This window comes from Phycodurus eques, chromosome 1 (assembly GCF_024500275.1).
Source record: "Phycodurus eques isolate BA_2022a chromosome 1, UOR_Pequ_1.1, whole genome shotgun sequence".
Classification (NCBI taxonomy): Eukaryota; Metazoa; Chordata; class Actinopteri; order Syngnathiformes; family Syngnathidae; genus Phycodurus; species Phycodurus eques.
In genome coordinates this window covers 17,209,365-17,281,453 of record NC_084525.1, presented here as the reverse complement: position 1 = coordinate 17,281,453, position 72,089 = coordinate 17,209,365, and the positions used below count along the sequence as shown (strand labels likewise).

The following is a 72,089-nucleotide window of genomic DNA, read 5'->3' as shown; positions in this document are numbered from 1 at the left end:
GGAGGAGGTGGGACTGTATTAGGGTTCAGCCCTAAACCCCTCCCTGTTTGCAGTGGTGATGGAAAAGCTGACAGATGAGGTTAGACTGGAGTCGTCGTGGACCATGATGTTCGCAGATGACATCTTGATCTGCAATGAAAGCAGGGAGCAGGTGGAGGAACAGTTAGAAAGGTGGAGGCATGCACTGAATATATGTGCATGAATGAGAGGGGTGGAGGGGGAAGAGCGAGGGAGAAGAGATAGCGAGGGTGGAGGACATTAAATACTTGGGAGAAGAAAGAAGTCCAAGTAGGCTGGAAAGGGTGGAGGAAGGTGTCAGGTGTGTTATGTGACAGAAGAGTCTCTGCTAAGATGAACGGCAAAGTTTATAAAACAGTGGTGAGGCCAGCCATGATGTACGGATTAGGGACAGTGGCACCGAAGAGACAACATGAAGCAGAGCTGAAGGTGGTGGAAATGAAGATGTTGAGGTTTTCTCTCGGAGTGACCAGGTTGGATAAAATTAGAAATAAGCTCATCATAGGGACGGCCAAGGTTAGATGTTTTGGAGACGAAGTTAGAGAGAGAAGACTACGATAGTTTGGACACATCCAGAGGAGAGAGAGTGAGTATATTGATAGAAGGATGATGAGGATGGATCCGCCAGGCAAGACAGCTCGAGGAAGACCAAAGAAACGGTTGATAGATGTAGTGAGGGAAGACATGAGATGCAGGAGATAGGCTTACATGGAAAAAGATGACACGCTGTGGCGACCCCTAATGGGACAAGCCGAAAGGAAAAGAAGGTCTTATAAAAGATCAGCAGCTTTACGAAAAGTTTTATTGAAGACGTTCAAGTTCAGTCTACAGAGAGCAGGAGCTTCACCAAAATTACTGTGATATTTTAAAATGTTAAACATATCTGCTTCCAAATTTAATGAGCTCTTTTGTGGCCCATGTTCCACCACTCTAGCTAGCAGCGTGTAATCGTACTGAAAGACTTGCACTTAGGAAGTACACGCTGTACATCAAACAAACCCAGAATTAAGACAAATAAATTTTTAATCGGTCCAGAATCAAATGTGTTCATCATCTCTGGCGGCAGAGCAAAGAAAACTCTTTTGGTTCTCTTTGTTTTTTGTTTGTCTTTGGAGCTTCTCAAGTCAATTTCGATATAAAATTCACGGTTCTATTTTCATGACTAGCGCAAATCCAACGATGCCCTTGGCGTAACTCTGAGGAGGCAGGCTAGACCCGGTTTTGGTAGTTTCATGGACCAGCCTATCCCCAGCACATTTAAAATGGGACGCCTGTGCTGATGCGGGCATCACCACAGCCAAGCATAGGTCAGCAGACACAACACTCTTCCTTTCTCAGCTTCCACCACATGGTTCTCTACTCTGCCTTTGTCTTGTTAATCTTCCTCCCCACCACCAGAGTCATCTTACACACCACCATCCTATGCTGTCTAGTCACACTCTCCCCTACCACTACCTTACAGTCAGTAACCGCCTTCATATTACATCGTATGCACTGTATGTAATCGACCTTTGTGCTTCTACCTGCGCTCTTCTGGTCACCCTATGTTCCTGCCTCTTCTGGGAAAAAAAGTGTTGACTACATCCATTTCCAACGTTTTTGCAAAGTCTACCACCATCTGTCCCTCCAAGTTCCTTTCCTGGATGCCGTATTTACCCATGACTTCTTCATCAACCCTGTTCCTTCACCAACATGTCCATTACAATCTGCACCAATCACAACTCTCTCTGTCTGGGATGCTCCGAACTACTTCATCGAGCTCCTTCCAGAATTTATCTTTCACCTCTAGGTCACATCCTACCTGTGGGGCATAGCCGCTAATCACATTATACATAACACCCTCAATTTCAGGTTTCGGCCTCATCACTCGATCTGATACTTTTTTCACCACCAAGACATTCTTAGCTAACTCTTCTTTTAAAATGAACCCTACTCCATTTCTCTTCCCATCGACACCATGTTAAAATAATTTAAACACTGCCCCTAAACTTCTATCCTTACTGACTTTCCACCTACTCTCCTGGACAGACAATATATCAACCTTTCTCCTAATCATCATGTCAACCAACTACCGTGATTTTCCTGTCATAGTCCCAACATTAAAAGTCCCCACATTAAATTCTACGCTTGATGCTTTCCTCTTCTCTTTTTGTCTAAGAACCCGCTTTCCACCTCTCCTTCGTCTTCGACCCACAGTATCTGAATTTGCACCTGCGCCCTGCAGGTTAACGGTGCCGGTGGCGGACGTTGTTCACAGAATTCTTTAGATGCACGCTTATATTTGTTTGGCAAAGTTTTAAGCCGGATCCCCTTCCTGACGCAACCCTCTACATTTATTCGGGCTTGGGACCGGCCTTCAGTTTGCACTGGCTTGTGCCCCCATAGGTCTGCATTAATAATAATAATAATAATAAACAATTAATTCCAAACATCCATCCATCCATCCATTTTCTGAGCCGCTTATCCTCACAAGGGTCGCGGGAGTGCTGGAGCCCATCCCAGCCATCACCGGGCAGGAGCCGGGGTACACCCTGAACTGGTTGCCAGCCAATCGCACGGGACATAGAAACAAGCAATCATTCGCACTCACAGTCACACCTATGGGCAATTTTGAGTTGTCAATTAACCTAGCATGCATGTTTTTGGGATGTGGGCGGAAACCGGAGAGCCCAGAGAAAACCCACGCAGGGACGGGGAGAACATGCAAACTCCACACAGGTGGGGCCGGGGATTGAACCCCGGTCCTCAGAACTGTGAGGCAGACGTTCTAACCAGTCGTCCACCATGCCGCCAATTCCTAACAATTTTTTGAAAAACAATTACTATTCAAGCCTATTCAGAGAAAATTAAAATCACATGCATAACAGAAAAATAATCACTCATCACTTTTAAAACACCATATCATTTGAATGTGGTTGTGCAAGCATTGCACACGATCTTAGTCAGTGCACTATCATTCTTATTTAAAAAAAAAAAATTTTAATATCAAAAATAATGTCATGTGTATACTAAAATTGTATATGAAAGGCATAACAAATAGACGGTCCATGGAGGAGCAAGAGCAAGTATCGCCTCAGGAATCCCCTCAAATTTTAATGCAGTTATGACAAAATGGCAAGGAGCAGGAATCACATTAAAATGATTGCCTGATCTTTTCCGAACATATCCAGAACTTTTACTTGTATCTTTGATTCATTTGTTCAGGAATGATTGCATCACTGAGTGCGTCATCTGTTCAGTGGAGCACTTAATCAAACTGCTCGTACAAGCGTGATCACTTAGCTTGTAACGGAAGCGACAGCTTGTCTTATTAGTCACCTCATTTGTGAGTGAACCTCTTTTTAAATTTTAAGCATTGAAACAAAAATAACAAAAGTCCCTAATGATACTGCTGTGGCTGATGGGTCTCATGGAGATTTTTGAATCATTATGAGTGTTAATAGACTTTTCCATGTTGTGGTCCACTCCTTTTAGGCAGTTCTAGTTCAGTTCAGTTATAGGCTAGTTCTTCTGTGTTTTGACAGTGATCGTGCAGAAATTGAAGAGATAAAAAAATGGTAAATGAAGAGAATATGTACCTGGGGGAAAAGATAGAGCTCAGGTTATTCTCCTTCAAAGTTCCTGGTGATCTATAATATGAGATCAGATGACGAAGTGGACAGCGACACTCAGAGTGGGAGAATGTCGTAGAAATCCTGTTCAGTTTCCATTTGACTGTGCAGAAAACACATCAGATACTGAAAGCAGGAGGGTGTTTGAGCTACTTCCTCGTATTATACATGGAACACAGTTCCACAAATAGCTGCCTGCAGCCTTTGGAATAATGATCTTGTTTGATTTATAGAGACTGATTGTTAACTATCTGGACTTCCCGTAGACTCCTGAAAGATTGAAGGCCCCAAAAGTCAAACAAAACTTTTTGGCAAAAATATTCCTCAAAAGTCACACAACAATATGGAAGTCAACCGCTGTCATGCGTGGCGGCCCAACCTCACTGCAGCTTAGAACAGCCAGCATCAAAGCATTACTGGTAGCACAAAGCAGTAGCTTCCAGTGTATGCACAACAAAGGTTTCTTATCAACCGCAATTAAACAACTGGAGAGGACAGCATTACAAAGAATTTTGGTAACAATGCAACGTGAAGCCAGGACTTCTCTGTGGGTAGCCACAGGGATGAGTGAGGATAGTGGAGAAGTTCAAAGAATAGCTGCTTAATGTTACCCCCTGGCACTATCCACCATTAGTTATCCACCAACTGTCTAGCTGCTCATTAAATGACCTATAGTAGGCATGTTACTAAATCCAGAAAACCAGTGGAAATTTTCTTTCCCCATCGCTGTGCCAGATTTCTGGCACTTGGATTTAGCGGAGGTCCTCCAAAATCTGGTTTTGCAATTGTTTCGGATAAGGTAATCCTTGTTCTTTTCCAGTGACGTTGTCAAATTTGAAGTTTGAATTTACTACCTTGTTTTTGAAATATTCAGTTGAGATGAGATTTTCTGTGCTCCTGCAAAGACAAAAGTGTTCCTCGATTTCAGCATCCAAAATCACAGATTCATAGCACTCGGACACGATTTAAAACTCTATGGATGTGATGAACTATAATTATTCTTGTTTTCTGTGAAGTGCAAGGTAAATTTGATGATTCGCTTGCTCTCTGTGTGGCATGGAATGAGATGGCTGGAGCGGACGCCGCCATTGAAAAATCTGAAAATGGCCTATTTAAACATCACATTTTCATCTCGACTAATAATAGCTTCTGGGCAAGTAAATTTGGACCGATTTGCAACATAGAAAGTGACATAAAATCCTTAATCCTTATACAACCCCAATTCCAATGAAGTTGGGACGTTGTGTAAAACGTAAATAAAAACAGAATACAATGATTTGCAAATCATGTTCGACCTATATTTAATTGAATATACTACAAAGACAAGATATTTAATGTTCAAACTGATAAACTTTATTGTTTTTAGCAAGTAATCATTAACTTAGAATTTTACGGCTGCAACATGTTCCAAAAAAAACTGGGACAGGGTCATGTTTACCACTGCGTTACATCACCTTTTCTTTTCACAACATTCGATAAACGTTTGGGAACTGAGGACACTTATTGTTGAAGCTTTGTAGGTGGAATTCTTTCCCATTGTTGTTCAACAGTCCCGGGTCTCCGTTGTTGTATTTTACGCTTCATAATGCGCCACACATATTAAATGGGAGACAGGTCTGGACTGCAGGCAGGCCAGTCTAGTACCCGCACTCTTTTACTACGAAGCCAAGCTGTTGTAACACGTGCAGAATGTGGTTTGGCATTGTCTTGCTGAAATAAGCAGGGACGTCCATGAGAAAGACATTTCTTGGATGGCAGCATGTGTTTCTCCTAAACCTGTATGTACCTTTCAGCATTAATGGTGCCTTCATGTGTAAGATGTGTAAGTTACCCATGCCATTGGCACTAACACAGCCCCATACCATCACAGATGCTGGCTTTTGAACTTTGCATCCATAACAGTCCGGATGGTTCTTTTCCTCTTTGACCCGGAGGACACGACGTCCACAATTTCCCAAAAACATTTGAAATGTGGACTCGTTGGACCACAGAACACTTTTCCACTTTTCATCAGTCCATGTTCGATGAGCCCGGACCCAGAGAAGCCGGCGGCATTTCTGGGTGTTGTTGATAAACGGCTTTTGCTTTGCATTGTAGAATTTCAAGTTGCACTAACGGATGTAGCGCCGAACTGTATTTACTCACATTGGTTTTCTAAAGTGTTCTTGAGCCCATGTGGTGATATCCTTTACACATTGATGTCGGTTTTTGACACAGTGCCGCCTGAGGGATCGAAGGTCACTGGCATTCAATGTTTTTTTCGGCCTTGCCGCTTACATGCAGTGATTTCTCCAGAACCTTTTGATGATATTATGGACCGTAGATGATGAAATCCCTAAATTCCTTGCAATTGTACGTTGAGGAACATTGTCCTTAAACGGTTCCACTATTTTCTCACGCACTTGTTCACAAAGAGGTGAACCTCGCCCCAGCTTTGCTTGTGAATGACTGAGCAATTCAGGGAAGCTCCTTTTATTGCCAATCATGGGAACCACCTGTTCCCAATTAGCCTGTTCACCTGTGGGATGTTCCAAACAGGTGTTTGATGAGCATTCCTCAACTTTCTCAGTCTCCTTTGCCACCTGTCCCAGCTTTTTTGGAACGTGTTGCAGCCATAAAAGTCTAAGTTCATGATTATTTACAAAAAACAATAAAGTTGATCTGTTTGAACATTAAATATCTTGTCTTTGTAGTGTATTCAATTAAATATAGGTTAAACATGATTTGCAAATCATTGTGTTCTGTTTTTATTTATTTATTTATTTATTTATTACAATGTCCCAACTTCATTGGAATTGGGGTTGTACGATTCTTACAAACTGGTGATATTTGGACTAAATTGATTAATTAAATTTAAATTATTTTTTCACAGGAAAAGGTTGTTTTGAAACCACCAACAAACTGGAAGTCTACGAACATCATACATTTGATTGGTTTGACTTTGGAGCAATCTCACAGTTCTGTGACAAGTGTACATCATCCATGCAACATCCGTATAATGTCTATTGTATTTTGAATTCTAGACATTGTGTTTCCACGTTGAAAATGTTCATGGTTGTGTATTAGGCAGGAGAGAAATTTTTTTAAGTACTATAACTGGAAACTATTTGTTTTGTCTAACTTAATTCAGAATATATCCTTCTGTTGCCTGAAAAAAAAAAAAGCAGCGTTGCTCTTCATTCACAATGCTTCATGATGAGACCGTGAACCTGCCTGAGTGTGCAAATGTGTAACACACAAATATATGGTGATTATATAAATTATTGACAATGTGAGAAGAAACCATGCAAATCATGTATAACCAAATCCATCCATTTTCTATTTATAGCACGTACTATATTCAGGTTACAAGTGAGCTGTAACCTGTTCCTGGCGATTTCGAGGGAGAGGTGGGGTACACCCTGGACCGGTCGCCTACCAATTAGAGGGCACATACTGTACCTGTATAAACAAACTATCCATCCAATTTCAAAACCGCTTATCCTGTTCAGGGTCACGCGGGCCTATCCCATCTGACATCGGGCGAAAGGCAGAGTTACAGCCTGGACTGGTCGACAGTCAGTCGCAGGGCACATATCGAGATGGACAACCATTCAACTGTCACATTCACACCATCAGTGAGTGGGAACTGAACCCGTGGTGCCTGCGCCAAAGTCAGACAAGTGAACCACTACACCATCAGTGACAGTTAAACAACCATTCACGCCTATTGACATTTTTGTTAGTTAACCTAACGTATGTTTGTGAATAAGGGAGGGAGCCGGACCACTTGGAGAAAACCCACACAAGCACGGTGAGAACATGCAAGCTCCACACAGGTGGGCATGAACCGAGATTCTAACCTCGGGCCCCGTTGTTCAAAGGTGATCTGATCGGATTTTGGACAATGGATTGGATCAGTTCATGAAAATGGGCTGTTCAAAACCAAAAACGGATTCTGAAATCAGATGAGATCACATAATCCAATCTGGGTTTTAATCTGGATCAAACCCAAAATCTGTGTTCAAAATTTTTAGTAGGATTGAGCTAACCTGTTTTAAAAGAAACTGGATTATTCTGATCCCAGCAGTTCGGTGGATTGAGGGTGGATTTCAGGAACAAAAGTGACTTAAATTAAATTGTAACTGGTTAAATAAATATCATTTGTCATTCAGTAGATATCCATTTATTTATTTAGATGTTTTTCAACTGATTTTTAAACCATACAGTTGAAATTATAGACTACTTCAGACTACAGACCGTTAAAGTAGAAATAAAATAATCCTTTTAAAACTCAAACAACAAAGCACAGAAACAGGCATACAGACACATCCAAAAATCCATCCATACAGCCATTTTCCTTTTCGCTCATCCTCATTGTTCAAGAATCATTTTTGACAATGGCATCCCTTACTGCATGTCCAGTCATTCTCTCATTCTTTTCATTTTTCAGATGGCTCCGTTTACACCATTGAGCTCATCACAGAGAGGGACATTCCGCTTTGTGGCAATATTGTGGATGACAATACAAACAAGTATTACAGTATGTTGTAAACTCCTTGGGGTTCTACTCGCAAGCAGTTGAGGAATCCAAAGTGCGTCTTCTGAACTCCTTTTAAATGCTCAACAAACACACCTTGTTTTTTAATGTTTCAAGGTTGAAATTTGAAGTTTGAATTTAAAGCATTGAGGCTATTGAAAATGGGGTACCGTACGGTATTTGTATTTTCTGTGCTTTTTGTTTGTTCAAATAAATACATACTAAGTGATGCCATGCTGGATATTCTACCAGTGTTTTTGTTGTTGTTTGATTCACCTCATAGCCTTCAGTGTGATATACAGTCTAATTTGGAGCATTCATTTTCTGGTTTTGGTAAAAGTTTAGATCTGGATCAGACTGATCTAATCCAACTTCGCTTTGAGCAACGGAGATAAAAGTAACGGGTATAACGTGGTCCTGAATAGCAAAAAAAAAAAAAAAAAAAAAAAAAAAGAAGGTATTTCAAAATCTGGATTATTTTGATCCAGATTACATCTTTTGAACAACTGGGCCCGGGACTTCTCCACTCTGACACGCTGTCCTAGCTGTAAAACATGTGAAGTCAAAACGAGCACCTCATAGAGCCCCTTTTTTCTACAATATCATACAAAGCAAATGTGCTTAAATTACTGGGAAACTTACTATATTGATGGTTGCCTGGTAAAGCTGAGTTAGTTTTGTTAATTATTGTTGTGTAGATAAAATTACACCAAAGTATAAGCAAAATGAACCTTTTAGGCTGTAGAATGATGGAATAATGTAAACCTAGTGTTTTGAGCACAGCCACATTTGTGGCATACATGTTAGCAGGTTGACAGAAAAAAGTGTCAAGTCGGAAGAACCATGTTGCTAAACACCTAAAATGTAAATTCGCTTCCTCATAAAAAATAAGTATATGTCAAAACTGTTCATAATATCATTCCATAATGTGGAAACATATTTGCGATTGCATAGCTGGTAGCATCACTTAAATATTGCAAATAAACAGCGAGATCTAAATGAACACACACTGCAAGCCACTGAGGCAGCCCATTGCATCAAAACGTATTAGCTCCAAATGCTGTGAATGTCATCTTCCTCATAATAAGTGAATTGATTGAGATCATTTATATTAGTGCTATGAGCAGAATAGATACGCCGTGGAAATGAAATTTACAAGATTAAGCCTTTCGGCATCCTATACAGTCAGTTTTAATTAAATGCTGCGCTCTAGTGGTCAAAATACAGTGTTGCAAGAGGATTCTACCCATCCCTTGTTATGCATGACAGAAACAAAACAGCCAGAATTTTAACGACTACAGTATATCCAAATAATATATGTTGAACATTTCATGGTTCTAATAAATGTCATGACATCTTATGTCAAAGTCGTGCACAAGTCTTGGTTTACAGTATTAGCCACTATTATATATTGATTGGGGCAGCACGGTGACCCAAGTGATTAGCATGTCTGACTCACATTTCTGGCGTTCTGGGTTGGACTCTCGGCTCTGGCCTTCCTGTGCAGCTTCCTCCCACATTCCAAGAACAAGCATGTTAGGTTCATTAAGATGTTAATTACATCAATGTAATGAAATGTAAATATAGTCAGATTTAAAAATGTGTATTACTGTACGAAATACAGTGCAGAAAAGAATAAAATATTAATATGAAATATAATGACAAAGGGTATATACCTATATCTGTATGAGGCTGTCATTACACTGTCCTCTGATCAGTTGCCCCCCTCTATCTCTCTCACACACACAACACACAGACTCACAAAACACACAGACGAACACATTACACGCGCGTAACCCCCTGCGTCTCGTTCTCCATCACCCTCTGTGAAAAACACCTGCGTCCTTAAGAGGCATTCCCAGCTTGAGCAGTCTATTTTCTCTCTCGTGACATGTCCTCACTTCAGCAGCTACATTGCACCTTTCGCTCTGCCAGTTTTAGCACACCCATTAACACGCTACATTTGCACATAAAATGTCTTGCACATGTGCATACAGGAAACTACTTACATTGGTAACAAAGTACAGACACATGCACCAACACACACACACATAACCCATCAAACCCCCTGCTGAATTCAACGTATGACAGGAGAAATTGAGTCTGAGGGCTCTATTTTTGTGACTGGCGTAAATCTGGCACGTAGCGTAAGGGTCAGACCCATTGTTGGTAATGTTGGTAGACGAAAGAGGGATGTCTTCGTTGGTGTGGGTGGTGATCACAGTCGACTGCAATCCTGTCCAATCGAAGCGGCTCCTCTCATTCTCTTTAAATGCGGTGCACGGGGGCTGCACTGACAGTCTTCGACATGGCAGAAGAAGAAACCGATTTGTTCGAGTCCAAGAGGTCGAAGCGCACGAATTACTTTTATAAGGAACAGCAAACCGACCTCCAGATGTTCTAGACTAGGGAGGAGATCACAGATCTGCCTCGTGAAGTGGACACTTGAAGAACACCTTCAGACCGCCACTCACAATCGTTCATGTGACCCGCTCATGGCTGTGCCGGCCAGTGGGATGATTTAAACAATATAATAATAATAATCATTATAATAATGTGTGGCGGCACGGTGGTGACTGGTTAGCACATCTGCCTCATAGTTCTGAGGAATGGGTTTCAAATGCCGGCCCCGCCTGTGTGGCGTTTGCGCGTTCTCCCGTGCCTGCGTGGGTTTTCTCCGGGTACTCCGATTTCCTCCTACATCCCCAAAACATGCATGGTAGGTTAATTGAAGACTCTAAATTGCCCGTAGGTGTGAGTGCGAATGGTTGTTTGTTTATATGTGCCCAGCGACCAGTTCACGGTGTAAACCACCTCTCGCCCGAAGATAGGTGGGATAGGCTCAAGCACGCCCGCGACCCTCGTGAGGATAAGCAGTACAGAAAATGGATGGATGGAAGTGTTCAATGAATTGATTTCTGGCACGGTGGACGACTGGTTAGCGCGTCTGGCTCACAGTTCTGAGGACCGGGGTTCAATCCCCGGCCCCGCCTGTGTGGAGTTTGCATGTTCTCCCCGTGCCTCCGTGGGTTTTCTCCAAGCACTCCGGTTTCCTCCCACATCCCAAAAACATGCATGGTAGGTTAATTGACAACTCTAAATTGCCCGTAGGTGTAAATGTGAATGCGAATGGTTGTTTGTTTGTATGTGCCCTGCGATTGGCTGGCAACCAGTTCAGGGTGTACCCCGCCTCCTGCCCGATGATAGCTGGGATGGGCTCCAGCACACCCGCGACCCTAGTGAGGAGAAGCGGCTCAGAAAATGGATGGATGGATGGAATTGATTTCTACAATGATTCGGAGGGTTTGATGCCTGCTGTTCACCAGTTGGTGGGCGCTGAGTATGGGACCTGGGCCTTCAGTGACCTAATCCACCTCTTAATAACACCATCACGTGGCAAAAAATAATGTACAAAAACACAACACTTGTATAACTGTGCAGCATTAAAGAAGCAACACATATTCCCCATATTTGAGGATAAAAGCCATTATTACTTAAGCGAGAAACATTGTTACATCATACTCACTGATAGCGATGTATCAGACCTCCTTTCTTTCTTTTCTCCTGCCACTCTGTATAAGCTAGCTCATACATGCTTGTCTGAAAGTGCCCTAAAATCCTTGTCCGGGTTGCAAACAAGCCTGACAGTAATATGTGGGTTGACCTAGCCCCACAAAGTTGAGTTTTATTTTTAAATAGTGGCCTTGAAATTAATTTTTAATCATGTCCAAAATCTGCCTCTTCAGTAAATCAATTCTCATGCACATATTCAGCTCAACCAATCAGAGGACTATTTAGCTGAACCAATCAGAGGAGGGGAGGGGGGGGGGGGGGGGGGGGCAACGTGGCTCTGCCTGCGTGAAGGCGCACAGTGGTGAATCTAAAATCTGATTGGTTAGACCATTGGGCTAGTCTAGTCTAACTTTGTATGAATGTGATGACGGAATGGCAGATGTGTCTGTCCCAAGAGTATTACAAAGCTTTTAATGGACAGAGAATGAAGGCTTCAATAGTTAACGCAACATCTGGCCTCAAAGAAAATATATATTTAACACAGTTCGAGAGTGTCCTCTTTGAAGAACCCAAGTCACATGTTACCACAGCCTGTGTAACAGTGTATATTGGAGAAAAAGAAGAAGAGAAAAAGAAACATGGAGACACAGTTAGACACAGTTATAGACACAGCTATAACTGAATACACTCTTCTGGAAAGAGTGTGTCTGTGGGATTTTATTATTATTATTTTTTAATTATTCTAACTTCATATATTTTTAGCTCATTTTATCTTTCTAAAAATGGTTGAAAAAAATAAAATATTTTTTTACATAGCATATTACCATTTCCAGCATTGAGAGAGTGAGACAGGCAGACAGACAAACAGGCAGGCAGACAGAGTTTAACAATAGCACTCGTGTTCAGTGAGTCCAAAAATTATTATTCATGAATTAAAAATATATATTGTATTTGTTAATCCATTTATACCAGTGACATACAATGAAAGGCAGAATAATGAAATGCTTTTCAATTTGTCATGTTCTGTCTGACTTTTGTTTTTGCTGTCAGTTGGCTCTTTTATGTGTTTTTTTTTCTTGTGCCCCTGAGGGGGCGTGGTGAGCTGGCCGGAGTAAGCACCTGGGAGGGATTGGCTGAAGTGGGAGTAAGTCACATATGTGCAAGTGACAAGCAAGTCTCAAGTCATAACCTTCAAATCTCAAGCAAGTCCCAAGTCACTGTGGGATAAAACAAGCCAATCAAGTCACCACTAAATTTCAAACAAGTCAAGTCAAGTCATTACTTGGTTGAAGCAAGTGTATATATATATATATATATATATATATATATATATATATATATATATATATATATATATATATATATATACAACTGAGATTATGATTGATTGAATATATATATATATATATATATATATATATATATTTTTTTTTTTCAACCAGTTCAGGGTGTACCCCGCCTCCTGCCCGATGACAGCTGGGATAGGCTCCAGTACGCCCGCGACCCTAGTGAGGAGAAGCGGCTCAGAAAATGGATGGATGGATATGTATATATATTTGATGGGAAGCTTAGGTTAAGGTTCAGCAGGCGTCCTTAAGTGGCCGTCAAAGCACAGCAGGGCCGCAGGGAGGAATGCAGAGTCTATCAGTTGTGGGGGTGTTGCTATGACAACTGGGTCAGAGTAACTACACAGGTATGTACAATTCTCCCAAGGACTCAAATAAATGACACTCAAATACAAAAACACTTTGGTGTGGAATTGATGCAGGCTGCAGCAAAAAAGGGCCTTTTTTTCTTCATCCAGCGCAAAAGGCAAGTGTTTGAGCACCACTTGTGTTCTATGTGTGCACGTGCCTGCCAGGGTGTACTCCGCCTCTCTCCCATCGTCATTTTGGGATAGGCTCCATAGCTTATCCTCAATTCAAATGGTAAGCAGTATAGAAGAGTGGTGGATTAAAAAAAAAAAAAAAAACATTCATTGATTTTCCGTACCGCTTATCCTCACCAGGGTCGCGGGCATGCTGGAGCCTATCCCAGCTATCTTCGGGCGAGAGGAGGTGTACAACCTGAACTGGTCGCCAGCCAATTGCAGGGCACACATAAACAAACAACAATTCGCACTCACATTCACACCTACGGGCAATTTAGAGTCTTCAATTAACCTACCGTGCATGTTTTTGGGATGTGGGAGAAAACCCTCGCAGGCACGGGGAGAACATGCAAACTCCAGACAGGCGACGCCAGATTTGAACCCTGGTCCTCAGAACTGTGAGGCAGATGTGCTAACCAGTCGGTCAGCGTGCCTGTAAAAACACTACAGCAGAATTTAAGTACTTCAAGTGTGTGAAAACCGTAGACCACAGGATCACCCATGCGTCTGATATTTCATCTGACAAATCTGAAAGGCTATGCTGGGACCTAGATTGTCAATTGCAAATTGAAAATGAAAAGAACAAATGATACAATGATTTTTCAAGCGATTAGGGTCACACTATATCACAATATGTGTCTTCAGACACCAAAAAACATCATCTTTAAGGGAGGAAGTACAATATAAGGAGCAAACATGGTAGCCATCATTTGATATTTCATTGTTTTTGTTTTTGTTTTGTTTTTTTCCATTTTGATAAGTCCAGGCCGTTTTCTTCCAATCACGCTGACGGTGACAAGCCTCCAATTTGAAATCTAATTGAAACCAGCGATGGCGCGCTTTGACGCAAAGGTCCACACTCAGCCACCCCCACCCTCAAACAACCACCCACCTACCCACCATCGCCGCGCACGTGAACGCGCCCCCTACACTGTCATCAGTACAAACATCAGCGTCTTCCCGGGAGCGCGCAGGAGGAGGACGGAGGAGAGAGAGGGAGAGAAATCTAGAGCAAAAAAGAGAGTGGGGCTAGACGTTGTGGATAAAGGCTGTACCACGAGCGTGATGATGATGGAGTCGAAGCGGTGGAGAATTGTGGATTTACAAGAAAGGACTGCTCACATTTGACAGAGGGGGCTTTTCACGATTACGCCTCTTCTCAGGCTCCTGCATCCTATCCTCCTTTCTCCTCATCTTCCTTTTATTTTCCCTCCTTTAGCTTGTTTTGCACATCCAGCGTAGCCATTTAGGCGAGACAGAGGGGGAGTACCCCACGGATGCAGGGGAAGGTAAAAAAAACAAAAACAAAAAAAACGGACGCAACAAGACCTCACATGAATCCATCCATCCACACCTCTTGGACGCTTTTATGGATAACATGTAAACACTTATTGGGTTGATGGAGCACGGAAAGCAGCTTTAAATGAAAAACATCGAGCTGAAGACTGTGAAATAAAGAAAATCGCCCCTTTTTATGGATTTAAAAAAAAATAATAATTCATGGTGTAGCCCCTAGGAAAATGAGCAATGTTGAAACTCTTGTTGTGGTGAAATATTCATTAGTACTATAGGTAGGCTATGATTTTTGTATTTTTCCCACGTAGCATTTTTTCCCTTCATGCAAGGCCTATATTAGATAAATAGGCACATCCAGCTCTGCCATTAAGTGGATCTTGAAGATTGTCTTTTTGTGTGGATTTTATTTCCTTTTTTTAGGGGGAGGGGGGGGTGGACGAGACAGAGGGTGTAGTGACAGGGAGAGATTGTTTTCTTTCCTTTTTTAAAGAAAAGGAACAACCATGTTGCCTTCCCAAGAAGCCTCCAAGATCTACCACGGCAATTACAACTACAATTACAACCCGCGGGCCGTCGGGGTGCTGTGGGCCATCTTCACCATCTGCTTTGCCATCGTCAACGTGGTGGTCTTCATCCAACCCTACTGGATCGGAGACAGCGTCAACACGCAGCAGGTGGGCTACTTCGGCCTCTTCCACTACTGCGTGGGCACCGGGCCGTCGCCCAGCCGGGAGCTCACCTGCGTGGGCAGCTTCTCCGACTTCAGTTCTATCCCGTCCGGAGCCTTCAAGACGGCCTCGGTGTTCGTGCTGCTCTCCATGGTGCTCATCATCGGCTGCATCGCCTGCATGGCACTCTTCTTCTTCTGCAACACCTCCACAGTGTACAAGACCTGCGCCTGGATGCAGCTGCTGTGCGGTAAGCTCGCGCACGCACGCACACGCACATGGGGAAGACCATCTTTTGTTTGTTTCATCTATTCGTTTAGTGTGTGTTCGTGGGGCGGGGGGGGGGGGGGGGGGGTAGATGCACAAGTGGCATATGTGCAGCTGTCTTTCTGGTTTTGATCACGTTTAAATTGAATGGAGAAATAATTGCTCAATTTTTGAATAATGCATCTAGCTCGTTTTTTGTGTTGAGCCCAGTACCCACATTCTCTAGTCATAGTAGTGACTCTAGTAGGAGGGAGGGAGAGGGAGAGAGAGAGAGAGAGAGAGGGGGGGGGACGGGACGTGTGGGGATCGGGGGGAGGGGGGGGCAGAGGGAGAGAGGAGAGAGATGGCATGCTTCAACTTTACAGTGCAGTAATTATTTGAGAGACGCTTGATTGCAAAATAGATCAGATCTACTGTGCAAAGTCTATTTTGTTTGAGATAATCAGAACAGTTTTGGGGTTCTCTGTACTGACACAAATGAGGATTGCCCCCAAAAAGGAGTGCAGGGTTGAAGGATTCCTACGCACTCCATTCCACATTGTAGTTTTTCGCAGTTTTAAATCTGGTACAATTAAGTGTTTTTTTTTTTTTTTTTTTTGTTTTTAAGGAACACCAATTTATATAAATATTTACTGATTGTACTGTAGTTCAGTTGCGCATAACTTTAGTCAGATCTGGAGGCAAATTTACATCATGCGTTCATGGTTGTGGCTGATTCATTTAAAAAAAGAATTGGCAAGTACATTTGCAGGATCATAAACATGGCGGATATAATTACACTGCTTTCCTATCATTTCGAACCAGCTACAGTACAATAGAATTCATTAATCATAAATGTTTTTTCATATAACTTGAAAATCCATCCATCCATCCATTTCCTGTACCGCTTATCCTCACTAGAGTCGCGGGCTAACTTGAAAATGTATGTTGTTTTTGTGGAGAACTTTAAGTAGGTAGGAGGTTAGCTTCAGGGTCGTACTTATTATTTTCTTTACAAAACATTACGCTTTTTCAAGTGAGTTTCCACTAACTGCAGTGCACTGTTTAGGACAAAACTTTACTCTTTTGTAGTGAACATAAAGGCATCAAATATGTTTTTGTGGTTTAGTAGAGCACGACAAGCTCAAATCATGCATGGTTCTAGTTCAAATAGAAGCAAGTTATTAGGTATGTGTGGTAAAATACTGCAAGGCTTCTTAGAACATTTAATTAGGTCTGTTGTTTGAATTTTCCATCTTTGATTGCACAGGATTGCGACAATATGGGAATATTGTTGATGGGATTATTCTCGGCACCAAATAAAGGGAGCTCTACTGTAGCCATTGATATTCCAGAGTATAAAGAATGTCACTCCATTACATGGTTATGATGATGAAATGCAAATTACCACCATACATCCATCTCAGTTCCATGACGCGGTGTGATGTAAAGCGAAGCTTTGAATTCAACCTCCCGTGACCAAGGTTTTGTTTTTATGAGCTGTGCTGCTATTTTGAGGAATGATTCCAGGTCGATGGGATTACTGTTCTCAGGGCAGGTTAAAGTTTTCTTTCCTTGCTGGCGCGTTCGGATTACAGTTTCCAGATCTGAGTGAGCATAAAGTGTTCATGTATCCACGGACACGGAACAGGGGGGAAGGCAATGCATGACATTTACAAATGGCTGTATGGGTTATGATCTATTATCATAACATTAGATGCCGTTTCGATTCATGACGTTGGCTATTGGGGATAGTTTAATGTTAGTAATCATGTGTTTGTATAGGATGCCATTCATACAACAGAGCAAGTCCTGGCTTCCTGCAAGGATATCAGCTTTGTGTTGAAATAAACAGGCCAAGATTTCACACTGAGGAAATCCATTTGTGAGTAAAATGAGATGAGATTATTTCTGTATTCATACTTAGGTTTTTGTTGGGAAAAAGACTATGATGAATTATTTCAAATCCTTTTTCCACCATTAATGTGACCTATGATATTTAGAAGTCAACTGAACATAAAAAAAAAAATCAGGGTGGAGGGGGGGCGGGGGGGGGGCGTCAAGTGCCGCCCCCCTCTGTATCTTGCCCTTGGCGGCTTCCCATATCGCCCATATCAGAAACCACCACTGCATGTAGTGGCTGTTCTGCGCTGTTGCCACTTTCTTACTGATAATAACTTTTTATTTCTATCACGAACTAACCCATCATCAAACTATGCCTAAAACCCAAAAAAGTATATCTTCCCTGAAGTGCTTTGTGTTATTTGGGCTACAGTGTTTCTGTCATATGCCCCATGCGCCAACTGGCCCGCCAGTGGCTAGAGTAGTCGCCCGTGGTCCAGCGCACCAGCGATGGATCCCGTCCAACTCGCCACAGCCGCACCCTGCACTGGCCGTCACAACGGAAACACTTCAGGGAAAGATAACTGTCCATTATGTGCGCTACCTCACGAGCTAATGAGATATCTGGCTAGCAAGCTAACGAGCCAGCGAAATCTCAAGTACAGCGTTGGCTCATCCAATGTCAGCATTGGCTCTAATGATGTGTCGTGCGTGTGTACACATAAAAGCGACCCATCAGGGAACATTAATTGTTTAATAGACACAACGACAGTCAGTTTGTGGTTGCATGAGCTGCAAAGAGCCACATACACGTATGTGATTGATAGCTGAAGGTGCTACGCAGCGCACTCAGTGGACAGGACATACCCGCACAATCCTGCAGCTGGAACGTGGGCTCTATTTTTCATGATTTTGGAATCCTATTTGACATAATTGCGGATTTGATTATTCATTTAAATTTGGCAGACTTGTAAACAACACTTCTATGCGGTGTGTCAAATTAACGAGACTTTTTTGGTCAGTTAATTGGGTCTTTAAATTGCCTCTGATTAACCCCATTTAAAATTAAGCTGTTGTAGTTGGCTTTTTCTGATATTTGTATTTATCATGTCTGTCCATCCATTTTCTGAACCGATTATCCTCATTAGGGTCTCACTTAGGGCGAGAGTCGGTATACACCCCGAACTGGTTGCCAATCAAACGCAGTCCAAACCACTGTCTTATAAACTTTGCCCTTCATCCTAGCAGAGACTTTTCTGTCACATAACACAGCTGACACCTTCCTCCACCCGTTCCAATCTGCTTGGAATCATTTCTTCACTTCCTTACCACACTCACCATTACTCTGGACTGTTCACCCCAAGTATTTAAATTCCTCCACCCTCGCTATCTCTTCTCCTTGTAGCCTCACTCTTCCCCCTCCACACCTCTCATTCATGCACATACTGAATATTCTGTTTTACTTCGGCTAATCTTCATTCCTCTCCTTTCCAGTGCATGCCTCCACCTTTCTAATGGTTCCTCCACATGCGCCCTGCTTTCATTGCAGATCACAATCATCTGCGAACATCATGGTCCATGGGGATGCCAGTCTAACCTCATCTGTCACACTATCCATCAACACTGCAAACAGGAAGGGGCTCAGGGCTAATCCCTAATGCAGTCCCACCTCCACCTAAAATCCTCTGTCACACCTACAGCACACGTCACCACTGTTCCGCTGCCCTCATGAATGTCCTGTATTTTTCTAACATACTTCTCTCCTACTTTAGACTTAACAAAGACACAGTGAGGCTCCTGCTGACCTCTGTACTTTTCCATCAACACCCTCAGTCAATAATGCATCTGTGGTACTCTTTCTAGGCATGACACCACACTTTTGCTCGCAAATACTCACGTCTGTCCTGAGTCAAGCCTTCACTACTCTCCCATAACTTCATTGTGTGGCTCATCAACTTTATTACTCTATAGTTCCCACAGCTCTGCACATCACCCTTGTTCTTAAAGATGGGAACCAGTACACTTTTTCTCCATTCATCAGGCATTTTCTAACCCCCTAGATTTCTGTTGAACAACCTGGCACAAAACTCCACAGCCACCTCTCTTAGATGCTTCCATACCTCCGCAGGTATGTCATCAGGACCAACTGCCTTTCTGATTTTTATCCTCATTAGTGCCTTTCTAACCCATCACTTCTTCATCACCCCTGTTTCCTTCACCAACATGTCCATGCCAATCTGCACCAATCACAACTCTCTCTCTCTGTCTTCCAGAAATTCTCTTTCACCTCTCAGTCACATCCTACTTTTGGGGCATAGCCACTAATCACATTTTACATAACATCCTCAATTTCAAGTTTTAGCCTCATCACTCAATCTGATACTCTCTTCACATCCAAGACGTTATTCGTTAACTCTTCCTTTAAAATAACCCCTACTCCATTTCTCTTCCCATCTACACCATAGTAAAATAATTTGAACCCTGCCCCTAAACTTCTAGCCTTACTGCCCTTCCACCTGCTCTCGTGGACACACAATATATTCTCCTAATCATCATGTCAACCAATTCCCAAGCTTTTCCTGTCATAGTCCCAACATTTGAAGTCCCCATATCCATATTAAATTTTTCATGTAACAACAGTACATGCTAATTCCAGGTCTTTTTGGAAGCTCTCCATCGGTATTCCTTGGCTCTTGGACTCTCTTCTGATTATTCTTTACACTCCTCTGTCAGAAATCTTACGAGCAGCACCTGATTGAGGCATATTTATGGTGATATGTCACTTCCGTATTATGGCCCTAACCGTGCTCACTGGAATGCTCAGAAGCTTAAATATGCGCCCGTAAACAATGCCATCGTTATGTTTTGCAACAATTACTTTGCGATGGTCTTGAGACAGCTCTCTGCTCTTACCCATCATGAGATGTGTCTTGACTTACACCTTGGCACTGAGACATTTTTGTAGGTCATCAATTAGGACTGAACCAGCTGATATTCCTTTGCACTGACAAGGGGCTGGATTGCTATTTGATTATTGATAGATTTTAGGTGTTGTCTTGGCTTCCCATGCCTTTTTGCACCTCCCTTTCTTTCTTTCCCTTTTCTCCTTTCTGTGTTCAATACATTTTCCCTGTGTCGTTTCACATTTTGACACACAACTTAATTTCTGATCGTATTTTGTTTGATTTTCTTTATATGTGTGGATTACTTGGGTTGTTCCCAACATCTGGTGAAATTTTCAGGTCAGTAGCACCTTTGAAAGTACAATCCCAATTCCAATGAAGTTGGGATGTTGTGTTAAACATAAATAAAAACTGAATACAATGATTCGCAAATCATGTTCGACCTATATTTAATTGAATACACTACAAAGACAAGATATTTAATGTTCAAACTGATAAACTTTATTGTTTTTTGCAAATAATCATGAACTTGGAATTTTATGGTTGCAACAAAAAAGCTGGGACAGGGTCATGTTTACCACTGTGTTACATCACCTTTTCTTTTAACAAAATTCAATAAACGTTTGGGAACTGAGGACAATAATTGTTGAAGCTTTGTAGGAGAAATTCTTTCCCATTCTTGCTTGATATTCACCTTCAGCTGTTCTACAGTCCGGGGTCTCCGTTGTCGTATTTTACGCTTCATAATGTGCCACACATGTTCAATGGGAGACAGGTCTGGACTGCAGGCAGGCCAGTCTAGTACCCGTACTCCTTTACTAAGAACCCACGCTGTTGAAAACACGTGCAGAATGTGGTTTGGCGTTGTCTTGCTGAAATAAGCAGGGGAATCCATGAAAACGATGTTCCTTGGATGGCAGCATATGTTTCTCCAAAACCTGTATGTACCTTTCAGCATTAATGGTGCCTTCACAGATGTGTAAGTTACCCATGCCATTGGCACTAACACAGCCCCATACCATCACAGATGCTGGCTTTTGAACTTTGCGTCCATAACAGTCCGGATGGTCCTTTTCCTCTTTGGCCCGGAGGACAATTTACAAAAATAATTTGAAATGTGGACTCGTTGGACAACAGAACACTTTTCCACTTTGCATCAGTCCATCTTAGATGAGCTCGGGCCCAGAGAAGCCGGCGGCATTTCTGGGTGTTGTTGATAAACGGCTTTTGCTTTGCATAGTAGAGTTTCAAGTTGCACTTACGGATGTAGCGCCGAACTGTATTTACTGACATTGGTTTTCTAAAGTGTTCTTGAGCCCATGTGGTGATATCCTTTACACATTGATGTCGGTTTTTGACACAGTGCCGCCTGAGGGATCGAAGGTCACAGGCATTCAATGTTTTTTTCGGCCTTGCCGCTTACATGCAGTGATTTCTCCAGATTCTCTGAACCTTTTGATGATATTATGGACCGGAGATGATGAAATCCCTAAATTCTTTGCAATTGTACATTGAGGAACATTGTCCTTAAATTGTTCGACTATTTTCTCACGCACTTGTTCACAAAAGGTGAACCTTGCCCCATCTTTGCTTGTGAATGACTGAGCAATTCAGGGAAGCTCCTTTTATACCCAATCATGGCACCCACCTGTTCCCAATTAGCCTATTCACCTTTGGGATGTTCCAAACAGGTGTTTTATGAGCATTCCTCAACTTTCTCAGTCTTTTTTGCCACCTGTCCCAGATTTTTTGGAACGTGTTGAAGCCATACAATTCTAACTTAATGTTTATTTGCTATAAACAATAAAGTTGATCAGTTTGAACATTAAATGTCTTGTCTTTGTAGTGTATTCAATTAAATATAGGTTGAACATGATTTGAAAATCATAGTATTCTGTTTTTATTTGTTTAACACAACATCTCAACTTTATTGGAATTGGGGTTGTATATTTAGTGAGAAAAATGGTGACGTGTTAAATAATAATTTCAGCCGCTGTATATATATACATATGTGTGTGTGTGTGTGTGTGTGTGTGTATATATATATATATATATATATATATATATATATATATATATATATATATATATACTATACACACACACACACACCATCCATTTTCTGAGCCGCTTCTCCTCACTCGGGTCGCGGGCGTGCTGGAGCCTATCCCAGCTGTCATCGGGCAGGAGGCGGGGTACACCCTGAACTGGTTGCCAGCCAAACGCAGGGCACATAGAAACAAACAACCATTCGCACTCACAGTCATGCCTACGGGCAAGTTAGAGTCTCCAATTAATGCATGTTTTTGGGATGTTCTCCTCATGCAGGCACGGGGAGAACATGCAAACTCCACACAGGCGGGGCCTAGGGATTGAACCCCGGTCCTCAGAACTGTGAGGCAGACACACTAACCAGTCACTCACCGTGCCGGAAGATAGAAATTGTTGGCCTTAATTCTAAGTGGCATGTGTGGAGAAAACCAGGCACTGCTCATCACCTGTCCAATACAGTCCCAACAGTGAAGCATGGTGGTGGCAGCATCATGCTGTGGGGGTGTTTCTCAGCAGCAGGGACAGGGAGACTGGTTTTAATCGAATAAAAGATAAATGCGGCCAAGTACAGGGATATCCTGGACGAAAACCTTCTCCAAAGTGCTCAGAACCTCGGACTGGGCCGAAGGTTCACCTTCAAATAAGACAATCACACTAAGCACACAGCTAAAATACCGAAGGAGTGGCTTCAGAACAACTCCGTGACTGTTTTTGAATGCCCCAGCCAGAGCCCTGACTTAAACTCAATTGAGCATCTCTGGAAAATGGCTGCCCACCAACGTTTACCATCCAACCTGACAGAACTGGAGAGGATCTGCAAGGAGGAATGGCAGATGATCACCAAATCCAGGTGTGAAAATCATTCCCAAAAAGACTCCTGGCTGTATTAGCTCAAAAGGGTGCTTCTACTAAATACTGAGCAAACAGGTCTGAATACTTATGGCTGTGTGATATTTCAGTTTTTCTTTTTTAATAAATCTGCTAAAATGTAAACAATTCAGTTTTTTTTCTGTCAATATGGGGTGCTGTGTGTACATTAATGTTGAAAAAAATGAACTTAAATGATTTTAGGTAATGGCTGCAATATAAAATTGATTACAAATTTTAAGGGGGTCTGAATACTTTCCGTACCTGTACTTTCTGGGGCATTGTGGCCATGTGATGATGGTTATTGTCTATTGTGCCTCAGAGCACAGAGCGAGAGTGTTTGGAACATGCTATTTTTGGTAAAGTAAAAATTGTTTGGCTAGCTGTTCGCCTTTGGCAACAGATTTGGAACTCGGAAGCACACTAATTCCTCGTGGCTCATGAAAGTAACTCGCCTGTGATGAGTACTGTATGTCAACAATGTCACCATGATCAAGCACACCGGCGTGGTAAGTTTTGACAAAATGGGAATGATTCAAACATTTACAAGCTTTTTAAAATATTTATTTACATTAACTTTATACTATACCGGGTGTTTTAGGCTTAAAAAAAACTACTACTGTAAAGAAAAATAAAGTGCTTCAATGTAACAGACAATCGGCTGTATCGGACGACCCATGCCCCTATTAGTCCGTTCTGTTGAGGTTTCACTGTATAAACCACTGATAGCGATCTTCTTTATGGAGTAATCAATGTGATAAATAGGTCAGGCAGAATAGCGTGGGATTCAGTTTCCTGTCCAGCATCAGTCAACATATTGAAGACAGGGAGAGCAAAATAAAATCAGTGCATTTTTTTCCTTTCACATTGTTTTGTCCTGTCTGATCTCACACTCACCCGCGACCCGAGTGAAGAGAAGCGGCTCAGAAAATGGATGGATGGATGGATGATCTCACACTCATGTCCTCTGATTGTTTGTTGAAATGTTTGGTGCTCTCGGGTTGGCATAAATCAAACAGCACAGGTTGAGCTGCAGGTTTTCTCATCTAAATCCTTCATTTACTGGACCAGATTGGAGCTCTTTGTGGTAATATCAATTAAGTAAAACATTTGTAAAATTGCACACACTTAAGTAAAAAGTGGTGCATTGATTGCATTAAGGAATATGATGATGACGCCACCGTTATCAACAATATTGCTTTACTCCATAAAATAATTGGAAATATGATGACTCCACTGGCGCACATGAATATGGCCATCTTTCTAAAATTAATCACAACCCTGGTGGAATGTGTGGATGTCCATCATCTCTGCATTGCAGGCAGCCATAAACATGTACAGACATGATATATATATATATATATATTGAGAGAGAGAGAGAGAGTTGGGGGGCTGGCGACCAGTTGAGGGTGTACCCCACCCCTCACCCGAAGATAGCTGGGATAGGCTTCAGCACGCCCTAGTGAGGATAAGCGGTACAGAAAATGGTTGGATGGATTACTAAAGAATCAAGGAACACATTCACTCCCATTTATGCAGTATCCCTGAATGCACCTCCCGCACTCACGCAGCTGTGGCGTGCCATCTTAGTTTAATTATGAAGAGCGAAACAAGCAATGCAGCAGGTGTACATTGTTTCCCGTGTCCTCTCTCATAGTTATCATGCAAGGAGATAAGTATACAGAACTTGGGGCTGCTCCATGTGCTTTTTTAAGCATTATAATTTACCATAACATGGGTGCTAATCTTATCAGCATGTCAAAACCGATCCCTCTGCTGGTCACATTTAATATTACAATTGATTCGCTGTATAGTTCAGTACACCAACATCGCAGTGGACCCTGCGATGTGACTATTGTGCACACGTACATCGCAATGACGATGCTCCAACAATATTTTGTGCAGCCCTACACACACACACACACACACACACACACACACACGCACACACACACACACACACACAGTCCGACATTGTATAGTATATTTTTATTCAGTATAGCCACAAGTGAAAACAACAACAAAAAAACAGTTTCTATTGTAAGTTAAAGTTCCGCGAAACAGGCTAAAAAAATGTCTTGTAAATTTGACACACCACAGAAAAGAGTAATGTTGACAAGCCGAATGAATGAATGGATAACAAATAAATTGCAGTGTATGTGAAATCACACTTCAAAATGGTCAAGAATTGAGACATTTGTTTGAGCTGCCAGATGCTGTGGAGAGCCATGTTAGCCCAAATAACACCAACACTTAACACGAGTTGTAGGCATACATTGATGGCTAACTGCACCCTATACTGGTAGAACTGGGTCCATTATGAATGAGGAAGTGGCAAAACCACCAAATAGCCAATGCATGGAATAAGCTTGGTGTTTATACAGTGGGGGACGGAAAGTAGACACCCAAACCTCTTGACGTCACAAGGATAGTTTTCAGCCATGCCCACAAAAGCAGAAAAATTTAGAAAAAAAAGAAAACATTTCTTAAGCTATAGCGCAACAATTCAGTACTATGTTGTTCTCAGTCTTTGCACGTTTTCAGCACATCTTCAAACATTTCCTGTATTTAGAAACAAAACAAGGATTTACATTTGTACCTTAAGCAATGCATTGATTACTGTATATTGAACTATTTTACCAAATCAAATTGAGGCTATTATTTTCTCCATATGTCTACAATACAAAATTATTTATGTAGCTTCACAATATATTTAATCTATACCCTTCATTATGAAACTACTGTATATTTTGTCAAAATAAATTCTGTATTTTAAGGTCAAAAACAAAAATGAAGCTTCATATACTTTTCTTCCTATGTTCTTGACACATTCTAAGGTAAAATTACATATTCAGTGGGATTGATGACATGATACATTTTGTATTTCAATTTTGTCCATCTTCATGAAAGTTACAAATGTTTTGTTGTCCTTCCAGTGGACGTGTATGATGTGCGGCAGGGGTAAGTTGTCCAACAAGCTTGGCGTATGGCCTAATGCTGTTCACCACCTTGAAGATGATCATTTAATCCTCCACTCTGGCCTGCTGGCTGTAGCAGCACTTCCCCTGGCACAGCCCACTGACCAACTATGCCACTGCGACTACATTCATGGCCAATTTGAAGTGACGGTGGCCTCAGTTTAGGACAAATACACCAAACGCATCAATTCCGAAGCGGTTAGGGTGCGCATTGTGATAGCATTGTGCATGTAACTCCACCTCGGAGGGAGAAAGATAACTGTTTCATTATGAACTTAACTTGATGGCAGCGCAAACGAACACCCACATGTAGCTTTAAATCAGATTTGTGGGTGTGTGATTCTTTAAAATTTTATAATTAGTGAAGTGAACTTAGGGGAGTTCAGGTTAAGGTTAAACTGAAAATGATGAGGACAAATAGAAGCAAGGCCAAATCACTGGGTTGCAGGTTTCTTGGCCGAGCAAAGTGACAGTGTGTCTTGGCAGCTCTAATCTGAAAGAGGGCCAACACTGGCTCCTCGCTATGCTTAACTGACCAAATTCAAACAAGGTTCATGCCCTCGGAGATAAAGTGTCCGGCTCACAACTGAACGAACTGGAAAAATTGAACCAAATTCTATTGGCTCTTTTAGATCTTGTTGCATTGTGATAGCGGGCACAGGCCAACTGGACAAGAAAAAAGGTTAATTACCTACCAGTCAAGATGCGCCTACCAGTGTGGTGGCCTCGGTAACGCGCTCTCTAGTATTGTCTTTGTTTTTGTGTTTTTCGTCCGTCTTTGGAGACCTTACACGACTCACTTACACAAGGGGAGACCTGCTAACCATCATGGAGGCTACTCCGGATTTTCTGTCACCAACTTTCGAAAATCCGCTCAGTTTTTTCCCCGAGTTACTCACCGGAGCGGCGTCCGCGGTTTTCGGCGCATGGATGCGGAATCGGTGCCACAGAGGAAAACGAGCCGGCATTCAGGTGAAACTCCGCAAGAGAGGACACAGATTGGCGTTCCCGTCGATCCACCTCGCGAATGTACGCTCCCTACCCAACAAAATGGACGAGCTTCATCTTCTCTTAAAGACCAGTAAAGACTTCGGACATTCGCGGCCATGTGCTTCACGGAGACCTGGCTTTGCGACGCTGTACCCGATGGCGCCGTCACGCTTCCCGGCTTCAACATTCATCGAGCGGACCGCGACATGGAATCATCGGGGAAAACGAAGGGCGGCGGGATATGTCTCCATATAAACGAAAAATGGGGTACGGACGTCACGGTGCTCAGCACACACTGCAGCCCGCATTTGGAGTCGCTGTTTTTGAACTGTAAACCATTCTACTCGCCATGTGAGTTTGCATCGTTTATACTGGCTGGAGTCTATATTACACCGCAAGCTAACACGAACGCCGCATTGCTAACGCTCGCCGAACAAGTCAACGAAATTGAAAAAAAAAACCACGGACTCACCCCTCATTATTCTCGGGGACTTTAACAAAGCTAAACTCAACCACGAACTCCCTAAATACAAGCAGCACATCGAATGTCCTACCAGGGAAAATAATACTTTAGACCACTGCTACACTACGGTAAAAAACGCATACCGTGCTATACCTCGTGCAGCCCTGGGCTCGTCTGATCACTGCTTAATTCACTTAATACCGACGTACAAGCAAGAACTTAAATATGCGAAGCCAACAGTGAAAACAGTCAAAAAGTGGACCAATGAAGCCAAGATGGAACTTCAAAGCTGTTTAGACTGCACAGACTGGAGTGTCTTTGAAAATTCAGCTGGCAGCCTGGATGAATATACGGACACTGTCACATCCTATATCAGTTTCTGTGAAGAGGTTTGTGTACCAACAAAATCATTTCGCACATTCAACAACAACAAGCCGTGGTTCACTGCTAAACTTAAGCAGCTTCGCCAAGCTAACGAAGATGCATATCAGAGCGGGGACAGGGCCCTGTATAATCGAGCTAGAAACCAGCTGACTAAAGAAATTAACATTGCAAAGAGGATCTATGCAGCAAAGTTGGAAAAACAGTTTAGCGCGATCGACTCAAAATCAGTCTGGCATGCATTCCAATCGCTGACTAATTACAAGCGACGATCCCCCCAAGCTGAGAACAATAGCACACTAGCCAACGACTTGAATACCTTCTATTGCAGATTTGAAAAGGACAGTTTCACTCCACACACCCACCCGTCCGCACCCACGACCACAACCACACCTCTGACTTCTGCGTTATCCATCCATGAACAGGATGTGAGACGCATCTTCAAACAACAGAAGATTAACAAAGCGGCAGGACCGGACCATGTGTCCCCATCCTGCCTCAAAGTCTGCGCGGACCAGCTCACTCCAGTCTTCACTCAGATCTTTAACAGATCTTTGGAAATGTGCGAAGTTCCATCCTGTTTCAAACGCTCCACCATCATTCCAGTCCCCAAGAAACCTGCAATCTCTGGTCTGAATGACTACAGGCCTGTCGCTTTGACATCTGTGGTCATGAAGTCCTTTGAACGTCTCGTGCTGGACCACCTCAAGAGTGTCACAGGTCCCCTGCTGGACCCCCTGCAGTTTGCCTACCAAGCGAACAGGTCTGCGGATGATGCAGTCAACATGGGACTGCACTTCATCCTAGAACACCTCGACAGTGCAGGGACCTACGCGAGGATCCTGTTCGTGGACTTCAGCTCAGCGTTCAACACCATCATCCCTGAACTCCTTTCAACCAAGCTTCTCCAGCTCAGCGTCTCACCTGCCATCTGCCAGTGGATTTACAGCTTTCTGACGGGCAGGACACAGCAGGTATGGCTGGGGGAGGCCACCTCATCCACACGCAGCATCAGCACTGGGGCGCCCCAAGGTTGTGTCCTCTCTCCGCTGCTCTTCTCTCTCTACACGAACGACTGCACCTCAGCGAACCCAACTGTCAAGCTCCTGAAGTTTGCAGATGATACCACTGTCATCGGCCTCATCAAGGACGGTGACGAGTCTGCATATCGACAGGAAGCGGAGCGGCTGGAGCTGTGGTGCGGCCGACACAACCTGGAGCTGAACACGCTCAAGACGGTAGAGATGATCGTGGACTTCAGGAGGCATCCTTCGCCACAGCTGCCCCTCACGTTGTCCAGCTGCCTTGTGTCAACCGTCGAGACCTTCAAGTTCCTGGGAATTACAATCTCTCAGGACCTGAAGTGGGCGACCAACATCAACTCCGTCCTCAAAAAGGCCCAGCAGATGATGTACTTCCTGCGGCTTCTGAGAAAGCACGGCCTGCCACCGGAGCTGCTGAGACAGTTCTACACAGCGGTCATCGAATCAGTCCTGTGTTCTTCCATCACAGTCTGGTTTGGTGCTGCTACAAAAAAGGACAAACTCCGACTGCAACGGACAATCAAAACTGCTGAAAGGATTGTCGGTACCCCCCTACCCACCATTGAGGACTTGCACGCTGCCAGAACTAAGACAAGGGCGTGCAAAATCCTCTCGGACCGTCTGCACCCCGGTCACCAGCTCTTCCAGCTCCTTCCCTCAGGTAGGCGCTACGGATCAACGCAAACTAGAACTAGTAGACATTCCAACAGCTTCTTCCCTCTTGTGATCAACTTCTTAAACACCTAACCTATAATTCCATTACAACAAACTGGAAATTTTTTGACTTGAGTTCGTTGTGACATTTCTGTGGGGCCAATTATGTATTATGTATTACTCGTGCACTCACTGTAGTTGTCTCGCCATGCTGCACTATTTGCATATACTGGCCACTCATGCCAGAGTAGCATCTGCTCCATTTGCACACTGATTGAGGAGTATCTGTAACATTTGCACAACCAACATTGTCCCAGATGATCGCACTACTCGTCACTTTAAACCGCATAGACTCCTTGAAGTCTCAGCGCCCTTTGCACAATGGTCATTGCACCGGACTATTGCAATATTAGTCATTCGAACTGCTCTAAGTGCTAGAGGACTCTGCATCTTTTTGCACAATTGTTTTTTTGTCAATGTCTTTATGTCCCCAAAGTGTTCTGTAAATTGACTGTCTGTTGTACTAGAGCGGCTCCAACTACCGGAGACAAATTCCTTGTGTGGAATTTGGACATACTTGGCAAGTAAAGATGATTCTGATTCTGATTCTGAATTAGGGATAGGAATTCTATTATCTATTATTATTATCAATACTGCTTATTGATACAATTCTTTATCGATTCTCACTGAGTGAGTGAATTAAATAATACAAATGATACAACAGATGCGGTACATGATAGCACAATACAAACTGGTAGTGGACTCCCGGTGTATGCTGCAATAATTAGCTTAACCACAGGTTGAGGACATGATGGTTTGACCACAACTTTAGCAATTTTGGGTTCACACCATCATGTGGTTGTGGTAGTTTTTGCAGGTCTGCTACCTGTTTTCTGGTCTGATCATGTAACGTGCGCAATGCAAAGACGAGAGCAGTTGTGACGTTAATTTCAGTCGACAGCAGTGGGCGACATCGCGCAACATGGTGGCCCCCTGAGATGGATGAAAATTACGGTTTACTCTGTTTAACTCTTATTACACAAAGGTAATATTCATCGGAATTTTGAGTCGTGATGGCACTTACAAAATGTTCTTGCAAAAAAAAAAATAATAATAATGGGGGTTTAGTGCCCCCTTAAGGAAATAAAGTAGGTTAAGTTTCAGTATGAAGTGGGTTAAATCTGCCTCAGAAAGTCGTGTTTGCTACTTCCCATCTTCTGTATATTATGCCGTACTTTCACAGGAATATGAATAATGGACACATGTTAAATTTAAGAGTCTAGACGAAGCTGCATGCTTCCTTAAACAAAAAGAAAAAGTGCAGGGCAAGAGTTCCCAAAAGACATGGAGGTCTGTGAGGATCTGTGCCACTTGCGCCTTCACATGAATTTTCATTCATTCATGCAAAGTTCTCCCAGGTGAAGTTAATTTGAGTTTATGTGGTTTTTTTTTTTGGTAAGCAAACATTAACATTTGTGGGAGAAGCAAGATCTCTGTAAGACAATTTTATTTGGAGGGGGGGGGGGAATTCTTCCGCAATTCCCATCAAATGTTTTTTCTTGCTTAAATGGCACTATTTTCTCCCATCTATTCCTCTTTCCGCTCTATCACTCCTGTTGTCTTCATCTGTACTCTCTTTTATTTCCAGTTCCAGAAGAAATGATTTACTATAGGAAAGCCTGTAGCCCATTAGTCATTGTAGCCCCTCCTCTCACCCATCAGCTCATCCATCCATCTCCTCCTTACGTCTGACCTCATCTGTTGCAATATTAAACAGAACTAAGCAGGACACGGGCCGTGGCACAGGGGACAAGCTGTCCTGGTAGAAATGAACTGTCAGCTCCTGCTCAGTCGAAGTGTTTGTGTGTGCGTGCACGTGTGTAATTGATGTTAGATGGGAAGGAAAGTGGATGATGTTCCTCCTATCCACAATAATGCAGTACAGCTTGATTCATGCTTATAAGGTTTCAGTTGAACAAATCTATATTGCCAAGCTTTTAAACAAACAATTGGTCATTACAGTGCAGTGCTGAGAACAGTTTTAGCCACAAACAGTTAGTTTTTTTAATTACTTTTTATTCCGCAGTAATAATTTTAATAAGGTATAACAGCAAATAGTAGGACAGATATAGTTGGTAGAATTATACTTTTTAAAATGTTTTTTTATTAAAACAGTTTTATATGTACCATATATATCTTTGATACAGATCACTAATCACAGTTGTAATCTCAATCTGCCTAAAATTAAGCTTTTTATTGGACAGTGCAGAGTACCAAATCATTAGTCCTCTGAGATATAATTTAAGGGTCTCCCATAAAAGTGAATAAAAAATTGAGTCGTTCTGGTTAAAAGGAAAGAAAGTCATCAATGGAATCGGAAAGAAAGTTACAAAATTCTTGGTCTGCCAAAGAAGGGAATTAAGTCCCCATAAGGAGTTACACTTATAATTAGGTATTTGAATGTCTAATAGTAATGGTGCATGATTGGATATTATAATACCCCAACAATATGAAGAAACCACACATGAATTAAGAGTGATATCAATACAAAAATAATAAATTCTAGGATATGATTGTTGCACCTTGGAGAATAATTTGTTTTAATAGAAGGGTTACGAGATCTAACGGGTCAACAAGCCCATTCTGCCTCATGAAATCAGAAAATATTTTAGCCATAGCAGATTGAGTCATTTTACGGGACAAGACCAATCCAAGGATGGGTCGAAAACCCAGTTAAGATCACCTCCAAACACCACCTGATGAGTACTTAAGTACTCAAAGGAAGGCTGCTCAATAATCTATTAGCGAATTCAGCATCATTAAGGTTTGGGGGAGATACGTTTACAAACAAAACCTCTCTTTGCATTAGGGTACAAGCAACTATCAAATATCTATATATCTAATATCTATCTATTAGCAATACAATTAGTGGATGAGAACCTCACTTTTTTTGTTGATTAATATGGCAACTGTTTTCGCTTTTGAATTCAAATTTTGAGTGGAAGATTTGGCTTACCCAAGGGCAATGTAGTCGATGGTGATCCTTAACCCGAAGGTGAGTCTCCTGTAAAAATACTACAGCAGAATTTTAGCGCTTCGAGTGTGTGAAAACCATTGTCTTCCATCTGACAAATCTGAAAGGCTATGCTGAACAAGAAATAGGCGCTTAGAGATGAGGTGGGGCACCATCACAACATACCCCAAAACAAAGATACACCCAGTCTCCATAAAAAGAAAAAACAAAAAAACAAAAAAAGAAGGCCGCAGTGTTTCCTACAGTACCCAGAATTTGTCCATACTAATATGCAAGCAACTCAGTGACAATAAAGAATAAACCAAAGCAAGTGAGGAAAAAAAAATAAACAAACCTGCCGGTTACAAATCTGATCAACAGAATACGCAGGATAAATACAAACTGTTGAATCTATAATTAGACCCATATGTTTTATAGAAAACAAAATAAAATAAAAAACCAAAACAAAAACGACTGAAAAATATATTGTGTTGTCTACAAGTCAACAATCCAGCTCCACGTAATACTGTATGTCAGCGGTCACCTAATTATGGTAACCCAAACCAAATTTCAACATAAGTCAGGTTGAGAGATAAAGAGATGATGAAACAGTGGTGAATAAATAAAGAAATGAAACAATATATGAATAGATAAACGTTGTGCAAATCCAATATTCTTTCCCTGATCTTTTTTTTTTTAACTAAAAGACATTATATTGCAAAAAAAAATAAAAAATAGCGTGTCAAATCAAACTAACACTGCACAATGTAATACTGTGGCAACGTATATAGATTTGGTAGTATGAATCGGATAATGTCGCCACAGATCTTTTAAGAATGGAAATAGTGTGCATAAACTACCGTATTTTCACGACCATAAGGCGCACTTAAGTCTTAAATTTTCTCCATAATGGATGGGCGCCTTATAATGCGACGCACCTTATGTGTGCACTGAGTTCCAAAATCTATAAATGTTGTTGTGTGATGAGCGCTTCGCTTGACTTCGCTGCTTATACAGAGGAAAAGCGGACGAGGCTGAGGACAGCATGCGGCCATTAAAGGGGGAAGGGTGCGCGTGAAGGAGGACGCTAAAGGCACGCCCCCAGTAGGTATATTGCGCCGCTATGTGCATTGTGCAAAAAAACATCGGTTTGACTAAGGACCCCCGAAAATGACTGCGGTCAAGCCAGCCTCCACTTGAAAAGTACCAATCAAGCCAGCCGCCCCTAATTTTGTTCATACTAGGCATTACGGTAATAAGTCGCCAACTCGCGGTGAAAGCCACCTTCAAAATAAAAGCTTCCCAATAATATGGATGTCAGTGCTCTTCGGTTAAGGAATGCAATCATCAAAGTTAATTGAATCTTGAGATACATTAAAAAATGTAGTTTATTTGATATCTCAGAAAGAATAAATGGTAAATGGAATGCACTTATATAGCAATTTATCTACATCATCACAGTGCCCAAAGCGCTTTACAAAGCCTCACATTCACACACACATTCATAAACCGATGGGCAACTGCTGCCATGCGAGGCACTGCCAAGCCCACTGGGAGCAAATTAGGGTTCAGTGTCTTGCCCAAGGACACTTCGACATGCGGACACTCGTAGCAGGGATTCGAACCTGTTCTACCTACTGAGCCAAAGCCACCCCAACATAATCCCATTGGTATCGCAAGACAAGTCCAGATCTGTGTGACAGACCACCAAGGACTCCACTAAAAGAGGAGGCTGTTTTACCATGCCTGCGCCCAATAATATGGTGTGCCTTATGTATGTGTTAAATACAGAAATAGACCCCGTAACCTTTTAATACGGTGCACCTTATGGTCGTGAAAATACGGTACTACATCACAGTAACCAATGAGAAAAAAGGCACATAATATTGATATAGACAACCATAAATATCACTAAACTAGTAGGTTCAACAAATCACACAACCACATTCTGTGGAAACTGAAATAAGTTTAAAGAGCCATCCGCAAACCAAGAAATCACAGCGAACAATTACAATGTGTGTGAAAAAGTCAGCTATGTGATAGCTCCTGCAGTTTTACTGGGAGATCAGTGTTTTGACATACTCACTGGCTTTCTCCAATAAAACGAAGTCCCTCTTAACAACATTGTAAGTGATAAGAAGGCGGGCTGGGTGAAAAAGTCCATATGGAGCCCCAGCGATGGCATGTCGTTGTTGCCTGACATCAGTGAATGCGGCCCAGGCACGGGCTATTTTGGCAGCGTGGTGAGGAAAAACTGAAAAGGTGGAGCCCCCACTTTAATCTTTAATTTGACGCTCCCTTGCACAACGGAGGATGTCAACACAATCACTGTAATAGTGAAATCTGCACACAATTGCTCTTGTTCGTTCGCAGGCCTTAGGCTTTGGTTGCTCACTACAGTGACATTCACCGGTCCAGTGAATGTCCCCTTTAGCAACATAATGTAGCTACAGCAGTTGTAGTGCAAGAGTTGGGACCCTGCGGAACTCTCACTATCCTGATATTATTATGCTGTGATCTGGACTCCAAATGTTAGCATTTATTTTTCGAGCTTGGCTAGGTTAGCAGTGAAGCTGTCAATTGTAGTTTTCATCCCAGCCATATCATCAGTACACCCAGAGAGTGCATGCTCCATTCCCCCCATGGTACCTCTTAGCGTAGCCACAGTAGTATCGGTAGTAGCGCTATCATTCGCCAACTGTGTTTTCACAGCTTGTAAATTGAGCTTAATAGTAGATAAAACATCGTCGGGAGTCTCTTAGAGTTCCTTTTTATAAATAGCACCTATGTCCTTCCTCAGTGAGGTAAGCTACTTGAGCTTGAGGGCGGCAGGGGGAACACCCGAAATCATGGCTGCGGCTTGCAGAGAGGGCCTCAGTTGGGGTCTGAACAACATTGCAGGTTTTTACATTCTTCCAACCATTTAAACGGATTCCAAATTTATATTTCGAAACATAAAGTGGAGCAGAATGAAACAAAATTAAAGAATACAGGCGAAAAGCACAAATATAATAGCACTTTAATCGAAACCGACACAAGTTTCTAAATTCACATCTTACTCCATTGAAAGATCAGCAACAACCCCCATTAAGGTTGTTCTTATGGTGGCGTGGGCGTCTATGAAGAGAAAAAGGCTTAACGGTCATAATATCCAAAATATTGGGCTGGCTGTTGTAATATTTTCAGAGGTTGAAATGAGCATATGTACAGATGGCCACATACAGTAAATTTGGGTGACGATTGAGCCCAGTTTTATGATATTAGGCGATGTTAAACTTTTTTAGGTTAAGCAGTCGACGGTCCCCTCAGCGACCTGTGCGTAACTGGGTTAAACGTTAGTGGTATACCCTTATTAAAGACACAATGAGCTGGTGAAAAATCGCTATTGACTTTAATGTGTCCTCGAACTTCCTTGATCTGTATACCCTCGAATGATTGTACGTTTCCACCTGCCCCCAACTATGGATTTAAAAAATAAAACAATGACGACAATAATAATGCATTCAATGAATTTATTTTTACAATGATTAAGAGGTTTGGATGCCAACTATTGAAACAAATCTGTCATCCACCACACACGTCCTGACCCCACGTGTCTGTCTGCCTGCATGTACACTTATCAGATTCACCACGCGGCTCCTCTGCGTAGCTTGACGAGCATACGGCAAAAATTGTTGCTGCGCGTCGAACGCCGCGGAGATCATCTCTCGTGATTGATCCATTTTATTCACATGCTCTGATGACGTACTCAGCGTGCCCCTTAGTTCTACATACCATCTACGCCACCGCCTTCTCGATCGATTTTGCAGCATAATTAAACGTATCATCTGGTCATCTAGGTCCATTTTTTCTAGCAGACACTGTTCCAGGGTCGCCATTGTTGTTGCTTTGTTCCTTGTTACTGATAGGAAAGTAAAAACAGCTACCAGAAATGGCCAAAAGAATGCAGCTGAAACTCGACCCTGTGGTGTCCTAGCCAATACCAGCCAAAGCGACACCCCCAACTTGGAAGTGAACAGCAGCACACTTTCAAAACTGCGCGCGTGGGTTGCGCTCGAGTATAAAGGAAAACTCCAACGGGACAGCCACAGTGACGTCAGCACGGTCGCCGTCCACGCGAGTATAAAGAAGCCTTTAGACTCGCTACATCTCAAGATATTTCATGTCACATACACACAAATTGTGCCATCTATTACCTTCTAATTGTTTGTGTGTTGGGGCGGCACAGTGGCCGACTGGTTAGCACATGTGCCTCACAGTTCTGAGTACCCGGGTTCAAATACGGCACCGCCTGTGTGGAGTTTGCATGTTCTCCCCGTGCCTGCGTGGGTTTTCTCCAGGTACTCCGGTTTCCTCCCACATCCCAAAAACATGGATGGTAGGTTGATTGAAGACTCTAAATTGCCCACAGGTGTGGATATCAGTACGAATGGTTGTTTGTTTGTATGTGCCCTGCGATTGGCTGGCGACCGGTTTAGGGTGTACCCGGGCTCTTGCCCGAAGATAGCTGGGATAGGCTCCTGCACGCCTAAGAAACTAGTGCAGAAAATGGATGGATGGATGTTTGTGTCGTATCGTAACAAGAAGACCGTTCACTATTTGCCCAAGCAGAAATTGTAAACTTCTGGGAGGAAAATAAAGACCATTTCACTCAGAGCATGCTTACATTAATATTCATATCCATGTGTCACATTATTACCCAACACAGTCACTGTAGATCCTCAAGAGTAGCTCTGTGCCCAAGATTACATTAGTTCGTGCCTTGCTCCATTTTCTTTCCATGAAATTAAACTTACATGGTTGCCATTTTAATTAGAAATAAACAAAATTAAATGAAATACACATTACATTAGATTACATTGAGATGATTACACTTTTATATAACATTGGCAGTTACTGTATTCAGTTCGGTGTTTCATTTGATCCCAAGCCAAAAATACTAAATTCTGGCTAATCCTTATTTCCTAATTTAATTTAGGGATTTCAGCGTTTCCATTTCCCGTAACATGTGTGACCAGTTCTGGTCATAGAAATCCAAATTGAAATGGTGTACTCCTCATAAATACATTCAAGGATTTCAGGGTGACTCAATAGCCAGACAACCCAGTCTCAAAAGCATACTAGCTAAGGTAATTCAGAAATACTTATATCAGCATACGGATGTCCTGGCTTGCAAAATGATTTGGGCACTACGTCAAACTCATGTGATTGTGAACATCAGTGCAGCACAAAACAAAAAACGAACGTGCTGCAAAAATGTCTAGCAGTGTTTAAACAGCCTCTCCCAGGTTCTTCAGATGGGAGCCAAAGAAATGGTTAACCCTAACCCTCTTAAAGTTAAAGTTCAGATCAGCGAACGTCCATAGATTAATTATTGTATTATTATTTTTCTTTTTTTAAGTTAAGTGCAATACTAAAGAAAATAACTTTTGAATGATTTTGGACCTTAATCTCTCATAAAAATAACAAATTGTACTTTTATTGTATTGCGTGTGTGTTTATTGTACTGCGTGTGTGTTGAACAACACCGGTGCTTCCATACAGACAAATGTGACCACAGTTCAATACATTCTGCAGTGGTCAAGTTAAATTTAGAAGTACAAAGAGAGAGCGCAAGATTCCTGGGGGGATATCCCAGCACCCCCACACCCCGCCCCTCCGCCCCTTCCCTTTCTCTCGATCTCTGAGATTTCTGGTTGGCTTTTCCCAACCAGATTTACATGTTTTAATTATCAAGCGTTTAATAAATAATTCTAAAGTCACTAGGGAGGGTCTAAAAATAGCCTGACATATGAATAATGGATTCCTTTGACCCTTCATTGTCTGTCAGTGTGCGTGTGCATGATGGGTACACTGTAGCAGAAAAAGGTATGTTAATATGCTATAAGACGCATGATGACAGATATATCATTCCTTAATATCTTCCATAAAATTGGTGTATTACCGTTTCATTAATTGATTTCTGTGGCAGAAATACATTTGCAATGGGTTCGGTCTACAATATGTAATTATTCTTTATAAAAACATGTTTATGGTATTGTTGTTGCCATGGCAACTTCCTTTATTGTTCAATAATATTGTTGGGCCAATCAGGACATGTCTCATGTTGTTTTAGCGTCGGTGCTGAACACTTCACTCTCAGTTGTTTTTGTGTATTTTGTGTTACGTTCACTTGCTGTAACACAAGTATTAGAAAAATTCTAACCTTTAAGTAGACAATGTATGACAGCAATAAAGTCATATCACTTGGTTCAGTCACAGTTAAGACTGGAATGAACACCAAAGCCACTGTGGAGAGGTTTCCTTGCTGCCGGTGTAATGCTCTCTCCCCTCTCTAATTATGAATTAAATGGCTTGCTAGAAGAAAGCATTCACCGATCCCTCACTTTATCACAATAAGTGCGGTGCATGTCTCGAAGTAAAATGATGCTTGGGCTTGTGCGATGATACATTATTTTCAAGCCTCTGTAGCGCTGCCAATCCTCTTTCCAGATTTGGGACAGGTGCCACCAACGTCCTCCGCGGCAAGTGAAGGACATGGGCGACAGTACGGAAACATGACAGGAGAGAAAGAGGACAGAATGGAAAGGAGGGAGAATGGAGAAAACAAATTTAGATCTGAGAGTGACTGGCGGTCCATTCATGTTGACACGATCTCAGCTGGGATGGGCTCCACAAACAGTGCAGGCAAAGGATGGGAAGGAGACAAATTTGATGAAAGCATATGGATGTAAAAAAAAACACATCTGTCGTCATTACTGGTGTTTTTAAAATGTTCAGAAATGGCTCGTAATCAGGATTATTTTATCTAATAAAGACAATACCTTCTTTGTCATTGACATGGAACTGCCAGGTCATCCTAGTTCTGTGGACTGAAATAACAGTGACCTCTCATGTTGTGTGTGGGCTAGTGTCTGTTAGTACATCATTGTTCAGAGTTGTGAGCAGTGCTTGTACAACTGATCAGACAATGTTTATTTCAAGACCTGTTGTAACACATAAATGTTACGTCACGGCTCCAAATAACTTGTTTTTTTTTCTTTGAGGAGCAGTTATGCTAATCAATGACTTTATTTCAAGTAGTAACTTTTTAATTTTGAGGAGCAATGTTTTTTTTCAGATTAATCCCATTGGGACCTGAAGCAAGTGTTTGAATAAACAGTAAAAATGGGACAATATAACGGGGGAGTTGAATTTAGGACTGCAGCTATCAAATATTTTAATATTCGAGTATCCTATTGAAAATTCTATAAAAAAATTCAACTATTCAGATAAACTTTATTTTTGCTAGGTTAAAGAGGAATTATGAATACGAAAAAGAAAACAACACATTTCACCGAATAATCACCGACCAATTGGTTTACTTTTTTTTTGTACAATCAACATTTTTTATTTCTTAAGTATAAATAAATTTCTGTTTAAACTTAAAATTTCTCGTATCAAAAAGACGGCATGAATTTAAAAAGGTATTAACAGCCTAGCATTTTGGCATGTGGCATAATAGTAGGGTAAATTCATGGCTGTGCTTTTATGAGCTTAGACCAGCTGACTAGAAATAAGAGTCTTTATACTAAATGTTTTGCAAGTATTCAAACTAAAAGTAAGTACCCTGTATGAAGTCATTATGGACACCATATGGACACTTCCATATGGACACTTCCCTCAGGTAGGCGCTACCGATCAACGCAAACTAGAACTAGTAGACATTCCAACAGCTTCTTCCCTCTTGCGATCAACTTCTTAAACACCTAACCTATAATTCCATTACAACAAGCTGGCAAATGTTTGACTTGAGTTCGTTGTCACATTTCTGTGGGGCCAATTATTTATTACTTGTGCACTCACTGTAGTTGTCTCGCCATGCTGCACTATTTGCATATACTGGCCACTCATGCCAGAGTAGCATCTGCTCCATTTGCACACGAATTGAGGAGTATCTGTAACATTTGCACAACCAACATTGTCCCAGATTATCGCACTACTCGTCACTTTAAACCGCATACACTCCTTGAAGTCTCAGCGCCCTTTGCACAATGGTCATTACACCGGACTATTGCAATATTAGTCGTTCGAACTGCTCTAAGTGCTAGAGGACTCTGCATCTTTTTGCACAATTGTTTTTTGTCAATGTCTTTATGTCCCCAAAGTGTTCTGTAAATTGACTGTCTGTTGTACTAGAGCGGCTCCAACTACCGGAGACAAATTCCTTGTGTGTTTTGGACATACTTGGCAAATAAAGATGATTCTGATTCTGATCATAATAAACAAGCCACACATTTGATGGTAGTCATAATTAGCAGAAACCTAGCCCTCTGCAGGCCAAACATTATGCAAACATTAACCTCACTGATTTGCGCTACTTTACTTACTTTACTTTACTACTTTACCTTGTCTCGGGTCCTACGTGGTTTCCTACTGGGCGTCTTGGGCGGACTGCAAGGTCCGTGTTACAATGATCATGCGTCACGGTGGTCGCCTTTGTGTTCACACTGAAATGTTCCCACACTTTCGTCTTTTTCTGTCTTTTTTTCCCTCTTATTTTTGTTTCTTGAACCACACTCCAAAACCATGTGATTTTATTTATTTTTTTAAACCCACTTTGGGAGTTAAATGAGCTGTAATTCTTTACCTTTTGTATATTTTGATAGAAGAATGTCAGAGGCATTTAAATTAGGGGGAAAATGTCTACTTTTAACCTTGTTAAATACTGTAAATAACAGTACATCGTTTTTACGGTATATAAAGGATGGAGGTTAGTGTAGTTCCTTTAAGTGGGCCATAAAGAATAATCATTTGTGCATTGCTGGGAAACAATGCAACACGCTGCAATGCATGCAACACATGCTGGGTGACCTCGAGTTTTCCTTTGCTCACCTCAATTGCTATTTTCTCCCTTGCTGAAATCATTGGTGGTTTATATAGGGGAAAGTGTCGTGGTATCATATTTACAATAGCTGAGGCAGCCATCTGCTCTGGAAACCTTCTACAACTGTACCGTGTTAAGCTGAACCGAACCCTACCAACCCCTTAGTGGTAACTGAATCCTGGAGGCAGTAAGCTTGTGCAAAGTGCCACCCTCAGCATCGTGCGTGCGCGTACACACACATACACATAAACACACACACACACACATGTGCGCACACGCATACACTCATACACGCGCACACACACACAAAAAAAAGGCTTGATCCCAACTCCAATAAAAGCTGTGTGTGTCAGTGAGGAGACTATCCATGAGATGGATGGAGGACAGCAGGCCAAGGTCTAGACACAGTAGCAAAGAGAGGGCCGACCCCCAGACAGCTTTATTACATTACTGCCTGGACATGGTGATGTCTTTATGTTGACATGTTGGCAGTTTTGGGAACTTCCACAGGCCACAGAAAAGGCCACAGTTCAGTTCTGAATGAGGCAGAATACTAAATAGAAATATAAAATATGTCTGAACAGTATCAAGTACCTCACCTTTCAGATGAACTGAGCCTGGTTTTGAAAGTTTGTTGTTGTCTTGTTTCCTCACCAAGTATCAATCACCATCATTCCAGTCCCCAAGAAACCTGCAATCTCTGGTCTGAATGACTACAGGCCCGTCGCTTTGACATCTGTGGTCATGAAGTCCTTTGAACGTCTCGTGCTGGACCACCTCAAGAGTGTCACAGGTCCCCTGCTGGACCCCCTGCAGTTCTCCTACCAAGCGAACAGGTCTGCGGATGATGCAGTCAACATGGGACTGCACTTCATCCTAGAACACCTCGACAGTGCAGGGACCTACGCGAGGATCCTGTTCGTGGACTTCAGCTCAGCGTTCAACACCATCATCCCTGAACTCCTTTCAACCAAGCTTATCCAGCTCAGCATCTCACCTGCCATCTGCCAGTGGATTTACAGCTTTCGGACGGTCAGGATACAGCAGGTCAGGCTGGGGGTGGCCACCTCATCCACACGCAGCATCAGCACTGGGGCGCCCCAAGTTTGTGTCCTCTCTCCGCTGCTCTTCTCTCTCTACACGAACGACTGCACCTCAGCGAACCCGACTGTCAAACTCCTGAAGTTTGCAGATGACACCACTGTCATCGGCCTCATCAAGGACGGTGACGGGTCTGCATATCGACAGGAAGCGGAGCGGCTGGAGCTGTGGTGCGGCCGACACAACCTGAAGCTGAACACGCTCAAGACTGTAGAGATGATCGTGGACTTCAGGAGGCATCCTTCGCCACAGCTGCCCCTCACGTTGTCCAGCTGCCTTGTGTCAACCGTCGAGACCTTCAAGTTTCTGGGAATTACAATCTCTCAGGACCTGAAGTGGGCGACCAACATCAACTCCGTCCTCAAAAAGTCCCAGCACAGGATGTACTTCCTGCGGCTTCTGAGAAAGCACGGCCTGCCACCGGAGCTGCTGAGACAGTTCTACACAGCGGTCATCGAATCAGTCCTGTGTTCTTCCATCACAGTCTGGTTTGGTGCTGCTACAAAAAAGGACAAACTCCGACTGCAACGGACAATCAAAACTGCTGAAAGGATTGTCGGTACCCCCCTACCCACCATTGAGGACTTGCACGCTGCCAGAACTAAGACAAGGACGTGCAAAATCCTCTCGGACCCTCCGCACCCCGGTCACCAGCTCTTCCAGCTCCTTCCCTCAGGTAGGCGCTACCGATCAATGCAAACTAGAACTAGTAGACATTCCAACAGCTTCTTCCCTCTTGCGATCAACTTCTGAAACACCTAACCTATAATTCCATTACAACAAGCTGGAAATTTTTTGACTTGAGTTCGTTGTGACATTTCTGTGGGGCCAATTATGTATTATGTATTACTCGTGCACTCACTGTAGTTGTCTCGCCATGCTGCACTATTTGCATATACTGGCCACTCATGCCAGAGTAGCATCTGCTCCATTTCACACTGATTGAGGAGTATCTGTAACATTTGCACAACCAACATTGTCCCAGATGATCGCACTACTCGTCACTTTAAACCGCATACACTCCTTGAAGTCTCAGCGCCCTTTGCACAATGGTCATTGCACCGGACTATTGCAATATTAGTCATTCGAACTGCTCTAAGTGCTAGAGGACTCTGCATCTTTTTGCACAATTGTTTTTTGTCAATGTCTTTATGTCTCCAAAGTGTTCTGTAAACTAGTACTAGAGCGGCTCCAACTACCGGAGACAAATTCTTTGTGTGTTTTGGACATACTTGGCAAATAAAGATGATTCTGATTCTGAAATAAACTTACAGATGGCGCCTAACCGTGTGGTCCCCTCAGTTAAGTGCTCTCTAGTACTGTCTTATGTTTTTGGAGACATTACGTGACTCACTTACACGAGGGAAGACTTGGGAACATTAGGGAGTCTACCCTGGACTTTCTTTCACCAAATTTCACTAATCCGCTCATCTTTTTCTCTGAGTTACTTACCGGAGCGGCGGCCGCGGTCTACGGTGCATGGAGCGAACATGACGTCATAGGGGGAAGCGAGCCAGAGTCCAGGTCAAGCTCCTTAAGAGAGAATTTCGAATTCCGCTCCCGTCGTTTCACCTTGCAAATCTACACTCCCTACCCAACAAAAAAGACGAGCTTCATCTTCTCACAAAGACCAGTAAGGACTTTGGACGTTCCTCCGCCCTCTGCTTCACAGAGACATGGCATCCTCACCAGTGTCTACATTCCTCCTCAAGCTAACACAAATGCCACACTGCTAACGCTTGCTGAACATCCATCCATCCGTCCATTTTCTGTCCCGCTTTATCCTCACAAGGGTCGCAGGCGTGCTGGAGCCTATCCCAGCTATTGTTGGGCGAGAGCTGGGGTACACCCTTAACTGGTCGCCAGCCAATCACAGGGCACATGCAAACAAACAACCATTCACACACACATTCACACCTACGGGCAATTGAACAAGTAAACGAAATTGATAAAAAGCACCCAGATTTACCTCTCATTATTCATTGGGACTTAAACAAAGCTAAACTCAACTACGAACTCCCTAAATACAAGCAGCATATCAACTGTTCTACCAGGGAAAATAAAATTTTCGACCACTGCTATACCACACTAAATGATGCATACCGTGCTATCACTCGCGCAGCTCTGGCCTTGTCTGATCACTGCTTAATTCACTTAATTCATATCAATATACAGGCAAATACCTGTCTATAAACCAAAGCCTGTGGTTAAAACAGTGAAGAAGTGGACTTATAAAGCAAAGTTAGAACTTCAAGACTTTAGACTGCACAGATTGGAGTGTCTTTGAAACTTCAACTGGCAGCCTGGATGAATTGTGGACTGTGTCACATTCTATATCAGTTTCTGTGAAGATGTGTGTCTATCAACAAAGACATGTTGCCGGTTCAATAACAACAACTGATGGTTCACTGCCAAACTTAAGCAACTTCACCAGGCTAAAGAGGTCACCTATCGTCATGGGGATAGAGCCCTGTATAATTGCACTAGAAACCAGTTGAAAAAATAAATTAACATCGAAAAGAGAAAATATGCAGTTTACTGCTAACGACTCTAAATCAGTGTGGCGGGGATTACAATCCCTAACCAACTATAAGCGACCACCCCCGAAGCAGAGAACAATAAAGGACTAGCTGACAACTTGAACACCTTCTTCTGCAGATTTGAAAAGGACACTGTCACACCCCACACCCACCCAGTCGCACCACCAACCACCATCACACCTCTGACTGCGCCTCCTGTGTTGACCATCCACGAACAGGATGAGATGATGGTGGACTTAAGCTGTCCCTGACACTGTCCAATTGCACCTGTGTCAACCGTCGAGACCTTCAACTTCCTGGGGATGGACCTGACGTGGGACATCAACTCCATCCTCAAAAAGGCCAAGCACAGGATATACTTCCTGCGGCTTCTGAGGAAGCACGGCCTGCCACAGGAGCTATTGAGGCAGTTCTACACAGTGGTCATCGAATCAGTCCTGTGTTCATCCATCACAGTCTGGTTTGGTGCTGTAAAAACAAAGAACAAACTCCGACTGCAACAGACAATCGAAGCTGCTGAAAAAATTGTTGGGAGCCCCCCTCTTGGATCCTCCACATCCTGGTCATCACCTCTTCCAGCTTCTTCCCTCAGGTAGGCGTTATCGAACAATGGAAAAAGAGGAACCTCCACATCCTGGTCACCACCTCGTCCAGCTCGTTATCGTTCCAGATTATCGCACTACTTGTCACTTTAAACTGCTTACATTTCTTGAAGTCTTTGCACCATTTGCACAATGGCCACTGTACCAGACTGTTGTTCTATTAGTATTTCAAATCAATCTAAATTGCTAGAGGACTCTGCATCATTTGCACCATTGTCCCAAAAAAAAAACAATTTATCGGCCTTACCACATTACTGGTAACCTTCCATTGCTCAGTGACTCTCCGTAGTGTGTTTTTATGTTTTTATATGTCTCAAAAGTATTTTCTGTCTGTTGTCGTACTAGACTGGCTCCAACGACCGGAGACAAATTCCTAGTGTGTTTTTGACAGACTCGGCAAAAAAAAGATTATTCTGATTCTGGCAACTATTCTTTCTGGAGTCATTAATTAGACTCCTGAAAGAATATTTGCCATCTGTTACGGAACAGATTGTAGCTTGCATGCTACTTCTGATACAGTTTGTCATAGACCACTGAGGAGTCATACCCACAACCCACATTTGCAAAAAAGGTTACACTGACCATGACAGCAGAAGAAGAGACAGACTTATTGGAATTGTCGCTTGATTGTGTACATCCATCCATCCATTTCTTTACCGCTTATCCTCACTTGGGTCGCGGGCTGCTGGAGCCTATCCCAGCTATCTTCAGGCGGGAGGTGGGCTACACCCTGAACCAGTCCCCAGCCAATCGCAGGGCACATAGAAACAAACAACCATTCGCACTCACATTCACACCTACGGACAATTTAGAGTCCTCAATTAAGCTATCACGCATGTTTTTTGGGATGTGGGAGCAGCACGCTTATCAAAGCCTCATAAGAATGTAGTTTTGTGGCCATGTGGTAGTACCCACTTTGTAATGTCAATTATCGCCACCTACAGGACTGGAGTCAAGCAGTATCACCTGGCTGACATGGGTCAGAAGGACGTGTGAGATTATTTGGCCTTGCCGACATCTGGAGCCAATTGTTTTCTTCATTCGGCATACAAGAATAAGCCCTAATTGAAGAATAGATTTTGTACATTCTGACTCTGAGTCAAAAATTGCAAAGCATGCTAAAAGACACTCAATTGAGGGCTATGGACAGTAAAGGAATGACAGAGCATTGATGCTCAAGTGAGACATTACATTATTGCAACATCGATACATTTGCACAACAAGTCAGACCGTTGGATCTCTGGAATGTATAAATGTTTGTTGGATTAGGAATGTTGGTCTTTTAGCATTCAAACAGTAAAACTACTTTTAGAACAGAGTTGCTTGTGTCTCCATGTATTAAAAAATTATGCAGTGCTGTTCTGAGTCAATCTGTGATTGAGCATTATTTTGAAAGAATGACATCCACATCTTAGTAGAAAAAGTCAGAATGCTTTGGATGACTGAATCAGGAGAAATTTTGTTGAGCTGTGAGCTGCTCCCCTCAAAAAATAATGTGCACACACATTTAAATTTAGTACACTCAAAGTATTTTTAGATCTCTTACATAACCACTTCTGGCTGTTTAACCAGAATTAGAATGCCATGTGGATAAGAAAATCTGTCAAATTGTTATATAACAGGTCTAGAAATATATTTGATGTGCTATGAATAGATTAATGCGCAGCATATTTAAAAAGTTGGATCACAACTCTGCATTACTACCATTTTTTTTTCAAATGCTCTCATTAGTGGTCTAGTCTTTCAACCCCTGTTCCAAACAGCTGACAACTTGTGAAAAGATTGGAGACGATGAAGAGCAGAAAAAAAAAGACAGTGTATAGCAGCAGAGGGCATCCAGCTCGCCCCGTTTTCCCTTCCACTTGCTGTTCGATCCCCCTGCTTGACAACTCTGATGTCCCTGGGCTTCGAGTTTCAGAAAGCAGGGTCTTGAGAGATTGGAAAGAGAGGAAGCAGGGAAAAAAAACATCAACTTCAAAGGGCTTTTCTCTCGTTTTATTTTTAGCTCTCCGGTGCCCGATTTTAAACATTTGAGTTGGAAATAGAGGACAAGGACAGTTGAAGGGAAGGGCACAGCGTAATCATGTCACACATTTCTATTTTGTCAAAATATGCATTTGAAATATGAACAGGCAGACCTGGCTGCTAGGATTTGATGCTTTGCTCAATGGCATTTGGGCAATGCTTGGGAAGGGCATTGGCATTAGTCCATGTTGGAATTTTAGCTGGCCAATTCCCATTTTATTTATTGACTAATAAGTGGGCGGCATGGTGACCGACTGGTTAGCACATCTGCCTCACAGTTCTGAGGACCGGGTTCAAATCCGGCCTCGCCTGTGTGGAGTTTGCATGTTCTCCCTGTGCCTGCATGGGTTTTCTCCGGGTACTACGGTTTCCTCCCACATCCCCAAAACATGCATGGTAGATTAATTGAGGACTCTAAATTGTCCGTAGGTGTGAATGTGAGTGAGCATGTTTGTTTGTTTATATGTGGCATGCAATTGGGGTGTACCCCGCCTCTCGCCCAGAGTCAGCTGGGATAGGGTCCAGCACGCCTGTGACCCTGGTGAGGATAAGCAGTTTGGAAAATGGATGGATGGTTGGATGGACAAATAATAGGTGTACTTTTCCTTTATTACTATTTGCTATGGTGTTAAAGTAAATGTCACGTATGAGGAGTAGCTGGATCCAAGAGCAGGCGGAGCCAGATGTAAAATGATGAACAGTTTACTGAGGAAAGGTAATGGCAGTGGTCCTATGTGGGTTGGCAGGCAGTGGCGTGGACAGGTGACAGGCAGTGGTGAGGACAGGCGGCTGGCTTAGCGGCAGGAATCACGTGGATCAGGAACATGGGGGGAAACATTGAGAACAAGGAGACACAGGAGTCAAAAAAGGGAACGATGACTAGAGTGACTTACGTGCAGTAAATGGGCCCTGGTACCGGTGGTGGGGGGTGAGTAAAGTCGAGACAGGGCATCTGGTTTGCTGTTTTTGGAGCCAGGACGGAAGGAGAGATTGAAATTAAACCTGCTCAAGAGGAGAGCCCAGCGAGCTTGTCGAGGGTTAAGGTGTTTGGCGGAACGGAAGTAAGAGAGATTCTTGTGGTCTGTCCAAATGATGAATGCTAGTTCAGTCCCCTCCAGCCAGTGCCTCCACTCTTCCAAGGCCCATACAATGGCCAGTAGCTCTCGGTTGCCGACATCGTCGTTCCTCTCGGCAGGGGACAGACGACGGGGAAAAAAAGGCACAGGGTTGAAGTTTCTGGATCGTCGGGTCTCGCTGCGAGAGGACAGCCCCTGCCCCCATGTCCGAGGCGTCAACCTCGACCACGAACTGGAGGGAGGGCTCGGTGTGGTGAAGAATGGGCGCACTGGTGAACAGGGTCTGGAGTTGACTGAATGCTGGGGATGCTGCCGGGGTCCATAGAAGGAGGAGCTGGTGGATGTGAGGCTAGTGAGGGGAATAGCGAACTTGCTGTAATTACGGATGAATCGACGGTAGAAATTGGTGAATACAAGGAAACGTTGTAGTTCTTTGCAGGTGGTGGGAGTGGGCCAGTTAACGACTGCTTGGATCTCGGCAGGGTCGGGTTGTAGTTGTCCTCTGGAGATGACATAGCCCAGGAAGTGTACGGAGGAGAGCTGGAATTCGCACTTTTCAGGTTTAACATACAGACGCTTTTCAAGGAGACGCTGAATGACTTGGCGTACATGGATGTGGTGTTCTACGGGGGAGCGGAAAAGATTAGGATATCATCGCGGTATACACACACGAACCGGTTGAGCATGTCACGGGGGACGTCAGTAATAAATGTTTGGAAAACTGCAGAGCTCTTCTCTGTTGGTTGAACCGAATGGCATGACCAGATACTCGAAGTGTCGGAGAGGGGTATTGAAGGTGGTCTTCCATTCGTCCCCCTCTCGGATACGGATGAGGTGGTAGGCGTTTCGTAGATCCAATTTGGTGAATACCTGGGCATCACAGAGGGGTTCAAACGAGGGGTCGATGAGGGGAAGTGGAGATTTATTCTTCACGGTGATATCATTGAGACCACGGTAGTCAATACATGGGCGGAGAGTGGTGTCTTGCTTTTCAACAAAAAAGAAGCCGGCCCCAACGGGAGAAGAGGAAGCTCGAATGAGTCCGGAAGCCAGAGAGTCATGGATATAGTCCTCCAATGCCCTTTTCTCAGGTCGGGAAAGGTTGTAGAGACAGCTGGAGGGAAGAGGGGCTCCCGGCAGCAGATTAATTGCACAGTCATATGGGCGGTGGCGGTAGAGAAATGGCCAGGTCTTTCCAAAACACTGGAGAGAGCTCATGATATTCTTCAGGGACTCCGGAGAGGTCAACGGGCGTGGAAGAGGGTGGCGATTTATCAGAGGGTGGCATACCTGAGAGCAGGCAGCGTGAGTGGCAGTGAGGGCTCCATCCGGTGATGGCTAAGTGTGTCCAGTCTATGGTGGGCTTATGTTTATTGAGCCAGGAATTCCAAGGACTAATGGGGTATCACAGAAAGGGATAACAAAAAGAGAGATGTTCTCACTGTGATTTCCTGAAATAACCAAGCTGAATGGCACTGTTTGGTGGGTAACCGGGGAGATGATTCGGCCATCCAGGGCTGTGACTTTCTTCGGGGACGGAAGTAGTTGGAGAGGGATTTGGAGCTGGTGAATTATGGCTTCATGAATGAAATTGTCATCAGCACCGGAATCAATCAGGGCAGTGATGGGGGTGTTAAGAACCGAAAGTATAATGCAAGCGAGAACGGTCATGCGAAAAGGAGAGCTTGAGTGAATTGAGGTTTGGCTCACCACGATGCTCTCGGGTCTCGGTGTGCCTGGTCTTTTGGCCGGAGGGGACACGAGGAAATAAAGTGACAAGATTTACCGCAGTAGGTACACAGCCGCCGGGTGATACGACGTTGACGCTCCTGTGGATCTAACCGTTTCTTTTCAATTTGCATGGGGTCTTCGGTGGCTACGGGGAGTGACGGAAGTGCGGAAGACGGTGCGTGCGGGAGGCGGGTGTGAAGCTGACGGCGCGGCGCTCGGAGTGGGAGGGCTTTGCGCGAGCGAACCCCCCTCTCTTGTGTTCGCTCTTGCAGTCTGTTATCCAGACGGATGGAAAGGCCGATGAGATCCTTGAGAGAGGATGGCTGGTCCCGGACTGCTAGCTCATCCTTGCGCTGCTTGGAAAGGCCATTAGAAAAAAATCCTCCTAAATGCCACGTCATTCCACTCACATTCACCCGCCAATATCCGGAACTCTAGAGATAAGTAATAACGATAACGGGTGGCTTCTTTGCCCTGAACGGAGTGATCGAAGACTTTACGGAGTTCTTTCAAAAAGGAATCAAATGATTGGAGTCCAGGGGAGGAGCTTTTCCATAAGGAAATGGACCATTTAGCTGCTTTTCTGCGTAGGGGGTTCGTGACATAAGCTACTTTGGATTGTTCGGTGGGATAACTGTTTGGTTGAAGGTTGAAAACGAGTGAGCCATTCAGTAAAAACTGGCTACATGCACCTAGGTCCCCGGAGTAGGGCTCGGGCGGCGGGACATGATGTTCTTTTTACAGGAGGCAGGGTGGCTCTGAGGCTGTGGGCTCGGAAGGCGTACTTACAGGTAGAAGTTTGGATAGCATAGTCGAGGAAAGGAGGGATACTTGTTGTGTGGGGGAGTGTAGGGATTCCATGAGTTATTGGAGAGTCTTTTCTTGTCTTCCTATGTGGGCTCCTTGGAGAGTGAGTGCATTCATCAGTGCCTCCGGAGTTGCTGGGTCCATAATGGCCAAAGTATTCTGTGACATATGGGGAGTAGCTGTATCCAAGAGCAGGCAGAGGCAGATCTAAAATGATGAACAGTTTATTGAGGAAAGGTAATGGCGGTGGTCCTAGGTGGGTTAGCAGGCAGCAGTGAGGAGAGGGGCGGGGGAAGAGAGAGAGGACGCAAAGCGCCCTCCCGGCTCCAATAATGGAACTGCATGGCAGTATATGACAGTCAATGGATTAAACGGATTACAATTACCCTAACCCTAGCCTAACCCTGATTACAATGGACCCGCATCTTATTTCCTACTGTGTATATAATAATAATAATAATAATAATAATAATAATAATAATAATAATAATAATAATAATAATAATAATAATAATAATAATAATAATAAATTATATTAAGTCACTGATGGTGTAGTGGTACACTCGCCTGACTTTGGTGCAGGCAGCGTGGGTTCAGTTCCCACTCAGTGACGGTGTGAATGTGAGTGCGAATGGTTGTCCGTGTCTATATATGCCCTGCGACTGACTGGCGACCAGTTCAGGGTGTAGTCCGCCTTTCGCCCAAAGTCAGCTGGGATAGGCTCCAGCGTCCCGTGACCCTAACCAGGATAAGCGGTGTTGAAAACGGATGGATGGATGGATAAATTATATTATACTTGTTTGTTTTGCTGCTGGAGCAAGGGAGTTTTGACAGTGTGGGATCCTACTGTATAATTGTACAGTATTTAAATGATAATTTGAAAAAAAAAATCTGAGATGGACTGCTGCCAGCCAGTTCAGAGTTCCTGCAACAAAGCAAAATGTGATAGCCACCTAAATCATGTAATAACTCACATATTAACTCTGCAGTGCATAGACACACCTGTGCATGTTTGCTAAGGTGTGAGCCTATGTGTCTGTATTTAGCACCAGATGCACAAAGCTGTTCGTTTTGGAACAGAAACAGGAGCCAAACAAAGAGCAGTGGTTAGTAAATGAGCTGCCCTGAGTCGGATACACTTGGTCCCTCTGGATTCTTCAACTACATTCTCGCATTCTCCAAAAATTCCAAGGGACTCCGGAGGATTTTCATATAGCACACATTCATCAAAAAGCCATAAAATATGTTACCTGATGCTCATTACTCTGTAAATCATTTTTCTTATTGCCCGTCTATGTTTCTATCTTGCACGGAGGTCATAAAGAGAAGCTAATAATGTGCTGATTTCCCAGGATGATGGCTCGTATTGGTCCTCTTTTCTCTCATTACTTATTGTAATACCGTCATTATATCCCTTCTCATTACATTTCCTCATTACGCCTGCAATAATTTTGAGGGGGAGCAGTCACACATTGAGTGTATCCTCACTCGAGATGTGTGCTGACTAATCTTGTATTCTCCCTCATCTGTTGCCACAAGTGCACCACCCAACGTTGACTTGTGATGGGTAGTGAAGGTGAAGCAGGGGAACCTCACAGTGACTTGCTAATGTTACACGACTCTACCACATACCTAATGGACTTGGTTTTGATACACTTGCTTCCAAAACTTTAAAGTCTATAAAAGCCAAAAAATGCTGCGGAACCTCTAAAGTCAAACACACCTCGAAATTTAAACTAAAACACACCTTTGGGGTCATTTAAATGCAACTTCAGTATCAAAGGAGTAATATGTTTTGCTTACTCCACGTTTGAAATTAAGTCAGTTGTTTGACTTTGTTTTTAGTTATTTGTTGTTTTTGTGGTTAATGATGTTGAGTGTTGGAATTCCCTTAAAGTTGTAAATTGTAATGTATTTTTGCTACTGAGGTAAATAAAATGGAGAGATTAGCTATTAAATATTGGCTTGAACAGCTCCATATAACTGCCTCAATAAATCGGCCATAACCCTTAGATTTCATAACGCTCTTACATTCCTTAATATTTCAATAATGAGTAGTTTGTTTGTTGAATCTAAATTCTAATTCATTTGAAGTTCACAGCTATAATCAGTCATTTCTGGCGCCCCCTAACGCTGGAATTCAGAATAACAACGAAGCCTTCATCGCTTCGATATGACGCTTGCCTCCGCTTCCTTCCAACCCCGCATGCGTTCTCCTTTCTCTATGGCTCAGTTGACCTGCGCGCTGTCCATATATGAGATGTCCGTTCGTAGGTAAAATGCGTCATTTCCTGCAGGATTGTCACTAAAAATAAACAAATGAAAATTGGAAAAATATAGCAAGATGTTTCAGAAGCTGATAGGCTTAATCAGCATTGTAGTGGCTTGGATGAAAATTACTTTTTAAACAACAACAACAAAAATAGTTGTTGATTATAGCTTTAAGGCACTAAATGCAATAAAGATAGAGGAGCACCCCAAGCAAAGTTTGAATGAGCACTGTGCACAACTCTGTTCCGTATGTTCAGCATGTGTGGTGTCCTGCCATGTCCACCAATATTCTATATCATGTGTTAGTGCCTTAAGGTTACTATGGTACTATGGGAGAGACAGAGTAACGTCATTATGATTATTGAAGGTGTTTGTTAAAGGCACAATTATTCTTTCTCTGTTTTGGTCTTGAATCAGCCTGTTGTGTTCCTCCATAGTGCCACTATGGTTCTGCTGGCATCCTGTAATCACTACTTCTGTCAGTAGGGGTTGCTGTTGCTGCTGCTCAGCCTTAATTACATAGTCTGGCTTTAAAATATTCACCAAGTAACTTCTGTGGACGTTGAATCTTCCGGACATTGAGTGGCATGTAATAATCACGAGCCCGGTCAAATCTGACCCTCTCTTTTATGAGCAGCGCTGGTGATGTTAGCTGTGACAAAGACATGTTCTGGCCTGAATGAAGATTAAGTGTGACGGCTGCCATGTATGTTCACCATCTCCCAGTGGAGCCCATTGCTTTACTTACAAAGCCTCAGGCAGGCGCAGGCTGAATGCTATTTAAACAGAGCTGGTGAGCGTGGGACGCGGTCCAATCAGCTCCCGGAGTGATCCTCACTTTGATGAATGAGCATCGGTGCAAAGTATGGATTACCATTTGTGTTGTGCTGTTGCATGTATGGATTTAGCGGAGTGTTGGTCTCTATTTATGTTCCTATTTGTGTGCAGTAGATGCCCTTGGTTGTGGCTGTGGCCTGCAATTGCCTGACGACTAGTCCAGATTCTACCCCACCTCTCGCAGAAAGTCAACAGGGCTGGGCTCCAGCTCAGCTGCGACCCAAATGATTACAAGCCGTATAGAAATTGATCGGCTTGATGATTCATGTAACCTTCTTCAGGGTCATAGACATAATATCGAAGATGTTTTTCCATATTTTGAATAATTGACATCGCTGTGTCGTGATATTATTGTGATTATTGTTACAATATTTCAAAAATCATGTCACAAGCTATTCTGCGATTCCCTCCGCTAAGCAGTACTGGTTAGGCACTGACCACTTAGAGTAGGGGAGCAATAGTGCTTCAGACAGTAAGAGCGTGTAAAAAAATGCCAAAATCCCAAATCTTCACTAATAGGATCACCATTCAATTAAAACGCCGTACCGTGGTGTCTTGAGATACTAGTAAGTCGGGTGACTAACTAGTTTTTTCGAGATACGAGCTGTCGATCGGCTGAGTTTTTGCTTTGACTTGTGAGCGTATATTTGAGATACAAGCACTGCATGGTGGCAGGTGACTAAACCCACTTCACAACAAGCAGCAGTTTGGCAAATAACATTCGTAGATATTCTTCAAAAAAAAGAGGCTTTGAGATGTTTACTGAAAGTTACTGTCAAACCTAACATAAACCAAAGAAAATTACATGTTGTGTATTTAAAACATCTACAAGCCTAATGCTAACATACAATGGGAAATGGTAAATGGGTCAACAATTAACATTTACACGGAAGTCTTGTTATATAGCAAAGATGTCAAATTCAAGGCCCACGGGGAAAATCCGGTCCACCACATAATTTTATGTGACCCACAACAGCGAATTATGTGTGTCAACTTCCGTGATTCTTGCTAAAATCAGTACCAAAATTTCAAATAGTCCAGTCCAGGATGTACCCCACCTCTGTATTGAATAATAACGTTGAGATATTGCAAGCATCTTTTTTTGCTAGCAAAACCCTTGAACAATATTTGAACTATCCATCCATCCATCCATCCATCCATTTTCTACCGCTTATCCGAGATCGGGTCGCGGGGGCAGTAGCTTTAGTAGGTACGTCCAGACTTCCCTCTCCCCAGCCACTTCATCTTTCTCTTCCGGGGGGATTCCGAGGCGTTCCCAGGCCAGCCGAAGGATGTAGTCTCTCCAAAACTGTTCACTTCTATTTATTCATATTTAATTGTGTCATTACTGTAAGTGCTGTTGTGCTGATTAAAAAACACATTTCAAAATTTTTTTGTGTTACTTTTGGGAGGGAGACTGGAACAGATTAGTGGGATTTCCATTCATTTCAATGGGGAAAGTGTTTTGAGTCACGAGCATGGTCCCAGAACGAATTTAACCCATATCCCAAGGCACGAATCTATTTAATATTATAGAATAACAGTTGTAATGGAAAGAAACAGAAGCTATAACAGCTTTCACTCTTCACAGAGTTTATGTACAAATGTGACTGTGTAAATGTGAATATAGATCAAGTGGAACTAAGGGTTCAAGTCCAGCCTCTGATTGATTGATTAATGGCTTCAGGGGTGTGTCTGACTACTTTGGCCCATCACTGAAGCACAGAAAACACATGGAAAAGAAAGCTGACAGGGTTATTGTTGTACCGTATTTGTTTGCCCTCCATAATGACATTCTAATGCAAATTGCACCTCAGCAGCATTTAGGCTGACTAACACAGAAATGTTGTGAACATTAGTAGCAGAATGTTCTTACAGCCCACTAAGCAGTAAGTATCACTCCAAAGCACTGCAGCTATATTACGTTTAAGAGTACCAGGGCCAACTTAACCTGAATAAGTCAGTTACGTTTTCATGTTTTTCCTTTGAGTACATCTACTCATCCATATTCTATATCGCTTCTCCTGCTCAGTCACGCCAGCTTCCACAACGATCAGCTATGTGAACCACGACACTACCAATGGCCCTTTCGTGGCAGTACCGTTGTTGACAACACAACACACAAGGAAGTTGTCATTACATCCATCCATCCATCCATTTTACATACTGCTTATGTACAAATAGCATGTGAGCGATGCTCGAAGACTGGTAAATGTTAGACATACAAAACAACACTTCACACAAACACAAAGGAATTCACAAAGTGAAATCTGTTGTGAATAGTCCGTTTTAAGAGAGCGTTTTGAGTAACATTTTATGTTATTTTTTGAAAATTAGACACCACACTACTAATCTGAATACCTAAAATTATCTGTGCTCAGAGCTGGCTAAGTAATCAAATTATGTACTTAAGGAGAAGAACTGATACTTGTGTACAAAAAAAAATAAAACTTATTGCTCGTACCAAGGGGGGGGGTTGGGAATCACGTTAGTCATGTTATTTAAGACCTTCTGCAGATAGCTGGCGTTAACTTTGATGCTACCAAAATGTGTTGTCATAGTTGTTATCATAAAATCATGTGTTATCATTGCTAACACTGTGAATTGTCTAACATAAGATGCAAAATTAGTTCATGAAAACAACTGGGAAAAAAAATGCACCTTACTCACTGAGATCAAATGGAAAGTTTTGAAAGCCAGAAGCTCGTGTTTTCTCCAAATTTGTTGCCATCATCATTTATGCTCCCCGGTTCATGTTCCTTCATACTGTCGGTTCCCACCTCCGATAGGCCTTCTCTCTTCCCTTCCTCCTCTAATCCCCTCTCCTCATCCTCCTTGTCCTCATGCAGGAGTATGCCTGGTCCTGGGCTGCATGATCTTCCCTGATGGATGGGACGCCGAAGTCATCCGGGACATGTGCGGGGAGCATACGGGGAAGTACTCTCTGGGTGACTGCTCTGTCCGCTGGGCCTACATGTTGGCCATCATGGGCATCCTCAACGCCCTGGTCCTGTCCTTAATGGCTTTCGTCCTGGGCAACCGGCAGAATGATTTCTACCTGGACGACCTGCAGACTGACAACAAAGGTTAAGACATCTGTTCTTTGTATTAACACACTTTAGAATTAATTCCCAACCATGAACTACTGTATTGTTTTTATTCACTACCTCCATCCAGCACAAAAGTACAAAGGCAGTTGCTTCGATTTGCATTTAGGAAGGATTATGCTCAACTTTTTTCTTATGCTCAGTATGTACTACAGTCTACCAAACAAACCAGCAGTGAGTGACTGTTTAAGAATCTGTGATCAAAGAGAAGAGATCAAAAGTACGTATCTTCTGCTCTTGTGTTTTTGAAATCTAAAAATGGTTAACTTCTTGTGAGTAAAGTAAAAGAGAAGGAAACAATTGCACCGGTCAGGGTTGGTTTTATTGTGGGAATGCTGGGAGTTTAAACATTCAAATTTCTCTGATGTCCTTACTATACTGCTCAGTCGGGGGCAATCTGGATTGGAGACTGATGTGATGTTGTTGAGCAAAAAGATTGAAAGTTACCATATGCACAGTGGAACCTTTGAGGCCAAACACAAATTGTTCCATGCCGTGATGCTGGTTATGATTTGGGTTTTTTTGTTGTTGTTTTTTTTTTGTCACCAAACTGTGACACTCACCATCATAAAAGCTTAACATTTGTAAATCGTAAGTATAATAAAATACAGTACAATGTAACAAACAGTCTCAACTTTATTGACAGATGAGTTAATGAGAATGTGATTTGCCTTGCAAATGCCCTTCAGACTTCTCTTTGTAAAAACTCAACAACAACAAAAAAATTATATTGTCAAACAAAAGTAAGAGTAAGGAAGAGAGTATTCTTCTTTTAAAACCCTTGGTTGAGGATGGCCTTTCTTCTACAATAGGTGTCACAAAAAGCCAGAGAAAAAGTGCAGTGTGCTACGTTAATCTTTTGACACTGGCTGAACTGAAGGCCTTGCATGACACATGCATGATGGCAGGTCAGAATCCAATGGTTTGTGTGACCTTATTGGTACAACATGTCCCCGTAAAAATTGAAATCACTTGAAATACAGATATCCCAGTAACTACATCTCTTAACCTAGGTAAATTAATAAAATCATGGTTTGAAAATAAAAGCATTCCACTTTAGAGTTTCCAATGGATTTGAATAGGATTGTTGTGTTATATCCTGTATGTTCTGAATTAGCATGGAAAATCCTTCACCCATACTTTAAATAAAACCAAATAAGGTGCAGTTGGAAAATAAAAATACAGGATAGTGTCGCATTTAATGTGTGGGTTTCCAAGTTGGAAACAATGACTATTATGGTATAGTCTCACTCATTTTTCCAATTTAGTTAGAGCGCTGCATTCAAAAACTGGAGAGCCTCCCTTGGTCCAACTCTGACAGTTTGCACAAAGTTGCATCAGGATGCCTGAATCCTTCTTGTTAAACCGTGTGAAAGCACACTATTGGAGGGAAGGAATGAAAGAGGGAATCAGGGGAGAAGAGAGCAGTTGATGTTGAATAGGAGACCAAAAGAAAGCAATTTAATCAGCTGTAGAAAAGACAAACGGCGATACCTTGACATAATAGTGACACTAATAGAGCAACAGTGTAAGCTGTACCAATAGATAGGCAGCAAGACAACGTAAAGTAGCAAGAAGGAAGAGGATGAGTCTGTGCGATAAAGAGGGAGAATTGTGACATTAGATGTTTCACTTCTCAGAAGGATCTCTGATAGTTTCCATGGTAACTGGAGATAATCCAGTGAGTGGGCGTGTATTTCTGTTTTTATCCGATTACCCCCAGTGTTTTTTTGTTTTTTGTTTTTTTAACACACTGAATGGATCTATTGCTTCATCAGCTGTGTGAACTTCCTTTTCCTCCGCTCCTGTTTGTACATTCATAGAAACTGAAATTGCCCTCTGGCTTAGCAGCATTCAATAATGAGGGAAATGTAACTAGATTCATATTAATAAGGGGGAAAAAACAGCTCTGAAAGGGAAGTATTTGAAGAGGAAATAAAAAAGAACCCGACACATGCAGCCAACAAATGTCTTCATTCAGCTGTAAACAAAGACTTAGATGCTTAACTTAGACTTACAAAAGCATATTAATGTTTTGCACAAATATGCACTTTCTTCCTTTTATTTTTTTTTTACTGCCTACATGCCAACACTGTTGTTCCGTTTGTGTCTTTTCAGATTTTGCTGTGTCCAGGGTAAGTAAGGAATTTTGCTTTGTCAGTTCTATGTGCATTACCCCCCCCCCCCCCCCACACACACACACACAGAGAGAGAGAGAGAGAGAGAGAGAGAGAGAGACTCAGACACACGCACGCGCACGCTATGCATCACAGTGTAAGAATGGAGGACAAGCAAGCAAAATTACATTGTCAAATATGCATAGAAAGTGAACACACCCCTGTGAAAAAAATGAGCATGATAAATAATTTATAATCATATAAATGGGTGGTTTAACAGAGTTGTGTTTACTTTCTATAACTACTGCAAGCCCTATAAAAAATTAAACATACTGAATTCACAAAGCTCAAATTCAACCCCTTAAAGCTACAAAAACCATTAGCAAGCAAAACATATTGACACACAAATTATTTGATCAAAACTGGTTAAAATGCACTAATTAAAAAAACAAAGCTTATGCAGGCTATTCTTTGTTTTCAACCTATTTCAAGTGGATTGTTTTTTAGTACAAAATCTAAAAAAAGGACTCTCATGAGGGGGGGACCTTATTGAAGGAGGTTTAATACAGGTATTTCTCCATCTCCAAAATAATGAATCATCCTGAATGCCAAAGAGTTTCATTTCATGGTGAATTAAGCAGATAAAAGGACTGGAGCAAGTTGTGAATTTGTCTTTGGTAGCTACTCACAGGAAGGCTCAGCAGGCGGTCCCAAGAGAGGCCAGTACAGGTTTAGGGGGAAAAAACCCAAAAAAACACAACAAATGTTGAGCACAGTTTAATAGTCGCCAATTCTACCATCTGGTTTATGCTTTTAAAAAGATGCAATGCACGAGGCAGTTCAAATTACATTTACACTATGTCCCAGCAGCCACGGCCACCGTGGACAAAACGGGATGGTTGGGAGACGTAACGGGCCGTGATTACTGTGGATGACAGCGACAAATTTAAATTGTCAAAATGTTTGCCACGAACGCCACGTTGCAGGTGAGAAACCTTGTCATCAGTACTAAAACTGGGTGCATGCACGTAGTGTAAGCTTTACAATGTGCAATAGGGTGTTACACAACTTCGAGGCAGTCCATTATGACGGGAAGCATTGTATACGCTATATGAGGAACGTCACATGACCGAACCCGGAAAATAGGTTAGCGGACTTCCTGTGTATGCTATGCTATCGAGCGTAACTTCGGGTTGATAACATGATTGTTTGAAGCTGAACTTGCTCAAATTTAGTTTTCTTTATGGCCAGTGTCTTTGGACAGAAGTTTAATAAATGTATATAATTTATTTATTTAAGAAATTATGATATCAGAATCAGAATCATCTTTATTTGCCAAGTATGTCCAAAACACACAAGGAATTTGTCTGCGGTAGTTGGAGCCGCTCTAGTACAACAGACAGTCAATTTACAGAACACTGACAAAAAAAAGACATTGACAAAAAACAATTGTGCAAAAAGATGCAGAGTCCTCTAGCATGATGATGATATGCATAAAGATGATATGCCTAGCATATGATGATGATATGCCTAAAAAATATATTGTAAGCTATTTAAAGTTCCTATGGGTGCTTTGTCCCGATCCTCTTTGCCATTCACCCAAGCAGGAAGGAAGTACTTTCACCTGTGTTTCCGAATGAGGAAGTAGGTTGCACATATGCAAGATTCCCCGGCATCTCACACTCGCCACATACATTTTCTAAAGTTAACTGATTGTTTTCATTTACTTACAATGCCAGCTGGGACACACCTGTATAGAACGCTTCGTTGTTGACAGAAAATTAATATCATCAAACATTTATTGAGCATCAGTAAACATATGCCGCCCCTGTTATGACGTCGACTCTGGGGCCAGGCTAGGGGCCAGGGAAGCTACAGACGACTTTGCCGGGGCTACAAATGTCCTGCAAAGCTGCCCGGCATCCATGTTTCATCCGTAGAAAGCCTTGACAGAATATGAAAAACGTGAGGGACCCTATCAGAAAGTTGTGGGCCGAAGGGTAATGTACTTACATTGATGGTAAAATGCGGATCGAAATCTAGTGCACCTTGAAGGCAAAGGGCGCTGCCGTGGCCGCAGGGAACATCGTGCAAATGTAGCCTAAAGTACCATATTTTCACGACCATAAGGCGCACCGTATTAAAAGGCGCAGTCTCAGTTACGGGGTCTATTTCTGTATTTAACACAGTCATAAGGCGTACCGTATTATTGGGCGCCGGCATGGTAAAACATACGCTAGCTTAAAACTTACGGTAGCATGCATGCACGCTAAAACATACACTAGCATAAATGCTAGCGTATGTTTTTAAAAAGGCAGCGGGAGCAAAACTGAGTTCGGTTGTACTTTATTGAAGTACTTAACAATGTACTCACATTATTTTTTTATTATTTTTTCATGCCGGGTTCCCTCTCGACATTGTCGGAGTCAGTCTCGTTGCCGGGGGCTGTTCAGCAATGATGCCGGCTTTCGCGAAACCTCGGACAACAGTCAAAGCAGATACCTTAGCCCAGGCTTCCACAATCCATTCACATATGCTGGCGTAACTCGCACGGCGCTTCGTCTTCTTGACTTGGCGAAGCTCGTTTTCCTGCTTGTTCCACTTGCGAACCACGGATTCGTCGATCTTGAATTCTCTCGCTGCTCGATTCCCATGCTCCTCCGCGTAACTGATACCTTGCAGTTCAAACTGTGCTTCCTAAGCGTGTCTCTTTGTGCAGACGAGGACTCTCTGGGTGACAAGAGGGAAAAAGCTGATCAATATTTCTTAAAACTCTGGAACCGAGGTGAGGTCAGGCTTGTACAGTTCTTCGGCACGACGGGAAGTTAAGAGAGCAGATTTCAGACAATTAGTATGACAAAACGTGCTCCAGGTGGTTAGTCACAGGTGTGTACAATCAATGTGTAACTTAAGCCAGGGCAACCCAAGTACCAGGGGTGTGTGAGGGCAGTCAAAAATAAAGAAAGAAGGAGAGAATAAGTGATATGGGTAGGGTCTGTTGGTCCACGTGGGATAGTAGCTGTCCGTTAAGTGCAGTGGTCTTCAAGGGCTTGGCCAACGGTCAAGTCCCTATTCCCATTTGTCTCACCAGGTCCCTATCAATAAAATTGTCATCCGCCCCGCTGTCAACCAGAGCGGATAGGTCTCAGAACTGGTCGTTCCAACATAGCGTGGCTGGGAGCTGAAGCCGACGTGTGGAGGAACGACCCGTGTGGCTCAACAATAGTTCCCCCCCCTGTTGATGAGTCCACCCTTATAATGGTCGTGCTGGACAAGTGCAGATAAAATGACCACCCTGGCTACAATACATACAAAGCTTAGGGTTGTATTTCCGGGCCCTTTCCTCAGGTCTGAGCTTGGTCTTTCCCACTTGCATGGGTTTTAACTGGACGGGTGATGGGTTTGTGCGCGGGGGAGAAACGTAACGAGACGACATAGCTGACCGTTTCTCATAACGGTCTCTTTGACATTCTCTGAGACGACAGCAAGGTTAACGAGTTGATCAAAATTGGCGGGTTCGTCACGGGAGGCTAAGTCGTGTTTAATGGACTCATTGAGCGCACGGATGAATACCTCCTGGAGTGCTTGGTCATTGAATATACTCTCAACAGCGAGCGTAAGAAACTCCACTGAGAATTCCGCCATGCTGCGGAAACCCTGGCGACAAGACATTAAGTGCTTAGCCACCTCCCTCCCACGTATCGGGTGGTCAAAGATCTTACGCGTCTCCTCAGTGAAGCCGGAATAGGTTGCGCACACGGCTGACACCCTCTCCCACTCTGACGAAGCCCAAGCGAGCGCTGCGCCACAAAGGCACCCTATAAGGTACGCTGTCCTGGCTCGGTCTGATATGTGTGCAACTGTTGTTCAAATACTAAGTAGCATTGCACCAAAAATGCGCGACATGATCCAAGGTCTCCCTCATACGGTGTGGGAGTGGGCACAAAAGGTTCTTTGAAAGTTTGTGACGGTGAAACAGGAGCAGGAGCATGTAGAGGCTGACTCGATGTTTGTAAAGCAGTAAACTGGCTTTGCCAGGAGGCAAGTGCTTGGGAGAATTATTTTACCTTGCCCATGAGTAAGTGAAGAACTTGATCAGAATCAGAATCAGAATCAGAATCATCTTTATTTGCCAAGTATGTCCAAAACACACAAGGAATTTGTCTCCGGTAGTTGGAGCCGCTCTAGTACAACAGACAGTCAATTTACAGAACACTTTGGAGACATAAAGACATTGACAAAAAACAATTGTGCAAAAAGATGCAGAGTCCTCTAGCACTTAGAGCAGTTCGAATGACTAATATTGCAGTAGTCCGGTGCAATGACCATTGTGCAAAGGGCGCTGAGACTTCAAGGAGTGTATGCGGTTTAAAGTGACGAGTAGTGCGATCATCTGGGACAATGATGGTTGTGCAAATGTTACAGGGTTAGGGGGGAAAAGATTTTGTTCAAGGAGTACGGCTTGTGCGGTTGTGGGTTGATTACTGGAATTCATCTCTGTGGACCCCATTCTGTTGGCGAGATCGTACTGTTATGGTTCGGGACGCGGGAGAGGACCCAACAGCAGAGACGAGAAAAGCAACTAAACTTATAGGGCATTTATTTCCTTGGAACAGGCAAACGGGGGGAAACAGCACCCAGGTAGGGGACTTCAAGTGGTCGTTTTGGCCAGACAAGGGGATCCACGGGCAGGCAGATGTGCAGGCGAGGTTGCAGGCAGGAAGGGAGTGCGGTCGAGGAAGCAGGCGTGGGTGAACTCCGCAGGCAAGCAGGTGTGCAGGCGAGGTGGCAGGCGTGGAGTCTCTGGGTGCCAAGAGGGCAAAAGCTGATCAGTATTGTAGGGAGAATAGTTTTGCGAGCTAGATGCGACTCACAGTAGGACTACTCAAGACGATCTGGCGATGAGGTGGCGTTCGGGACTGGCTTAAGTACACCCGTTGAAGATGAATTGAAGCTGGTCCCGGCTCCAACTCGTCTCTCCACTCCTGCCCATAGACACACCTACGAACACACACGCGCACATGCACAAAGAAGGAGGGGTTCGGGGTGCTGAGGCAGCAGTGCTCAGTATTCAGTGCTCTAAATTAAAGTCGCCTGACATCTGAAATTAAAATACAGTATCTTATTATGACTCTTAATTTATTGACTATCTGTTGTTGTGTGTGTTTTTGTTGGTGGTGTTTTTTGTTTTGTTTGTTTTTTTTAGATTGAGGTTCAGGATAGAAGAGAGCCAAGGTATGGAGTGCAACGTCTTCACTGAGGACAATGATCACACTGGACATCTTCTCTTCTACTATTCCTCTCTGTTTCTTTTTCCTCTTCTCTGTTTTTCTTCTTCTTCTTCTTCTTTCCAATGATCAGGATATCACCCAATGTCAATACAGACACCCAGTGTACACGATTATGTAAAATAAAACAAAACAAAAATTAACAACAACAAAATCATTGGGATAAACTATATTTTGGAAAAAAGAAAAAAAACAGATGTCTGTACAGTGGAGTGAACACTTGACTTCCTCAACAAATATATTTATGATGTGGGGAAAATATATTTAAAGTCTTGATTTATGTGAGAAGCTTTTCAGACGAAGAACCATCTTGTCTGTATAAGATTTTTTTGGGACCATCATTTTGCAACTTCATCATCATGTGTTTTTGTATAAATCTTCATTAGCAATGAATGAGACTCCTTCTATCGTAGACAGGTAACTGGCAACGATCAAACGTCAACAACAACAACAGGTGGCTCTTCATCTAATGTGATAGACATTTCAAGGAGTACCCCATAACAGCTTTACTAACATCTCTGGGAGATTCTCTGCTGTATATCCATAACTATGTAAATAACATAATAAAGTGTTTTTTAAAACCTCAATTTTTAAAACAGACTTTGCCATCAAAAGTACAGTATAATTGGAGTTTCCGAATTCATAATACAGTGATATGTTTATTTTACGCCTCCAAGTCAGTAGGGAGACTAAATGTGCTCATTGGACTAGCACCTGTTGTAGTTCCAAGGATCATCGATTAACGCCAAATGCTGGTAGAGTCAGCGCAACATAAACGTAACGCACCATTTGTTAGTAATGGCAGAACCATATTGTAGATTTTAGGGTTCCACTTTTTTGAATAGGTATCATGATTAAGGCTTTATAAATGGTTCATAAAATAGTTATTGATTGCTATAAGTCATGAGCTAAAATTGGGGACACCTTTATTTATCCTACTTGGCCAGTTATCAATGTTAGTAAATACGATGCCAAGACTTGACAATACTCTTCACAATAAGGCTCCAATTTTGCTAGTTATAACTAGAAGCAGGTCAGGATTATAAACTAACTATGAAGCATAGCAGCACTTTAATCTTGCCAAATAGAGAACCCACACTTGTTGCTGGAAGTAATTTGTAACAGTTTGTTTATGATTTACAAAAAGTGTATGAATCCTTATTTACACATTTATAAAATCACCCATATTGTAAAGTAACTGCAGCTCCATGAGAGGGGCACAACACTGGCAAATAGCTGACTACATCTATAATAACAAATTTACTACCCATTTATAAAAACTTTATAATGTTACCCATATTGTAAAGGGCTTCTGATTCTAGAATCACAGAAGTCATACGTACACATGGTAGCGTTCACAAATATAGTTTTACGTATTTTGAAAATTGACTTCTTTATGTTTTACTCACTGAAATGTTTACATTTTTACAAATTTTCATTTCTCAGCCGCCCTCACCTCACTGTACAAACGGTTATTGATCACTAATGACAGCCTGTTCTCAACCAGAATTAAGTGGGATTTTGTGAGAGTTAAGCACAGCGATTAGTAGAAACTTTACTAATTTTATTTGAAATTGAAAATAAAAACTTCATTGTCATTGCTTAAAAATATTTTGACAATATTGTGACATTTTTGTAGCAAAATGCATCCATACATTCATGATTTTGTTTACTGCAACAGGTCATAATATTTTATTTCGTCATTGGTGGGATTTGTGCACGCTCATGGTTGGACACTGGTTTCGCGTTAAATAAAATTACAATATGTTTTTGTTCAATTTCCCACTGAATGCCAGTGTGCAGATATTTCAGGAAATCTGACCAATATGTGTTAAATCATCAAGTTGTTTTTACTTATTTATATTTTCTTTTTCAATGATACATGTCCAACACTCACAAAAGTGCTCTCAGACAACACCATAACAGGAGTAAGAGAAAATCTGATCTCAGTATCTTTTAGCAATTTTGTTATTAAGATTTGTGCATTATGCATGGCGACAAAGCCTGGATTTACACCTTTATCCGGATCTATAGTAGAATTGAGTAAAATAATTGGTGCTGCTATGCTCATAATAATAAGGTACAAACAAACTGCAATGAAGACATAACTTCCTTGGTGAAGGTGAAGGTATTTTTTAAATTCAAAACAAATGACACTAATCATATAAGCTTTGCACTACATACGTTGATTGGTGCTGCAACAAACAAGTAGCTCCCATTTTTGCTGCACCAGCAACATGTGAAAGCCACAGGACATTTCAAACGTGATTGGCAGGTCATATCATGTATCGACTGTAGGCCGATGTCAAACACATTGGACCCTCAGAACTTCAATTGTTGAACAATTTCTCTCTTTCTTTCAAAAATAAGGGTAGCTACAGTATGTATTATGACCTTATGAGACCCGTTGTTGGTCATAAAATGTACATTCAAAACAACTATAAAACACACACATCTTAACCAAAAGTGATGACATCGGGAGTGAGGTTTACATAACTTATAATATGTATGTAGAATTAATTATGCTAACTATCAATGCCCATTAATCCCTTCATCAAAAATGATTGTGAACCAAAAAAAAAAAAAAAAAAAAGTTTGAACAGCATCCTGGTAACAACTGTGTTCAAGTTCTGAAGGTCCACTGTACTTAGAAGGGCAAACATTTGTTTAAACCCTGATTTTGGACTTGATATTAGTAGCGTAGCATACAGCTGAGTGTTGACAAGTAAAGTTTCAGTTGGTATTTTCTAACCTCTGTCATCTGCAGGTTTGTCTGACAAGGTACGTTTACTCCGTAACCAGCGGTACATGTTTACTGTAAACAGATCAAGACGCCAATTCCAAACGTCAGTCACGCTTAAGCCTACTCTGCAGGAACACCCTGTATGCATTCTTTGACCTTATTTTATACAGTCCAGCTACAGTCATGAGTAGATAGCTAGATGTACTCCTAGATGTGAGGTTATTTTTGGATGCTTGCTAGCTAACTCTCAGGAAGCTGTGTACACAGCACTGTATTAATGGCTCATAATGGGAACAAGTATGTCTTGTAGACGCTGATGTGGCTGCATCCCTTGTTCATTCCTTTTGACACATTTGGACTGACTACTCTGGGTTTACAAGCTGGGCCAAGCAGGCACTATGAAAATAGCCCTTATGCTGAATCAAATGATGCTGTCACACTCACAATTTTTGCCTCATCAACCATCGCAGTGCCAACCCTTGATTTGAAACCACCAATGAACTGTGTGCAAATCATTGTTATGATATATAAAGGCAGGTTGACGTAGAAAATGTGATTTTTATTATTATTATTTTTTTTTTTACAATTATTAGAGAACTAGTCGACTTGCTGATACCCAAGTATGGACATTTTCCATCGCTATACCTTGCATAAAGAAGGTGGCAATGTGTCTTGATAGGGAATACATCAGGATTTTCCTACCCTCTTCTCATTTGGGAATACTTTTAATGGTCCTGGACATCTTTCACAAAACAAACAAACAAAAAATCTTCTAAGGAAGTGAAAGAAAACTCCATAGAGGCGTATGTAGTCCTGTTTGGACTTCGAAGCGTCATTGGCCACACATTGGCCAGTCTGAGCGCCTTTTTTTTTTTTTCTTCCAATCCTGAGGAGTTGACGCTGAATGGAAATAAACCTTAACAAGCAACTGACGCGATCTTAACCCTGATGAGCACATCTTTCTACTACTCCAGGTGCCTCTAAGAACTCTTGATCCAGATGTGGTGCAGAACCAGCAAAACCAGTATTGACACTGTAGGGTTGTTGTTTTTTTCTACTAAACGACTACGACACTCCAACTGAGCGCTCACGCAATGTGAGCTGAGTCTGACTGCGAATTTGAGCTCCATTCAGTTTCGAGTTAAGCGAATGAACTGAATAACCAAGACTTCCCACCGGATTATTTACTTTGGTTTGGGGGCAAATGTTTCTCTACTTTGAAATAAACAACTTCATCATCTTAAATTGCAATTCAAAGCCACAAAGAACCGTCGGGAAAAAGCTAAGTATTTTCTGATTTTCAAAAGATGTTTGCGGACCATGGTGTAAATGTAATTTAATTGTTCTGTCATGCAATACCATGTATAAAGACATCTTGTTAGGGGGAGGGCTGGGGCAATGATGACTAATGTCGAGTGATTTTTGTTCTGATTCTTGTTGACTTTTCTGTTCAAACTTGAAATGTTGCCAAAATATCATGTATTACATGAAGAAAAGACAAAATATTGTTCGCTTTTTTTAACGTTGGTTTGTTTTGTGTTACAAAATAATTATATGAGGATATTTGTCAGAACCTTTGTTTGATTAATGTGTTGCTCTATACTTAGCTTTATGTTAAAGTTGACTTTCGTTATATTTTCATGTGGATGGTTGTCGTTCTGTCACATCAGTTCATTATCTCAATTAATTTTCACCAACTAATGAATGACTGCTTGTTGAAATCTCAACACCACTAAAATGCATTTATTAAAAAAAGAGAGAAAGAAATCAATTCATGAATTGACTATAGTCGACAAGAGTCTGAAATGAGTTTGTTGCTTTTCATGGTTTATGCTGACATGATGCTGATTTTGATTTCAAAGTTATATTGTCTAATTAATTCGTATATGTGAATAGTACTGCAGCTCACTATGACAATTTCTGTTCCTCAAAAACATTTTGAGAGGGTCAAATAAAAATATTTTACATTCAAAACAACAGCTTGTTTTGTGTAATCGTGCAATGTAGCCCTTTTACATGGCATTTTGGTCAATCCTAGAAGAAAAGTTAATTAATTTTGTAAAGTCAATATTTTGAATTTCTAATTTCAAATGAGTTTCCTTTTAAGGGTTAAATAACATCCATATGTTGTCCCTTTCATGTACTGTAACTAACTGATGTTGTTTATCCTTATGACACTTTTTCAAGGCTTAAACATGCTGCACAAGTGAAATCCATGATTGAATGCACACTTTCTAGGCTCTTAAATACAGAGAATACAGAAAAAAAGGTAAAGTTTTACCCAGAAACACCAAGTAATAAGATCCCAAATAAGAACAACAATTGAAGACCTGTGACTGATGATGTGACAGAGCTCAAAGCAACTCAACATGTTAAATGGAACAGCAATGTAAAATTGAAAATGGACAATGGGTGCGGGGCAGCAGTGCCCGGCAACCCTGCCTGCCCTGCCCTGGACCACCCTGGATCCCTCGGTATGAGAGATGTCCCATCCAGGCCGCTCTCAGGTGGACTCCTGGGCCCGTCCCTGCCTCTCGATTAGGTGGGTGGGGTCCTCAGCCCCCGTAGTGCAGGCACAGCAATTACAGGACACTTCTGATTGTTATTGTGCATGCAGTCAATTCACTTGCATGTGTCTGCAGACACAGACACCCCTGGGACTTATTCGTAGGGTGGAGGGCCACTCACTCATTAACTCACTGAAAATAACTTAAAACTATGCAAATTTTTTGGATATCCCAACACTTACACTCTGGTCCTACATATGTTTTAATTTACAGAGCCACTCCTATCACACTTCAGTTGTACAGCCAGGTCCTCTGTACCCATCCTGCATGCTTCCCCTCCTATTCCTGTCCTGTCCTATCTTGTCCTGTACTTCCCTCACAGGGTGTAGCACTACTGACCCATGCAACACTCAAATCCAATGTGTCATTGTACTATGTATATGGTTTACTTTCCTCACCTTGTTTACAGCTAGTGTTTGTCTTTTGTTACCTTTTCACTTTCTCTTCTGTTTTTTGTGTCACTCCCCTTTAAAAACTTTGTTCTGTTCGACTGAACGACTGTGATTCTCAAATATCCATCAGAGTACAACGGAACCACAGTGTCAGCTTAAAAGGTCCACTGTGATACAGTAAAAGATGTTTCAGCATAAAAGGGATACATATCTTTTCTGCTTGACCTAACAGACGAACGGGGAGCAAAAAAAAAAAAAAAAAAAAGTTCAGGATGCATAACTGTCATGATGCAGCAAGTTGAGGTTCATTCAAACAGGAGACTCTTTATGTCATTAAAATCTTAGCAGAGCATCGAGTTCTGTGGGTTAGTCACACAACCCAAAATATTGCAATATAAGCATGCATGCGCGCACACACACACACACACACACACACACACACACACACACACGCGCACACGCACGCACACACACACACACACAAACTGAGAGGGTGGCATTGGCTGAGAGCACCAGGCACTGTGTGAACACTGTAAATATTGTCCAATTAAATGTAAAGTGGGTTCTTAAGCAGAAAGAGAAGAGGAAAGCATAGAGCCTATAACTGAATGTGGGGACTTTGACAGGAAAAGCTCGGGAGTTGGTTGACATGATGATTCGGAGAAAGGTTGATATATGAGCAGGTGGAAAGGCAGTAAGGCGAGAAGTTTAGGGGCAGGGTTCAAATTATTTTACCATGGTGTAGATATGAAGAGAAATGGAGTAGGGATTATTTTAAAGGAAGAGTTAGCTAAGAATGTCTTGGAGGTGAAAAGAGTATCAGATCAAGTGATGAGCCTGAAACTTGAAATTGAGGGTGTTTTGTATAATGTGATTAGTGGAAATGCCCCACAGGTAGGATGTGACCTAGAGGTGAAAGAGAAATTCTGGAAGGAGCTAGACGAAGTAGTTCTGAGCATCCCAGACAGAGAGAGAGTCGTGATTGGTGCAGATTGTAATGGACATGTTGGTGAAGGAAACAGCGGTGATGAAGAAGTGATAGGTAAGTTCTGCATCCAGGAAAGGAACTTGGAGGGACAGATGGTGGTAGAC

The 72,089-nt window shown here is 42.4% G+C and overlaps 1 protein-coding gene across 1 annotated transcript; it reads left to right on the top strand.

Moving 5' to 3' along the window:
* The first annotated feature begins 14,505 nt into the window (after window positions 1-14,505).
* LOC133404781 (LHFPL tetraspan subfamily member 4 protein-like) lies at window positions 14,506-69,981 on the top strand. The gene is made up of 4 exons (XM_061681075.1): window positions 14,506-15,745; window positions 57,633-57,869; window positions 60,009-60,025; window positions 65,214-69,981. Exons 1-4 carry the CDS (start codon window positions 15,331-15,333, stop codon window positions 65,265-65,267), a joined length of 723 nt encoding a protein of 240 aa, XP_061537059.1. The 5' UTR covers window positions 14,506-15,330; the 3' UTR covers window positions 65,268-69,981.
* The last annotated feature ends 2,108 nt before the right edge of the window (window positions 69,982-72,089 follow it).

Coding starts and splice junctions, on each gene's coding strand:
- LOC133404781 (XM_061681075.1), top strand. CDS start 15,331: ATGTTGCCTTCCCAAGAAGCCTCCAAGATCTACCACGGCAATTACAAC. Junction 15,746..57,632: donor CTGGATGCAGCTGCTGTGCG/GTAAGCTCGCGC, acceptor GTCCTCATGCAG/GAGTATGCCTGGTCCTGGGC.